This window comes from Lissotriton vulgaris, chromosome 5 (genome assembly GCF_964263255.1).
Source record: "Lissotriton vulgaris chromosome 5, aLisVul1.2, whole genome shotgun sequence".
Classification (NCBI taxonomy): Eukaryota; Metazoa; Chordata; class Amphibia; order Caudata; family Salamandridae; genus Lissotriton; species Lissotriton vulgaris.
In genome coordinates this window covers 883,759,242-883,831,330 of record NC_141693.1, presented here as the reverse complement: position 1 = coordinate 883,831,330, position 72,089 = coordinate 883,759,242, and positions in this window count along the sequence as shown.

The window sequence follows — 72,089 nt, the reverse complement described above, 5'->3', positions numbered from 1 at the left end:
GGAAATTGACGAAGGACTACATTCTGAGTAATACAGCAGACAGTTTGTAATGTGCAATCTGAAGCATATACTTCATTGGCAATGTGTTATGCATATAACCAAATTCTCACTTGTTTCAAATTGTATACCTCTCATATTCGGTATTTATAATTATTTAAGATCATATTTCAACATTAGTGGAGCAAAGTAATAAGACTATTGTTTTCGTCATCCGCTCCTGACATTGTGCCTGTTACCGCATTTCGGCCACAATTTAGCCTTAAACACTCGTCCTTCGTTATTGGTATCACATCAATTAATACATTGATATGACTTTCATACTGCCTATTCAAATAATTACCAAGCAGTTCACTAATACCACCTTAGTGAAAGCACGCTGGTGGCTAAAGAAAGTCTTTTGTTGCTCACTATTCAGGTTTTGGGTCTAGTGTCCGATGTTAGACATACACTTTGCCCATATTTGACTATTGCTCCCTGTATTAATATATAAGTGGCACATTTTCATTTAAGAAAGGGGAAGATGCAGTGTCTTGCGAATTACCAATGACTGAACCCTTTTGGCTAATGATGAACTCTATAGACCTGTGTCATAGTGAATGAAGTGCATTGCAGTGAAGGCTGCTTTAGAATGTTGAGTTTGCAGTTACACACAGGCGAATAAAGACGTGTATTACTAAGCTCTGTGTGTGGAGTAGTTATTGACGGGTACCCTCAAAGGGAAGACGCTACAGCAATGTCATTATTGGGAAAGCGGACAAAGGGGGCAATACTGTCCTTATGAGTTTGTTTCTTATTAGAAGGAAGCCCTTAAACAGTTATGTGCTGATGCTGACTATGTGTAACAACCTAGCGCTCCCGGGATCGGGGACAGACACCCACGGAACACAAGACCACTTCTTGATAGTTGTAAGGATTTATTGGTTAAAGAAATGTAACAAGGAGAATATAAACAGAAACGATAAGTAGGATACACCAGTTCTGTATACGTTACCCCAATCACAGCGCTGGTGTTATGTACCGTCCTCCGCAAGTACAACGGTCCCGTTGTACGCCAACGGAGGGCACTGTGCTAACAAGTGGCCGACAATGCCGTTCGATAGCTGTGAGGGGTTGGGATCTCTATCGTGGGGTGAGCAGGTGTATGGAAGGTGGGAGTCGCCCAGCCGGGTTCTCTACCACTCCTTCCTAGGGGATACGGGGAGCAGCCGCTCTACCCGTATCTTGAATCAGGCGATTCTAGTTGCTAACACCCAAGCACCAAAGGCGAGAGGTGGTCGAGAGCAGCCGCTCGATCTGACCTACCTCTAGATACTAGGGCCGTGGAGACGCGACAAACTCCTCCTGGAGTGCGTCTCAACACTACCCCCTGACTAGGAAAGAGGACGGGGGCTGGGAGCACGGCTCACACCAACCTCCGTTACTTGGTCTTCGATAAGACCTTGGGACCGGGCTGGGAGCAGCCGCTCCAACCAGCCACAACACGGGATCCTGAGCGATCCTCGCTGACTCGTCCGAGTCAGAGAATGCTTGCGCGCAGTATACCACTGTTCCTTAGTAATTGAGACACGGGGCGGTCCTGCTCACCGTTCTTCCGAAGATCAAGGTTTGGTACACGTGTCGCTGCTCACGGATCGCTCGGCTTCAGGATGCGTCGGCTTAGGATTCTGAATATCCGACACAGCTTCCTTTCCGTTTCCGCCTTATATAGGCGGACCTTCAAGTCACAACACGTGCTACGGTTGTTCCGTCATCTCGCCTTGCTAGGCCTCCTGGGATTCGTAGTCCGCTCTGCCAGCGGTGCCTATTAACGGTGAAGGCAGGACAAGGGGAGGAATTCATGACAGTACATCCCCCTTCCAACTCACCGTCCAGCAGGGCCAGCACAAGAAGGATATTTGCGATGGAAAGCCGACACCAAGCGTGGCGCGTGCACCCCCGCAGCCGGCTCCCATGACTGCTCTTCCGGGCCGTACCCTTTCCAATCCACTAGGTACCACAATTTGCCCCGTCGCCATTTGGAGTCCAGGATACCTGCCACCTCGTACTCAACCTCCGAATCCACCATCACAGGCACCGGCGTCACTCGCTTGGGCGAGGATGAGGGCTTCAATAAAGAAACGTGGAACACTGGATGGATCCGCAGGGACTGGGGTAGGCACACTCTCACATTCACCGGGCCGAGGCATTTGGTGATTCAGTATGGGCCCATGTATTTGGGATGGAACATGCTACTTTTCCGAAATCTGATGTTCCGTGTGGAGATCCAGACAAAGTCACCCACTCTGTAGACTGGCCCAGGTCTTCTCGTTTGATCCGTGAAAGTCTTGTATCTCACCTTTGCATCCTCCAGAAAAGCACGAGATTTGACCAGCTTGTTCTTGATGTGACCAACCCTTTCGGCCGTGGCTGGTGGGTTACTCTCCCTGATCGGATGGACAAAGAGCAAAAACCGTGGATGATGCCCGTAGTTGCCGTAGAAGGGAGAGGTCTTTGTGGAACAATTATTGTAGGCGATCTCTGCAATCCATAGCAAGTTTACCCATTCCTCCTTCCCCTGATCGACAAACCAGCGTAGGTATTGCTTGAGGGACTGGTTCAGACGTTCCGTTTGCCCGTCCGTCTGTGAGTGATAGCTCGTAGATAGGGCCGATCTGACGTGTAACGCTGAACACCAGGTCTTCCAGAACTGGGCGGTAAACTGCGAACCCCTGTCGGAAACGATCACCTTGGGCAGGCCATGTAGTCTCACTATGTTCTGTAGTAACATGGACGCCAATTCGCCCGCCGATGGGACTTGGTGGCAAGCAATGAAGTGTCCCATCTTGGTGAGGTAGTCCACCACCACCAATATCGCCGTTTTCCCCTGATCCATAGGTAGACCCACTATGAAATCGAGCGAGATGTTCTCCCACTGCCTGGTGGGCGTGGGTAGGGGTTGCAGAAGCCCTTGTGTTCGTCGGTGGTCCCCTTTCATGGCAGCACAAACGGTACATGCAGCACCCCACCTTCGTACATCCGCTCTCATGGCCGGCCACCAAAAGTGTCGACCCACATATGCCACCGTTTTCTCAAATCCCAGATGACCTGCACACGGGGATACATGACACCACTCATAGGCTTGTCTCTGGAGCCGAGGCGTGGGTAACAGTATACAGCGGCCCTTTACGGGTATACCATCAGACACCCTCCATTCTCCGTGACTACGGAGCCACCTCTGCCACGCGAAGGTGCGAATCCCCCTCTGGATGTCTGTGAGGAACGTATCGGGCTGAATCACCCCCACTACCACATGTGGTGGAACGATAGAGTGTTCTGTGATGGGTGCTGTCTCTCTGACGTCCGATTGCCGTGACAATGCGTCCGCTTTCCTGTTCTCTGTTCCAGGCCGGTACGTGATGTGAAAATGGAATCCAGAGAAAAAGATCATCCACCGCAACTGCCTAGGAGAAAGGTGTCGAGTTGCCATCATGAACTGTAGGTTCCGGTGGTCTGTATACACAGTGACGACGTGTCTAGCCCCCATCAACAGATGTCTCCACTCAGTGAACGCGTCCTTGATCGCCAGAAGTTTTTTCTCAGCAATATGGAAGTTTCGCTCCACATCATTAAGTTTCCGTGACATGTAGGCCACCGGGTGGAGTATGCCTGTCCCGGGATTTCTTTGTGATAGTAGGGCACCCAGCGCCACGTCAGAGGCGTCCGCCTCCACCACATAGGGAAGCTCCGGATCGGGTGAGCCAACACCGGGGCAGTTCCGAAGCATTCTTCAATGCATCGAATGCGTTCTGCGCATCCCCGTTCCACTCGAACTTCTGATTTTTCCGTAGTAGTTGAGTGATCGGGGCGACCAATCCTGAAAACCCCTCGATGAACCGCCTGTAGAAATTGGCGAAGCTGATGAAACTCTGGACGTCCTTCACGTTCCGTGGCACCGGCCATTCTTCCACCGCTCTGATCTTTCGCTCCACCATTTCTTGTCCTCTTGGGCTCGGCATCACCCCAAGGAACTCCACGGAGGAGACGTGGAAGTCGCATTTACTGAGTTTACAGTAGAGCATGTTCTCCCTTAGTTTCTGCAGGACTGTTGAGACGTGACGCACATGGTCCTCGTCTGTGTCGGAGTAGATGAGGATATCGTCGATATATATGACGACGTATACATCCAACACTTCCCTGAACACCTCATTCAAGAAGAACTGGAAGGCGGCGGGGGAGTTGCAAAGCCCGAACGGCATGACGAAGTACTAAAAAAGGCCGAACCGGGTCTTGAAGGCCGTCTTCCACTCGTCGTCGTCCCTCATGCGCACAAGGTGGTAAGCCCCCTTCAGATCCAGCTTGGTGTACACCTTAGCTTTCTGTACTTGTTCCAGGAGAACGCTGATGAGTGGAAGGGGATACCGGTTTTTTATGGTGATAGCGTTCAAGGCCCTGAAGTCCACGCACATCCTCAATTCACCGTTGGTCTTGGGAATAAAAAAGAGGGGCGATGCTGCCGGTGACTTGGATGGCCTTATGAACCCTAACTCCAGTAGTTTGTCCAGGTACAAACGCAGATGTAGATTTTCGGGCTCGGTGAGGGCATACAGCCGACAGCTGGGGACGCTTGCTCCTGGTACCAGGTCGATCTGGCAATCATACACCCTATGGGGCGGGAGCACCTCCGCCTTTACTTCATCAAAAACATCCTCGTATCCTTGATAAACGCTAGGAAGTGTCACCGCTTTCTCGGCTGCAGTGGCCACTGTGTGACTTCCGATCCGTGGGGTGTCATGCAGTTCTGGTCGCACCCCGCATCGTTGCATGCAATACGTAGAGGACATTTCGATCTGGTGTGTTGTCCAATCCACCGATGGGTTGTGTTTTTGGAGCCATGGTAGTCCCAATATGACTCCATACTGCGGTGCCCTGATAATGCTAAAATCGATGGTTTCAGCGTGCCATCTGCCGAACCTTACCGGCATTTCACCCGTATGATGTCCGATGGGTCCTGTTACCAGATGTCTTCCGTCCACGGCATAGACGTCTTCCGGTTTTTCTTTGGGAATAAGAGTGATCCCCAGTCTCTGAGCCTCATTGTAGTCCATGAAGAGGACTGTGGCCCCTGAATCCACCATGGCCACCACGGGAAGCCATTGATCCTGAACCCCGACGTGTACCGTGATAAACAAATGTTGTTTTCCTGTTTGATCAGAATTTGACATGGAAGGAATGAAATTATGACTCCAAGAGGCCCCTTCCGTATTCCTGGAGTCCATCAGTTTTCTGCCGGTGCTTCCACCACAGCCGTCACAGGCCTGGGGCTCCGGTATCTACTGGTCTTAGGCTTGGCAGGACACTCACGGACGTAGTGTCCTTTCTTGCCGCAATACAGGCAAAGACCCTGTTTCCTGCGTGACTCTTTCTCTGCTGCAGTAAGACTGGATATTATTGCTCCGATATCCATGGGCTCGGATTTGGCAGCGGAGCTGGCTTCGGGGCTCCCCATGGAGATATAAAAAGGCAACGCCTTGCCTTTCTTCTTATGGTCCCCTTTTCTCTCGCCCAGCCGGTGGTCCAACCGCAAGACCAGACTGATGAGACCCTCACACGTTTTGGGCTGGGGATCGATCTGAGCCACCACGTCCTTGAGCTCATTGCACAGTCCTTGGTGAAACAACGCTGTTTGTTTGGCAACTGGCCACTTTGTTTCAGCCACCAGCCGGCGAAATGCATTGAGGTATTGCAACAAGTCATTATTGCCTTGTTTCAGCTCCAGCATCTCGCGGTCCGCTGTGTATGAGTCTGCCCTACGATCGAATACTCGTAGAAACTCCTCACGAAAAGCTCCCCAGTCACACAAAATGGGGTCGTCCCTGCTCACCAAGGGAACTGCCCAATGTGCTGCGTCACCGGCCAAATATGATAGTAGAAACGCCACCCTGGTTTGGCTCGTGGGAAAAGCCCTGGGTTTGCAGGATAGATGCAGGGCTATCTGCGTGAGAAACACCTGCACGGTGTTGGGGTCTCCGCTATACCTTTCTGGTGCAGCCAATGGTACTGTGACAGGTAGTTCAACCACAACCGCAGGGGCAGCGGTTGTGGAGGTCGGACCTGGTGTCAGAGGGTCTATCTGCATAGCATCAAGTCGTGCCCTTACATCTGCGGATTCCTGCCTCAATGCTGCTAGTTCAACCTGTATGGTAGCCAATGCTGCCAAGACATCCTCCAGTGTGGCCATGTCTGTCACCCGACCGGGGGATAGTTATGAGTTTTTAGGTTGGATATTCTGTAACAACCTAGCGCTCCCGGGATCGGGGACAGACACCCACGGAACACAAGACCACTTCTTGATAGTTGTAAGGATTTATTGGTTAAAGAAATGTAACAAGGAGAATATAAACAGAAACGATAAGTAGGATACACCAGTTCTGTATACGTTACCCCAATCACAGCGCTGGTGTTATGTACCGTCCTCCGCAAGTACAACGGTCCCGTTGTACGTCAACGGAGGGCACTGTGCTAAAAAGCGGCTGACAATGCCGTTCGATAGCTGTGAGGGGTTGGGATCTCTATCGTGGGGTGAGCAGGTGTATGGAAGGTGGGATTCGCCCAGCCGGGTTCTCTACCACTTCTTCCTAGGGGATACGGGGAGCAGCCGCTCTACCCATATCTTCAATCAGGCGATTCTAGTTGCTAACACCCAAGCACCAAAGGCGAGAGGTGGTCGAGAGCAGCCGCTCGATCTGACCTACCTCTAGATACTAGGGGCGTGGAGACGCGGCAAACTCCTCCTGGAGTGCGTCTCAACACTTCGCCCTGACTAGGACAAGGACGGGGGCTCGGAGCACGGCTCACACCAACCTCCGTTACTTGGTCTTCGATAAGACCTTGGGACCGGGCTGGGAGCAGCCGCTCCAACCAGCCACAACACAGGATCCTGAGCGATCCTCGCTGACTCGTCCGAGTCAGAGAATGCTTGCGCGCAGTATACCACTGTTCCTTAGTAATTGAGACACGGGGCGGTCCTGCTCACCGTTCTTCCGAAGATCAAGGTTTGGTACACGGGTCGCTGCTCACGGATCGCTCGGCTTCAGGATGCGTCGGCTTAGGATTCTGAATATCCGACACAGCTTCCTTTCCGTTTCCGCCTTATATAGGCGGACCTTCAAGTCACAACACGTGCTACGGTTGTTCCATCATCTCGCCTTGCTAGGCCTCCTGGGATTCGTAGTCCGCTCTGCCAGCGGTGCCTATTAACGGCGAAGGCAGGACAAGGGGAGGAATTCATGACACTATGAAAGGCATACAAGCAGAGGAGTGTCAAATGTAATAATATTCATATTGACAAATTGAAGGAGTGCTATAAGTCCGATTTCCTTACTGAGGAAGAACACAAATTCGTATATCTGAAAGATCCAAAGATTCCTGATATTTATTTTTTGCCAAAAATCCATAAGGCAGGGGGATTCCCACCTTGAAGGCCGTTCATTTCAGGAATCTGCTCAAGAACAGGAAAGGTCTCTGAATATATTGACATTTACTTATTTCTGTTTGTGCAAACATTACCGTCCTATGCCAGAGACACGAAGGGTCTACTAAAAAAAGATTCATGATATTCCTTGAATTTAAAATTTTGTGTTAGCCGCTATGGATGTGCAATGTCTGTACACTATAATTATAATTAATGAGATATTAAGGCATTGGAAAGCTTTCTTGATACTAGATCTGCGAGTTATTGGATACATACTCAAATGTTTTTAGAGCTCACTTTCTTTCTCAATAATAACTATTTTCTCTTCAAGAACAAGTAAGCCATCTAAAGAGTGGTTCTGTAGTGGGTTCTTAACTTGCCACATGGAACGCTAATTTTTAATGGTTAAGTTAGATGTGATTATGGGGAAACCTAAATTTTCTTTTAGAAAATCAAATTCCCTCAGGAGGATCTTAAGTCCTAGTAGCAATATTAGATATCAGAAAAACTAAAACAAGTTCTTTCATCCATGTCTCCTACTGGTTTCCACAAATGTGGATCCTGCATATGTTGCAAATATGTTCTAGAAAAATGTACAGAATTTTACGATGTGATAAATAATGATAAGTTCTCCATTTTTATGTTTGTGAACCGTAACTCAATATATTGCATATATATCATATGCTGTTCATTTAGGAAAATATATGTAGGCTCCACAAAAAGGGCTCTGAAAACTGAGTGGAAAGAACATCTATGAGCTATCATCAATGTGATGACTCATATCCAATTACACATCAATTTTGGGCACATCATGAAAGACAGGATATAAGCAGGTATTCAACAAATTAAAACTGATAGAAGAGGGGGTGACAGGGTCTGCATGTTGAGGAATGCGAAACTAAATGGATAAACACCCTTAATAATACATTATCTATTCTGCAACTTGGAGCTCCTTTATTTTGCATGCAAGAGTGTTTTCTTCCAAAGCAAATGGTGTAATATCGGAGAAGGTGATATCCCTTCAAAAAGGAGTTTTCCTTTGAATATCATAGCAATGACAAAACACATTGGAGCTATCTCTAAACTTCCCTTTTGCATTGTGTCACTATTGTAAATGAATATATGGGGGAGACTCTTAGTGAACAGGTCACCTATTTTGACTGGTTAATGGGATCATTGACTTATAGCTGTATTCTTATGGACAAAAACTTGTATAAAGTTTACCCCCTTTCAAATATCGTGGTTGTGTTTGAGAGGATAGTCCTACTTCGATTGTTAGACCATTTCTCATTTTTTTATATAACGCTCTCTCTTACATTCAAATGTGGCAGTTATGGTCAAGAGGATAGTCTTATCTCGACTTTTAGATCATTCCCGCTAATGAACCAGAAGATTTCATGATGACACAGTATGAAAACAGCTTTTAAAATGGTGCTGCTTTTACGCGACATGCAGAAAACGCAAAACGGGAACAACATTGTTAACCAGTAAGAGTTGATCTGTACGTTTGGGAGCAATCTATCCTACATCCAAGTTAGACTAATGTTTAAGGTATAGTTTATATAAAAAAGCTGTGGAGATGTAATGTTGTAAACGCTGATTTTTGGTAACACCGTTTTTAGCAATCTTTGCATCTGCTTGTTTGAGAGCACTCTGCCTTAAATGTCAGATTGACGTGGGGGTTCTCATTTCTGGACTAATTATAATGACGACCATTGCTGTAGTTTAAGCATATGTATTTCTACAGTATTATCCACCAGTATTTTGTAAGGAGTAAGAGGGTCGTGCATGGTGTTGTGATGATTAAATTATATTATGTTAGACATCAGGCACGGAACATGGTGTGCTGATTATTCACTATTACATTTCTTAGGAACGTCAAAGGAAATTTTGTAAATGTCACTTGAGGACCACATGTTGTTACAAACACTTGTTAATGGAAATGGATTAGGGTATTATTTCCTTGATGAACTGGTTAGTATAAAGAAGTTTGGACTAATAATAAAAACAGTTTCTGGAAAATAAGGGTTTAGCATTTTGATCTTGGACAAAGAGTAAAGGAGTGAGCTTTGAATGGGACCAAATTGGACTGGGCATCATTTTTATGGAGACCTATTTTAAATGAATGCTGTATTGCAGATATGATGTGGTGGAATTTTTATGGATAATGGGTTGGTAGTAAGTATAAGCAACTGCATTTCTGACCACCAAATAAGTCTTACTATACTAAGGGTATTTTGAAGCTTTCGGTAATACTGTGTAGAGTATACTCATAATGGGGAAATACAAACTCAAAATGTTGTCCAAGTTCTTGGATTTTTCTAATGAAGTGTTATGCACATCAATAACTGTTGGACCATATCAAAAATGATCTGTATGGCCTGGTTTTTAAGATGGTCTTTGTATATATGATGTTTTTAATTGCATACGTATAAATTGTAAATTCTGTACATATTTTTGCAGCTCTGAAAAAGTCCCTAGAGGGACAAAACGTGTTGGCTGTTGCTACAATAAAAAATGTTGTTAAAGGAAGATTAAATGACACACAATTGACGAATGGAATGCAGAACAAATCAAAACATTCACCTCCAAATCCATAATTCTTTTGCTCACCATGCCCCCCCAGTTTAGACCTGGCCATATGCAAATCAGTCTTGACCCTGTGCCTCATGGGAAACAGTCCAGCCCGAACTGCCAAACCAGGTCCTCCCTGGACCAGAAACAAGCATCCTAGGACCGGTTTTGGGGTTTCACCCCTCTTCAGCTAGGATAGCTTGATTCCACTGACACAGTGAGCCCAGGACCCACGTCTGGGCATACCTGGCGCACTTAGGGCGAGAAAGCAAAAGACACACAATTGATAGACGGAATGCAGAAAAAATCAAAACATTCACCCCAGTCAAGAGATCTGGGTTAAATCTTTCATTCTTTTGCTCACCATGCCACCCCAGTTTAGACCTGGCCATACGCAAATCAGTCTTGACCCTGTGCCTCATGGGACCAGTCCAACCCAAACTTCCAAGCCAGGTCCTCCCTGGACCGGAAACAAGCACCCTAGGACCAGTTTCGGGGGTTTCACCCCTCCTTAGCCAGGATAGCTATATTCCAGTCCAAGAATAGTGTCAATAAAGAAGTGAACAGTAATGTGATTGGCATATTGCATTACATGAAAGCATGCATGTTTGACCTGTATTTATGATATATTTTGTAAGAAATTGAGGTTTCTGGTTGGCAGAGTATGCAACTGTAGGAGGAGCCACAATCCTAGTCAGGGAAAGTCAGCTACTCAACTTAAATTAACCTGTGCCCACCCTCTGGTAGCTTGGCACAGAGAGGTCAGACTTAACTTAAGAGGCAATGGGTAAAGTATTTGTGCAACACTTTAATTACAGTAACACAATGAAACCACCACAAAAAGACTCCACACCAGTTTAGAAACATACAGAATATTTATATGAGTAAACCAAGACCAAACCTATAAAATTCCAATCAGTAGAAGTCAAGATATGAATTTTTAAATATTAACTTAAAAAACAGTGCTTAAATGTTACCTAAAAGCAAGCTAGACCAGAGTAAATCCAAGGTTCAGGCCTACCACGATGGAGGACAGGCCGGCTACCGGACCCACGCAGGACCCGCTAAAAAAGTACCTTTGTATGGAGCAAGCTTAAACGTCTGAGACTGGATGAATCAGTTCTGATTCACGCCGTCAGGTCGATGAGTCGTAGTCGAGCATTGCACTGGTGTCTTTAGGTCGGCGCTGCATTGTCATCGAACTTCATAGTCAGATCAATGTTTCGTTGTTGAGCCTCACAGGGATGTCCTCGGATGGGCACGTTGGATCAGATTGGCGCAGTGATGATGATACATAGGTTTTTGCGGAAGCAGCTGCAGAACCCACTTCTCAGGCCCAGAACTGGAGCGGGCATCACAGGCAAGTGTAGGACTCGCAGATGGCAGAGTCCAGCAGCACCAGCAGAGTTGTAAGAAGTTTTTTGTGACCCTGAGACTTCAGAAAAACAGGAGGCAAGCCAACAAGCCCTTTGAAAACCTTGTTTCCAATGATGCAGAGAGCAAATCCATTCCCTATCACTCCCAGGCATGCAGGAAGAAGCAGGCAGTAGGACAACACAGCAAAGCAAGTAGCAAAGTGGCAGCTCCTCTTACAACACAGCAATCAGCAGGCAGCGGGCCAATACAGCAATGGAGGTAGCTTGTGGTAGTCCCTCCTACACACAGCTGCTCTTCCTCCAAGCAGAATGTCATAGGTTCCAGCAAAGATCTGAGTTGGTGGTGTCAGAAGTCCAGTATATATACCCAAATCTGTCTTAGAAGAGGGGGATATTTCAAAGAGGTTTTTCAAAATGACAAGGTCCCTACCTTTCCTTCACTAGCTCTAGACTTACAACAGGGGGATATGCAGCTCTTTGTGAGAGAATAGGAACAGCCCTATTCAGGTGCAATTGTCAGCTCCTCCCTCTGAATCTACCTCAGGCAGGTCCATAAGCCTGGTGATTGGCCATCAGGATGAAAGTGTCACACTCCAGCTCCCTTTGTGTGACAGTCTAGAGGGAATGCACTAAGCCCAACTGTGACCCAACCCAGATATTTATTCAGAGACAGACAGAGGCACAGAATGGTTAAAGCAGTAAAATAGCAACTTTCTAAAAATGCCTACTAATAAAAAGAATAAAGCAAAATTCAGGCAAATTGGTTTGTGTATCCACCTATGGTCCGCACGCAAGCAAATTTCGCCAAGTTATCTTGAAGAACTGGCATTTCATTCGGCACTTAAACACCCACTACAACCACCGATGTTTGCAATGAAGAAGAACAACAGTATTGGTCAACAAATAGTACGGGCAGAGACTGCCTCCACCACACAAAAAACAGGACTTGAGAGCACAATGGAATTTGAAACCAAAAGTAGCCCATCATAAGTGCGGAAATTGTTCTGTGTGTGGCACAGAAGGAACAGAGTATATGCACAACAACCTTAAGTAGACACAGAAACAATTCACGAATTGCAAAACTAAAAATGTGGTATATGCCATAATTTGCCCATGCGAAAAAATATATATCTGCAAGTAAAATCGAGAAATCAAACAACGGATTGTGCAACCTTGTTCTAGAATTAAAACTAACGTGATGACTGCCTGATGGTGAGTCACTTTATTGAAAATATCATGGTTAAAAAGATCTTAAGTGGAGTGTCCTATGTGTAATAAAACCGAGTCCCAGAGGAGGCATTTATACGAAAAGAAGCTTACTTCATTGTAAGATTCAAAAGCACTGTTAATGGCTTAATTGAGATGTCAGAAATAGGCAAAATTTAGTGTCTGCCATTGTCAAGAACAGACCTGAAAGGTTGCTCTATACGTCATGGACTCTATTTCCCAGAATGGTACATTTATAACATTGAATACAAAATGATTCGGGACTCGGAAGCCATCGTATCAACCATTAGAAGTAAAGACAAGAAGCAAGTCAGAGCAAGCGCTCATATAAGCAAGTGTACAAGCGAAAGTGTGAACGCTTTTGGGAATTGCTCAATAATTCGACCTCACTTAGACCGTTCATCTCATTGTTCCTAGAACGATACTTGAAATGAGATACGCCCTGTGTGAAAGGGAGGCAATAAACTGCCGAAACTGTTTGCTACAAAGTTCCATCATAATCCGTCCGTTGATCGAAGCACCACTATGTAAGTTGTTCAATTTATAGTACATCAGGGGCTCTACATTACACACAGATTGTGGCATACAAGTCAAAACTGCATGTCTCTCATATTTGCAGCCGGAGAGACCCGAAACTTTTTCGATCAAAAAACGGTCAAAAAAGGAAAAACAGGTATTAGAAGTACGAGTAATTGTAAAGATTTACATCAAACTGAAGAGAGGCTAGAAATTATTTATTGAATGTCTCTTGACCTTCTTTTTAGATTATGTCCATTTTAAGCCCTGAAGAGAACCCCAACAAATGTATTGGGGCTCGTAACGGGTCGGTACCATCTACCACTAAGGAGACTTACTTAATTGATTTTGTCCAGTTGTATGGAAGAGTATAGCATTGCTATCATCTACCAGGTCCAATAATATTGCTCCCTGTGGTTAGCAGCGTTGTTATCACAATTAAGAGAATTGTTGTAAAAGATAAAAATGAGGCTATTGGTTGCTGCTTGTTTAAAAATGAAGACTGTTTCAATAATGTATGTAATTCAAGTTGTTTAAATGTTTTGTGTTTAATTGATCTTTGTTTGTTTTGTAACAATTTAATTTCAATATATGTTTAATGATGGGAAGTATGAGGTCTTTCCCTTGTTCTGACTCTAAAATCAATTGAGTTATATCCTTTAAAAAGATTAAATGAATAGTTAATAAATACTAGAACAGACCATAGAATTAATTGGATGGTGTGAGTCTGTTTAAGTGGAAAACAGCAAGTCAAATTACGGTTAGTTAAATATTGTTGTTGTAATATTGTCAGTCCCTTTGCTAGTCATCAGCTTTATGGCCAAACCCCTTGATTAGATTAACTTTCTAAAAGTGGCATTTTCAGACTCTCAGTTGAAAATCCAACTTTACCATAAGTTGTTAATTTAAATTCTGAGTCCAGAGACAACAAACTCCAAATCTCTATATTTTCCCAATTGGAAATTACTATTAAAAGATGATGTTTAAGGCAATCCCAATGTTAACCTATGGGAGAGATAGGTCTTGCAGTAGTGAAAAATTAATTTGGCAGGTTTTCACTACCAGGACATGTAAACTCAAAAGTACATGTCCTACCTTTTAAATACACTGTCTTATGCCACTAAGGCTGCCTAAGGCCTACCTTCGGGGTTACCTATGTGTAATAAAAGGGAAGGTTTGGGCCTGCCAAGTAGGTTAACTTGCCAGGTCGAAATGGCAGTTTACAACTGCACACACAGGCTCTGCAGTGGTAGACCTGAGCCACATTCAAAGGGCTGATGAGTGGATGGCACATTCTGTCCCTCAGGCCCACTAGTAGCATTTAAGATACAGGCTCTGGGCATGTATGGTCAATGATACTAGGAACTTTTAAGTAAATTAAATATGCCAATTGTGGACAAGCCAATATTACCATATTTTGAGTACAGAGCACAAGCACTTTAGCACTGGTTAAGTGCCCAGAGCCCTAGAGTCAACAAAAACGAGGTCAGCAAAAAGGGGAGGAGCAAGCAAAAAAGTTTGGGGGTGACCCTGCAGAAATGGTCATTTCCAACATAAGTTATACTATTTCAAAATACTGTTTGTTTTAGAGTGCTGCGTTACTATATTTTATCCCCTTCAAAGTGCTGACTATGGGCTCAATATTGATCGGGAGCTGCATACATTTCCATTAGACTAAGTAGTCAATGCAATTTTCTCTTTTTTGCTTGATGTTTTCACTTTGTTAGGAATAACAGGACCTTGAACAATTCTGCATGTTGTTTTTCTTTAAAACTGATGCTTACCTGACTTGTGAAAGGAGGTAAGTCAAACTGTGATCTTTGTGTTGTGGCTGAATAAAACAGCAGTGCTTCTGAAAGACTTATGATGGATTCAATGAGCAGCTCAGCACATCCAACATTGTATGATGAACCACATCTGAATGGTAATCCTGCTGTCTATGTCCTTGAGAAGCACTGTGTGCTTCAGAATAAAGACACGTCACCAAAAATATAATGGCAGTAGATTTTGTTTTCAACAGGGTTGTGTTTTTTATTTCACTAAGTTTCCCTTCAAAAGTGTTCCCTATTCAAGCTGTATACAAATATCAAATAAACCACATGGGGGAAAAGAATGTCACATGATGAAAATAAAATCTCTTCAGGGGATGAAGCACATCAGTTCAAGAACTTTATAGCTGAAAGAGACAAACTTTAGTATGGTAACATGGCTACAAAAGAATATGTTGAGGCACTGTAAATGGCCACTCAAAGGTGCTTATTGACATTAGTCAGTTATTGAATTTTACCCAAAAGCATTCAACTGTTAGAATTGGCCTAGACCGAACACCGCACATGAGAGCAACTTGTTTTCTTATTTACTGGGTTATAAAAGCGAAGTTCCTATTGACAATTATTTTGCACTGGACTTGAAATGCTTGGCTTTGCATAGCAATGGCCTTGGACAGGGTCCCCATGATCAGGGAGCCCCATTTAACCTAAAGCCTCTGAATATTTGTGATTTACAAAGTCTCAGGGGCCCCTCACCAATGTTTACGTGTGTAGGACGCCACTTAGTGGTAAAAGGTATTGCCTCATAAATATGCTGCAAGAGATCATCCAAAGGTGATGACAATGCACCAATAGCAGTGGGCATGTGTTTGTTACATCACATGAAAATGGTCATGGCATTCGGACTCTCACATAAAAATGAAAACTTCAACTTGCGTTAAAATTAAGCCTGGGTAGAATTCATGGAATTCCATGAGCAGCGGAGTGGGCTACCTAGCGCCATTCGCACTGATTTTTAGTGCCAGGTGTTAGTTCCAGGCTGTAAAATCAGCAAGGACGGTATTTCGCACAGTGCAAGAGGGTGCTGCTTCTTTCTGCTGCTCGAGTAGAAGTTCTACTCGAGCGGCAGCTTCCTAAACACGAACCATTTCTCAACACCAAAGGTAGTGATAAACCGTGACTGCCCACATTGGGAAATCTCATAGGGAAGTAGCCTAGCGATGGATTGTCTGTCTAGGCTCGTGCTTGCCAACTTACCGTTGGCGAGCGCGAGCGAGGAAGAAACTCAGCTACGTGGAGCTGAGTTTTTTGGAACTTCTGGAGCTCCGTGCAGCAGGGAAAACTCTGCAAACTCTGGAAATGGAGTGGCTGAGCTGAGCTGTGCCAGCTGCAACCAAGGGCTGGATAGCCAGCTAGGTAATTTACATTCTTAGCATAACAAGGCACAAACATTCTCCAAACCACTGAAGCTGTTAAAGCATGGTGTGTCTCTCATAGTGTTATAATCTTTTCCCCTATCTTGACTCTTTTCATGATACAATGATGCATAGGGCAACCGACCACGGCATTGGTTCTCTGCTTCTCCCGTTGTAGGTGAATCTGGACCTCTGTGATCATTAAAGCTTTGCAAAAACTAGAATATCACAAATATTATATAGACTGTGTGGCTGGAGGCCTGCTTTCATTGTAACGGATTACTGGTTTCAATATGAGATTACCGGTTTCCATATGACATTCCCCATCTCATTGTGAAAAATGCTGATTTCATTTTGATACTACCTTCTTGCATTTGTGTATTGCATACATTTTCCTTCAACTGGGCCACTTGTATCAAAAATCAATTTTGCATTCCCTAAATAGCGCTTTTTAGGTAATCGCTATTTAAGGAATGCAAAATGGTATGTATGAATATAGTGATTACAAAATAGCGATTCCTACAGAGTCATAATCACAATTAGGTATTCACTATTAGGTAATACTACTCCATTTGTTCCTATGGGCTTAAAGGTCCATGGGTGTGTAGGGTTTTGCATGACCTAATTTGCGATTACCTAATTGCCTAAGGCCCCCTGAAGCACCCCCAAATAAATGGGCACATGTAAAGCACACATATGCCCTAGGGGCATGTGTGCACTACATGACACTTTGAAAAAGGCATTTTTGTGCATTTTCGAAATTTGTACATGGTAACCATCGACTTAGAATCGATGGTATTAGCATCATCTAAATGCACAGTTTGCATTTAGAAAATGCTCGGTACATGTGCTTAGGGAATCGTAAAATGTGATTCCCTATTTGTAGTCGAAATTGTAAGTATTCTAAAAAAATTATGTTTACCGAAAAGGCACTGCCAAAGCCTTTCATACTTCTTGAAAGGCTATTTTGCATTCGCACACCGTCAAATGAAGTTATTCGCAACGTTTGCTCATGCAAAATAGGTTGATACATGTAGCCGCTAGAGAATACATACTCACTTCTGGATTCAGACAGCAAATGGAAAAACATCAGGATGGATGAAGGGTAGTGCCAACATTTTCCTGAAACAAGTCTAGCAGGTTTATATAAGGACGATCTACAGTACTTCGAATAAGTGAACAGAAAGGATTAGGAATTACATTTAAGATTGCTCGGGGGTTGGATGTAGTCCAGCTCTGAGAGGCCTAATGCTCCGAATATCACAGTGGGGGCCTTTAAAGCAATTTCTAAGGACACATTATGTCCCTAAAAAGTGTCATTTTGAAAATGGCCCGGATTATTAACCAGTTTTTTGCTCTTGTTTGAAAGAGAAGTGTGTTGTGGCTTTTTGTTCAGTTGCTGTATACAGTAAGTCTTCAGTCGAGAAAAAAAAGAAGTGCACAATTAAGGTTCAGTGGGAAGGCATCAAATATTAGTCTGCAGTGTTTTGCACTTACCATTATACTGAGCCTGGGAACACTGCATAGATTGGTTCAAATGACGCTGATGGACCCCTGGAGCACATGAGTACTTTCTATATATTTATTTGAATGTTTTATAAGGGGCTGACTTATGACAGGAAGACATTTCTCAGCACTGAAGGTCTGTATACATTCATTTTTAGGATCAAAAACAACCAAAAATAAAGAGGGTCAGGATCATAAAGGAAAGCATCTCAGATCGATCTTTGGCAGGTTGTCCATATGCATGTTAAGTAGCTTGTCTCTTCCTCATGGGAAACTTCATTCAAGAGTTTTTTTAGTTTTTTTAACAGAGCTGGGATTCCAGAATGCAAATTGACTCCCAGCATTGGGGTTCTATATTGAATCCAGCCTTAATGAGCAGATGTACACTACTGGACCACCAGGAATTCCGTTGGTTTGTAGTTGTGGAGATCTGAGGTGATATCTTAGACTGAAGAACAGCGGCGGCTCCTCCGCTATGGTGGAGGAGCGTCGCCCCACTACTTTGGACAGTGTAAAGGAAAGAAAATATAAAATTATAATGACTTTTAGTTATTCTGATTTTATGTTTCCTTCCTTTGCGGGCGGCTGGGTGGAGCTGCTCTGCTCATGCAGGGAAGGAGAAGAGTGGATTGCCTACTCCGAAGTGCACAATGACTGTTTCGTCAGCCCTCTCGGGCCGCCCAAACCAGTCATGTGCACTTTCCCTGTTCTCCCTGTAGGCTGCATTACAGCCTGCATGGAGAACAAGCCCAGGCTCTGATTCTCTGGTTGAGCATCCCACCAGATCGCTTAAAACCAATCACAGCGCTGCATTGCAAAATTATGATGGGTCAGGAGAGCATCAAATTCCCCAAACAGTAATAAATCATTAAGATAGCACAAATCCGACCTATGAAAAGGAGGGAAAAGGGGGGATATCCGTAAATTGGAAATCAGTATGGAAAGAAAAGGGAAGGAGGAGGGAGGGAATATTAAACATCCTGAAACTCCTTCTATTAAGGCATATAATAATAAACTAACAATGAGAAAGGCAAGAAGTAAAAGGTTACTTATCTGCTCAGAGCCGCATTTAAAAGAGGCAGTCTTCTGATGGCTCTTGGAGTTTATTTGTTTTGTAATGTTCTCAATGGAACCTTTCTATTATGATGTTTGCGGCTGCTTGGAGACGCATTAAAAGTTGTATGCATAATGTAGCCTCCGGTCTTGTAATAAAATCACAGCGCTGCATTGCAAAATTATGATGGGTCAGGAGAGCCTGGCTTCCTGTCCCACGATGAGAGCTGGAGCAAGGAGCAGGGACGTGGCCCGGCAACAAAATAAGTGTTGTAATTTAAAAAAAATTATTTTGTTTTACAGTGCGCTACCACGCGCCCACCCCCCAGCATCTCACACCTGCAGAACATGCTGGCCACCACTGCTGAAGAAGAGTCTGTCTTCTGGGTTTTGCAGATTGTGCAGTTTCATATAGTCTTTCTTTGAAGATGCAGCATAAACTGCTTTATAGTACATCATTATAGCAGCTCAGGTTGAAACATCAATACTCTGGCCAGTTCAATTTAATTTTGGACCTCAATCAGCACGTAGGATCCTTCTTAGCAGCATCAAGTGGAAAATGGAATTAACATTTTTAACTCCATGGTGGGATAAAAAAAAGTCAAATCTCAGTTGAACCAAATTCTGAAATGTTTTTACTGTTCCGGTGGGAACCGATATGGTTCCTAGTCACCAATAAAGCCAAAAAGATGGCAGACAATGATGGAAATGGAAAAATTTACTCCCGAAACTGACAAATTGAGAGGCATATTTATGAGAAAATGTTGGTGCACGGAACTGTGCCAAATTTGGCAGCTTAGTGCTCTGACATTTCCAAAGAGCAGGGATGCGCCGTATTCACAACAATACGATGCACCCCTGTGTTTTCCCTATTGCTGGTGAGTAGAAAGAGCTGATACCCTTCATCCCCATTCATGACCGGAAAAGTGACAGCTGCCCCCCAGGGACCCCCCAGCCCCGTCTGTGTGGCAGGAAAAAAGTGTGTGGTTTGTCCGGAAAAGTTGCATGCATGACCGGAAAAAAGATGCCATCTGCGTGTCCTTAAATGTGACAGCCATCAAGCCCGTGGAAATACAAAGGGTTGGGGTCCCGGGGGTCCCGGGGCTCCCCAGGGGGCGTATAGGGGCGGTACTTCTTCTGGAGTCTTCGACGAACCATAGCCCTGTGACGCGTGTATGACATTGTTGTGAAGTAGAGGGTACGCCCTTTTTTGGGGCTGCTTAGGATACATATAAGGTCTCCTTAGGAGTATTGAACAGCAACCGGAATCCTGAATACGCCGCAGCTCCCACAGCAAGAAAAAAAGAAAAAAGGAATGAAGCGATACAACCCCGTCGCGAAAGGCCCTATGTGGGGTGGGTCCCAGACCACTATCAATAGATATTACAGCTGCTTGCCACCCCGGGTGACGGATGAGAATGCTCAACAAGAATCACCCGGGGCTCAAGGCGGCGACGTTACTGGTTTTGACGCTGACCTGCGCCGGAGTATGGAAACCCCTCGGCCCAAGGCTTGCGACTGTTGTATATCCCCTATTAAGGGCGATAGCAGCGGGAGTGAAGACTCTTGTAATGACAGCGCGTCTGAGGGTTTTGAATTTGTGGAGTTGGACAGCTTGGGAGATCCGGTAGTTCTGCCGGTCACCCCCATCTATGAAGACCTTGGTTTTCAGGAGGCGGTGAATCCCGAGAAGGACGTTGTGCCGCCGTCGGGTACACCAGTCGAAGATGCTGGGTTTTCGGAGGACATTAGCGACTCTCAGGATTTCAGAGCGGCCGCCGAGGGATGCGCCTACGGCATAACCGCTGTTAAAAAAGCTGTAGAACATCCTAAAACACCAGTCTATGAAGACATGGATCTTCGTGAGCAGCCGGCTGTAGAAAAGGTCGTTATGCAACAACCTGGCACAAGCGTTGAAGATGATGGGGCTTCGCAGGACATTAGCGACTCTCAAGATTTCAGAGCTGCCGTAGAGAGCTCTGAAATCTTGAGAGTCGCTAATGTTCTGCGAAGCGTCGAAGATGATGGGGCTTCGCAGGACATTAGCGACTCTCAAGACTTCAGAGCGAGCGCAGAGAGCTGTGAAAATGCGGAGGTTAGTAAGAAAACTGTTATGCATTGTCTGGTACGGGGTGTTGTATTTTATTTCTCCAGCTAAACTAATGTTCCGTCAATCTTTCTTCTTTTACCCCCTAGGGCGGAACCCCAAAAAGAACTAAGGTCGGGGAGTCTCCTACAAAAACGGACAGCGTGAATTTTTACTGTCTATGTTGTGCAAACCAGGCTGAAAGTTCCATAAGTCAAAGTGCTGATGTTCCTGAGAAGCGCGTTGTTGTCTCTAAGAGAGACGTTGTTGTAAAAGAAGTTATTGCAATAACTTACGACGATTTGAAGTCTGTTAAAGGTTTCGTAGTGGCTGTGGTGCAAACGTGTGTCAAACATGACTATTACGATCTTTGTTACGGACATAAGGCGGATGATCCTCAGCAGGACGCGCACGATTGTCTGCTAGATGCATACAGAGACAGGGTAACCCGTTATATATGTAGTGCGTTAGACCCTCAACGGATGTATAAACTGCTAAGGGTAGTTTACGGGTTGTCAGATGAAAAGAAATATGTTCACCCTTCTATGGTTAAGATCATCACGGCGACACTCGCCGAAGCCCAACACGACCCCCATCCCGATTTAAAACTGCTGTGTATGCGGGCTGTGTGCACGGTTAAGGATAGAAAGATGATTGAAAGACTCATAGAAAGACGGGTATGTAAGCTGTATAAAAAAAATATAAGAATAAGGCCGCTGGCTCCTCGAAGACTGTTTTAAATAAATAATGTCACACCTAAAGGCCCTTGATAGCGTGTTTTTAGAATGAATGAAGTAGTAGAATGTTACACCTCGAGGTGACTAGGGTTTAAGCAGTTCTTACAAAGTTTACTATTAAAAAATGTAAAATGCTTTCTGTTTATGATTTGTTAAGATTCACTATTTTTTTAATAAAATGTCCTTACGCAGATAAAGTGTCATTCATTGGCTGTGGTGTAGCTGTTGACATCATGCAGGGGGAGCGGTTAAGAAAACTTTATTACGATACAGGCGGGGTGGGCGGCTTGGGAAGCGCCGAAGCTCTGTATAGAAGGGCTGTAGCTGAAAACAAGCGTGTGACAAGAGCCAAGGTCAAGACGTGGCTTTCAGGAGAAGAGGCGTACTCCCTCCATAAACCAGCCAGAAGACGTTTTAAGAGACGCCCAACAATCGTTAATGCACAATTAGATTACCAGTGGCAGGCTGATATCATAAGCCTTCAAGATATAGCAAAACATAACAACGGCGCTCAGTATATATTAACAGTCATAGACGTATTGTCCAAGTACGCCTACGCAGAAGCGTTACACGATAAAAGTGGTATGAGTGTCACGGCCGCTTTTAAAGACATCTTCGCTAGGGGCCGAATTCCTCAAAAACTACAAACAGACGCCGGCAAAGAATTCTTAAACAAAACATTTCAGAAATTATTAAACCATCATGGTGTTCAACATTTTGTGACACACACGGAGGTAAAAGCTGCTGTTGTAGAACGGTTTAACAGAACTTTAAAGTCTAAGATGTGGAGGTACTTTACGGCCAACAACACCTACAGATACGTGGATGTTCTTAAGGCTTTTTTAGATGTATATAATGCCAGTTATCACAGGACCATCAAAACAGCCCCCGCTGAGGTGACTCCTAGTAATGTTTTAACTGTATGGAGAACGGTGTACGGGCGCAATTTTGCTACAAAGGTTAAGAAGCCTATTTTTAAAAAAGGAGAGCACATCAGGATTTCAAAATTGAAAGGCGTCTTCACGAAGGGCTACCAGCAGACATTTAGCGACGAGATATTTATAGTGGAAAGTGTGGAGCTCAAAGAGGGCCTGTATATTTACAGGTTAAAGGACTATGCAGGGGAAGAGGTATCGGGTATCTTCTACAAGGAAGAGCTACAAGCGGTACCTGATGATCCGAACCGTGTGTATAGGGTTGAAAAGGTTCTGAAAAGGCGGGGTCGAGGGGTTAACAGTCAGGCGTATGTCAAATGGAGGGGTTGGCCTGAGAAATTTAACAGTTGGGTGTTGGCCAGCTCTCTGAAGGGCTTGTGAGCTAAGGCCCTGTTACAAGCAGCTGAGAAGATGGAGACGAAGCCCTTTTATATCACCTTGCCATCCAACTCTTCAAAGGCCATGTTCCCCGACAACCAGATTTCTAACTACATCGTGAAATTGGCAAAGCCGGTAGACCTGAAAGGGGATTGGGAGGTGGCCCTAACAGAAATACAATACCCTAGAACCTGGAATACATTGACATCGAGCGAGGCAAAGTTTTTCATAAAGCGTGAGGACAATGTGAACATGCACGCAGGCATCCCGTTTGGCTACTACCCGTCAGTTGCAAGTGTTGTCGACGCCATCAACAAATCCATAGCAGCCCTCGAAGGATATGCGAACATTCAGCTGACGCTCGATCACGTCAGAAGGAAGGTGTTTCTTAAAGCCCCGACTCGAGGCACGTCCTTTAACTGCTCCGGTAAATTAAAAAGGATTTTAGGCACAGTGATGAATGCTGCTTCGAAGGGCCTGGCGGAACAGGATCTATCTTGTCCTGATATTAACGGAGGGTTCTACACGCTCTATGTATATAGCGATATAGTAGAGGCCCAGAGGATCGGCGATAGCTACTCGCCGCTGTTAAGATGGGTCCAGGTACAAGGTGAAAATAATGGGATGGTTAATATCCAGTTTCATAAACCCGACTACGTCGCAGTTTCTAAAAATCATTTTGACACTATTTCAATTATGATCTACGATGATCAGTCTGAGCCGGTGGGGTTTAAATACGGGAAAGTTATTGTCAAGCTTCATTTAAGACCGAGACGCGACAGCGGCTATTAAGCAGGCAACATGGTGGTCGTGAAAACATACGGTGACCCTTCTATGTACCGGGACTATTACAGAAACCAAGCCGGCTATGGAGGGCCTCCGTACTTTCAAGGATCACCGGTTATGTACGGGGCTGGTTTAGGGGGATTCTTCAGGAGTCTGTTTAGAAGAGCGATGCCATTCCTGAGAAGAGGCTATGAAATTGCAAAACCGCATATTAAGACGGCCGCTACGAGCATTGCCGGGGATGTGGTCGGTTCTGTTACATCTGCAGTTGCTGAGCGCATGAACAAACAGCCGCAAGAAGGATCGGGGCTGGTGTACGCCCCGCGTGCGCGTGTTAAAAGGAAGCGGCGTGCTTCGAGACGCAAGGGCCCGCCGGCCCCCTATAAAAAAAGAAGGAGCTCTTCAAAACGTCCTCAGAAAAGAAGAGCTCCAAGACGGAAGAGAGCTGTGAAGAAGAAGAGAGCCGCCTCTAAAGTGAATATTTTTTAGAAAAGCCTCGTAAACTAAACCATGGCCTTTGTACATTGCGCATCTGGCGAGTGCGCCAAATCCGAGTTAGACCTGTTCACTCTAAAACCAACGCAGACAAGCATCGAAAACAGCTTCCTCATGGAGGTATCGCCTTTAGCCGCATTGACGCCTCTGGCCCCTATAGAGTTTTATGTGTCGGGGTCCACGGATATGTATTTGGATCTCAGCAACACGCTGCTGCATCTTGTGTGTAAAATCACGAAAGCGGATGGGTCCGACATCGCAGCAGCCGCTAAAGTGGCGACAATCGCATACCCCATAGCTACAATGTTTAATCAGGTGGACATCACCCTGGGTGATCGGCTCATCACGCAGAACGATAACATGTACGCCTACAGAGCCTACCTCGAGAGTATTCTAAACTACAGCAGCGACGCCCTTGACACACAGCTTTCAACGGGTCTACAGGGATACACACGCCCAGTTTGAAATCACGGCTCTGGACGGCGCCAATAAGGGTTTTGTAAAAAGAGCGGGGCTGGCAGCAGGCAGTCGTAACTTTGACCTTCTGGGACGCATACATTCAGACCTATTCTTCCAAGATAAACTGCTCATCAACGGAATTGATCTTAAGATCAAGCTCACCCGCAACAAGGACGCATTCTGCCTCATCAACGGGGATGCGGAACAGTACAAACTGGACATACTGTCAGCGAGTCTGTTTGTAAAGAGAGTGAAAGTATCCCCGAGCGTTAGGCTAGCGCACGCCGACGCTTTACAAATATCAAACGCCAAGTACGCTGTGGAAAGAGTAGCTCTGAAGGTATTCAGCATCCCAGCAGGTACCCGCTTAACACAACAGCAGAACCTGTTTCTCGGGCAACTACCCAAACTCATCATTATCGGTTTTGTGGACAATACAGCCTTTAGCGGTACCTATGCCTCAAACCCCTTCAATTTTAAACACTACGGCATCAACTACGCAGCGTTGGTCCACGAGGGCAATGTGATTCCCGCAAAACCCTACACCCCCAGTTTTGTAACCTCCAACTACGTCAGGGAATATCAGGGGCTGGTTTCGATAACCGGGAAGCACCAGAGGGACTGCGGCGTGGCCGTGTCACGCGAAGGCTATGGGGCTGGATACACGCTGTTCGCGTTCGACCTGACCCCAGACCTGGAAGACGGCGATCATTACAACCTGGTCAAAAACGGAAATCTAAAAGCTGAAATACGATTCAGTAATCCTCTACCTACGAATGTGAACATGGTCGTATTCTCGGTATTCGACAGCATCATCCAGATCAACCACGCCAGACAGATTTTGTTTGACTATCTTTAATACATAGGCAAAATGGACACTGTGCAGATCCAGGACGTCTTAAGCAGGCATAAACACGCTAGGAAATACTTTTTAGGTGTTTTCCCTAGCGACGGGTTACCGTCTGAAATAGGGGTAGAAAGACCCAGCACCCTAGTCTTTAACACTGATCCTCACTACAAGGGTGGAACACATTGGGCTGCATTGTTTATAGAGAATGATCAGGTTATAGTGTTTGACAGCACAGCAGAGTTCCCAGAACACCGCCTATATACACAACCCATATTCAAGTTTGTTAAAAAAGTTGCAAAGAGGGTGGTGTATAATAAGGTGCGGATACAGGATACTACAGCCATGACATGCGGGGAACACTGTATTTATTTTATCTGTAAAATGTCAGAGGGTGTTTCGTTTAGAAATTTCTTAAATTTATATTCGAAGGACCTTGTTAACAACGACAGTATAGTTGTGAAATATGTAAAAGAAAACACCCGGGTATCGGTCAGACCTGTGAAAACCGAATATGTTGCTTGTCAAAATTGTAAGAGTTTATAACTTCTGTTTTTAATGATGAACGTCTAAAAAATAAAAGACAATATCCGTTTAAAATCAAGCATTCAGTCTCTGTATTTTTATTGCTTATACATGCACCATAATTCAAAAGTTTTTAAAAAAATAGGCGCGGGAGACGGTCTGAAAAGTTATAAAAGCGTTTATTACAAAAGGCCTGTAGGTTGAACATTACAATGACAAACTCTGGCGAATAAACATAGGAAGAAAAAATCAGATACGCTTATACACATAAACTGGACATTTTTAGTTAAAAACCATTAAGACTCAATCCAAGTACTGGTTTTGGACAAATGTCTTTTTCGCCGTACAGACGACACCAAGGGGGTACTCCACGATGGGGATAGCAGAGGGGAGTCCGAGCCTGCAGGCGATGGAGGAAGGGGTGTCTTTAAATGTTCAAGCAGCCGTCGGTGTTCGTTATTGCCCACCAATGTGGATGGAATGTTGAGTTCGGCAGCGGCTCGTAGAAACTGCTCCCAGCCGCGTGGGGTATTTTGAGGCGTCAGGATTCTGGGGTGTGTGAGACCTTTGACTAGATCATACATGTGCGACCCTACAATCGGCTGGCCCCTGTAGAGGAATTCTCCGCGATCATTCCAGGATGTCAGGTCTTTAGAAGCGGCTAGTTTACTCATCAACATTTGCGCAGCCCCTCGATGCCTTTGACTGATATTTCGCAAGAGGTCATCCACAAAGGTATCTGAGGGTGGCTCCGAGTCCGGCTGTTCTTGTAAGGGTTGAGGAGCATTCGTAGGGGCTGCTGGCTGCTCAGAGTCCGGGGTGTGTAGAGTTAGCGTGTTTTTCTCAGTATTCCACTGTTTGTAGTAGCTTAAAAAGTTTTTAAGACTGCTGGTGTAAAGATTGGCCTTGTCGTAGGGGTTTAGATCCGTCCGATTCAATATAGCCTTAATTTCAGCATCCAGCCGTAGAGTCTCATTTCTGCGTATATCCCATACATTGTCCGCTGAAGAGCCCAGCTGTTCCATTTGTTGCTTAGGAACCAAATACATTTTTGTGGCGTGCTCCATCAGCGTGTCGGGAGGAGGCTTGTGATTACTGGTATAGCTATACGCAGCAAAGCGCCTATAAACCCTCCAGACTGTTTCACCAGCTTCTTCTTGGTACTGAGTGAGGCCCTTTTATTACTGAGCTTCTTGATAAGACCCTTCTTCTTCTTCAGAACCTGTAATTGCCCCCGTGATATAGGAACGTTGCCTTTTAGGGTATTTAGCGCTATTTCTGCAATGGCAGACACTAAGTCATCAGAAGCAGCGCACAGGATGGCCTTTCTGTGTTGGGGACTGGCTGTAACCAACATTTTCAGGAGAGCGAAATTACGGCGTAGACGGTCCGACATGGTCAACACCTTGTATTATAAAGTCCTGGTTGTAAATGTCTCTAAAAGTCATCAAACCCTCTTTTTATAGGACCTGTTCTTGACCCTTGGCGTGTAAACTACGGGTAGCTCTGGGGGAAAAATATCAGCCCTCAATCTATAGTCTTCTAGAGTTTCATTTTTTAAGTCTACCAGTAGGTAACCGTGGGGCTTTGCTGTAGCGTCATTAAAGGCTTCCATGAAGAAGTGGGTGTTTCCGGGGTACATCTGTTTAGCTATGACGGCTATCTGTTGTTTGTCACGGGGGTTTTTAAATAAAACAAGATACGAAGCGTTGAGAGCTATAGATCTGCTGTTCTTACCCTTGTAAAACAAGTTCTGCACAATATAACAGATGCTGAGATTGCGATGATGTGAATATTGAGTAAAAGCTCGCTCTAACTCCGGATGATCGCCCCCTTCACGCATAAGGTCGTCGACAATTATCATATTAACCTTGGTCGGTGGCAGTAACTCATCATCGTTGAGATTATCCGGTATACCCTCTATAAATCGGATATGGGGGAAACTGCGGGCCAGGGTTGCATAAAGCGGCTGCCAGCATGAATAAAGCCACACAATGTTATTAGGGGTCTGGGATAGAACAGATGCAGAGTTTTCTAAGAGCTTTTTTATAAAGTAGCTCTTACCGCAGTTTGAGGGCCCTGCTAACACGCAGGAGAACGGATGTTGTAATCGAGTGTCCATGTTAGGGGTGGGTTTGTCTCTCTAATGGGGTCTAATAGCCGTACGGCAGTGTTTTATAGCCGGTGGTCAGGACCCTTTTATCAAAAACAACACGTAAGGTTTTATGTAGGGGCTGTGTTGTAATTTCCCACTTCTTTTTGGATCTGACTATGCACGGCTGGTTCACAACTATGGTTTTAGCATTTTCGCAATTGTCTGATGCCGCGTATTCGTGCACCAGATTCTTTAGACTGTCGAAATTGATTTTTAGGGTGTTGTTGACGTTTAGGGTTATGCCTTTGACCTTCATACACACTTTGTTCTTGTTTGTCCGGTATGAGTATGATTTAGGCCCGGATGAGGCATATTCTATTATATGCTCATCCTTATCGAGCTCGCTGGTCAAATTACCAAGATAATCTCCAAGGGGTGGGTCTTCATCCCCCGGCTTACTCACAAAAATTACAGAGTCAGTATCGTGATACAAACAACGGTCCTGGAGTTTATCCATAACCCTGTAAAGCTCTAGACGGGCGTGGGCGGTGGTGAAGCTTGCTATGAAGATGTTTACGTTGTTACACGTTGTGGGGTATGCTTTTGTGTATTTCCAGCATAGTGCCGCGGTATCGTCGTCGATAAACTCGCAGCTGGACACCTCGTAACAAGGGGCAAAGAGGTACTTAAACAGTTCGTCGGGATCTGTTATTAAGGTTGTGTTTGACATATTTGTACGCTGAGCGAATTTTCCCCATAAGGAATTAAGACAGAGCTTGGCTAACTGTCGCCGGGCGGGATTGACCTCTATCAAATGGGGCCGTAACTGGATACCCTCGTGAAGGTAGTAGTCATCGATGTACTTCTGTTTTGCATCCTGACTGGTACACCATTCGGGATACCCAGAGGCTTCCTGTTTGTCTCTGAGAAACAGGTTAATGTACGGGGCAAAGAGTTGTGTAGAGGTCCTCTTAAAATGCCACACCTCGTGGATCCTCCCGAGCCTGTAACCTTTCTCTAAGGCAGCTTCTACCTCGATGCTACACCATGTCCCTGCGAGCATCCTTTGTTCTTCGGTGTGCCCACAATAACCAACCTCTTTAAACACAGCACATGTTCGACAGAGGGGGAACATCAGTTTACCATCGACTCTGTATGGTAACACAGGAAAGTAAAGCTGTCTTGGAGGATACATTTCACATTTGACTAGCCCAAAGTATTCGGATATGGGCTTAAAATCTCTATAGATGATGGTTGGGTGTCCTAAGGGGTATACCTTCATCTTGTTCACAAACGGGTACAGACTGGTGAAATCGTAGTAGTGTATTTTCTCACCATCACCCGCTGCCCTGTACAATTGTATGGCATTTGTACGACCGCCGAATAAGGCTTCGCGAGGTTCCAGGGGTTCGGGTAAAGCACGAGTCTGTATGAAAGAACAGAGCTCGGTGTCGGCTGCTAGCATCTCTAACCATTCGTGCTCCCAAATAGACCTCATAGCATAGCCACATTTTTCAACATACTGGGCCTTCAACAGGGTACGTCTGTGTAAGTGTTCAAATTTGGCACCCAACAATTTGTTAAACTCGTGCGGCTTGTAACATTGGGGGCAGCCGTGGTAAAAACAGCCGTTGTATTCGAAGGCCGTCGGCACACCCTTAATTTCAGCGTACCCGTCCAGGTAGTAGGGCCCCACACTTCTTTCACCGCCCTGTAAGGCGTGTTGAATCTGTATGCCTTCCTTCTCAGAGACGTACATGAGCCATCGGATAGAGGGTGTTGAATAGCGTTTCTGTTTGCCGTTATAGAGATCTGGAGGGACTAGAGCGATACTTTCTGGTTTTAAAAACATGTGTTTGTAAATAGACATACACATGGAGGCCAGTGTGATGTTTTGAAAAGGGTCGATGTATTCGATCTCCTTTGACGCCTGCTCCTTCTTAGATTTCATGGCCCTGCTTTTGTTTACCGTTTTATGCTTCTTGGATGTCATAGCTCTGACCGTCGTTGGTCTTTGAGACTTCTTTGGTTTTAACCGCTTGACTTTCTTAGTCATCTCCACCACAACATCTCTGAAGAGGTTGCACGCTTGTCGCAGGATCATTACATCCGCCTGGCAATAAGCTTTCAACTCTGTTTTAAAATGAAACTCCTTTTCAAGGTTTTCAGAGTACCATTGCTGAAAGTTTTCTTTCTCGGCAGGCAACATGTATTCAACCCCGTAACTGTCAGGAGGGGGCATGGGACCCACATAATCCTGGTTAGCCCAGGTATTAAAAAAGTGTGGAAAATAACCTTTACACCCGGGGAATCCAAAGGCTTTTGGAAGCTTGCTCAGTTTCATGGGTAGAAAATTCAAGGTGTCTATAAATCTTATTTGCAACTGTGTGGTTGTTAACATCATCAGCTTGGAACCCTGAGTGATGAGATCTACTTGTACCTTTTCACGAATCATATTTTGCAAAATAAAGAATGAGTCGTAGGCTTTTGAATTGTGGGCCAGCATGGTGTAGCCTTTGAATTCTGTTTGAATGAAGGTGTTAAGGAAATCACCAACGCACGTTCTACCTTCAAACTCCCAGCTGTCGTCGGAAGTTAGATGGTGGGCGTAAATATAGTTAGGTTGGTGTACTCCCGTCTCCTGCGTGCACTCTATATCAAACACGATGTATGCTTCGGTCTTGGTCTGGGGTCTGGCTTTAACCATGTAGCACTGGTGGTTGGTACCAGCATCAAAAGACACGCGACATCTGAGGCATTTCATACCCATGCATTTGTGATCATCCGGCACATACCGGCCACACTCAAAACAATCCATTTTAGGGCTGCATCTAGCAGCTTTCCTATGGATGTTCAAACAGTCTTGAGAGCGACAAAACATCTTACAGGTGCGACACCTCACCTTCAGGACCGCTTCTTCGACGCAACCATCCCGCTGGCACATCTTACAGCGCATTTCACACTGATGACGTTCCGTGTTGCTGTAAATGTGGTCGCAATATGTACACACGTATCGGGCTCCCAGAAAACCTTTAAGGTTCAAGATGCCGTAAAAGTGGGTATCATGGTGAAGGACATATACAGTCTTGTGCCCCACACGGGTCCCGGTTGTAAAATACTTCCAAGAACCGTTGTGATAAAGAACTTTCACGGTCACCGAGAAATAGTTTTCAAATAGACTGATGTCCCCAAAACCGACCAGACGGTCTGGAGGTATTTCAAGGACCTTATGGGCTTCAGACGCTCTAGCCAGGATGACAGCGTCTGGGGTGTCGCGCCCCATCAACAACCCAGCGATGCTGGCCGCAAGACAAGTGTTGGTTGAATTATTGTTAAAGTCGAGCAGCCATCGCTGCTTCTTACCTATTATCTGACTGTATAGCACGCTCTTTAAAGGGCGTGAAACGCCCCCCTCACGACCCCGTACAATGAGGGCTATGACTCTGAAAGTGCCGAAGGCGACTAGTTCCGCATTGCTCTGTAAAAGCCGCTCCAGGTTTTCTAAAAAGTCTACGGCGTCAAACACATCTCGCGCTGCCCTTCTGGTGAACAGAGGACTATCAAAACCCTGCCCCTGGAAACGTAGCTGGAAAAAATCATTGGGCCCCACATCGCGTAACAACCTTTCAATGAGCGCTTGCACCGCCTGATGTATAGCAAAAACCCCTTGTTCGGTGGACGTTATTAGGTGTAGGTTAGCAAACCTAAACTCCTCGTAATGCTCGGTGGCCCTAAATCTCTCCACCTTACGCCTGTAGCTTCTAACGCTCTCTAAAAAGACAATCTCTGAATCCTCATCTTGAGGGGGTTGACTTTCTGGGGAGCTTGTTGCGGTATCATTTTGAGGGTCCTGGTTTAGTAGGGGGTCTTGTTGTCTTTTAAAGCGTCTTGTAGCACACATTCTGGCTTTCTTTAGCTTCCTGATTAAAAACCGGCGTTGTTTAGCGCTATTGGCCCACTTTTGTTTTTTATGGGGCTCTGCTTTTCTAGGGGCCAGACCCCTGCCTATCTGTGCAGTATGTACAGCACCTCTGTGTGGAGTGTTCCTTGAGGCCTCTGTTATAGGGCCATGCAAAGACGCCTCTAAGGGTTCCGGTTGGGGTTGTGTTGGTGTTCTAACATCAAAACCCCTCAACCTTCCATCCCTGGGACTGTCCTCTCCCGAACCGGTTTTCTGGTGTATTGTCGGTGTCGCGGTATATGACTCGGACTTGGCTTTTGAAACAGCATGCCTCTGTTTGCGGTGTTCTATGCACTTTTTATGCCCACGTAAGCGTAGGAAACGAAGGGATTTTGTTAGAACGGTTTGTACCTTCCGGGTATATTTTGAGGTGTGTATTTTACTAACACCGGAGGCCTGTCGTTTCTTTAGGTGCTGTCGTCGTCCTAGTCACGGTTGTATAGTCCCTATGTCTGATCCTGCTTCCTGACAAGTCTGGAGGATTACTCTTTTACAGAGGTCAACCCTTTGCAATATCTTCTGCTGTGCCGCAGCCATGGATATGTCACAGCTACCCCCCAAGCCCCATTTTAAGGTTGCGGTGACCGCTTGGCGCTTTAGTTTTCTGACAGCCAATTGTATGTCCTTTACATACGCATCTAGTACCGGTTTTGGATTTATCGAGTCATATTTTGGAGGGTTTGGGGTGAATACATGTGTTGTGTGTGTAGCAACCTCTACAGCGCCAGGGGTCTCTATAGTGTCTTCAAAACCCCCACCATTCTGTAACTGCGGGCCTGGGGGGATCATGGAAACAGGGTCCCAGTGCGAACACCCCGGGGCATCTGGGGACGGGATCATACTAAATACCCCCGCCATACTCTGATTGGACCATTCGCCCTCCCCTGTACTAGCAGCAGTGTATATTGCAGGGGATGTCGCTGGGCTGGTTGGGTCGTAAACTCCCAGAGGGGGTATAGAGGACATAAGAAGGGGTGCGTTTAATTGACTGTCGCAATAATCAAGGGCGCCACAAGCTAAGGTCCTATTGTGCAAAACCCCATTGCTGGTGTTAGAAGGGCCCGCGTACGCTGCTTCTGATGTTCCCTCAAGGCTGTCTACCGTTCCACCTACTGGGCTACCCTTTTCAGACACTTTGTCCTTAAAAACGGATGGGGCGACTATCATAGTTTTTAGGTTTTGGTCTCGGGGACACACCTCTGTATGACTCTTTAGTTTGTTTGAAACTCCCGAAGGTTTCATAGGCGGATCGGGGGTCTGAGGTGTAACAGGTGTGCTTAAGGGGACCTTGGGTGTTTCTACTTCTGCCGCATCTAACCTCTGCTTATTCTTAAGATATTTTCTTGAAAGCCTGCTGACTTTAGGGGCTTGTGGTTGTAACAGAGTTTCCGCAACAGGCGTCGCTGTCGATGGGTCCTTAGAGAGCCCCGTGGTAGTGGGTTCGCTCCCCTGCTTAGCAGCATTTTTTAAAGATAGATCTACAGGAGACGTCGGGGGTTCAGAAGCCACAGGTTTCTTGCTGAGGTCTAAGGGCCCTTGTTGGGACATATAACTGCCCTTCTTCTTCTTGAGGTTTATGGGCCCGGTATGGGGTATGGGTTTCAGCTGCTTTTTGTTAAGGGCAGGCTTGGTTGTGATGAGCTTCCCCTTTGAGACCTTGAGAGGTTTCTGCTCTGCTGCAGGGTTTTTACACAAGCCTGGCTTTACAGCGGTTGGGGTTGTGAGCACTACTCCACGGTTGACACCCACCTCTGGTGAAATAGACTGTCCTGTAAAAGGCTTCAACAGTTTGGTGGTGGGCTTGATTTTGCATTTCTGAGATGTACCTGTTGACTGGTGTATATGGCGGTAATAAGAACAGAGTTTATCCTGGCGAACACGCCTACTCACAGCTTTCGCCGTAGGCCCCTTGTTCAGAACGATCTTTGTGATATCAGCCAACGGCTTCGTAGCTCTCTTAGCCTTATGAGTATCAGCTCCGCTGTTCTTTTGAGCTGCTCCTAGAAATGTAAAATAAAAAAAATATATATATATTAGAAACACGCATGAATCTTGTATAAGATGCTTACACTACCCTCCGCAGGACCCCAGGTACTCTAAGTCTGAGACCCCTTGATTTTGAGAGACCGCCGCAGGACCCTGGTACTCTGTCTGAGACCCTTGATTTTGAGAGAATAAAACTCAGAGAGTTCTTTTTTTTTTTTTGTTTCACACCCTTTTGTAAAAACACACCTTTTAGAGGACTTTTCCCAGATCCTTTCTTTTTCGCGGGTCCATCTTTAGATGCTGTAGCTTTCCTTTTCACAGTTGTTTCTTTTGGGCGTTGGGGCGCGTCTTGCACAATCACGATGTCCTGGCGTGGCTAAGGGGGCCCTGTAAAGAAAAAAATAATCACATTTGTAGTATAAGCCAGACCTTAGCAGACGCCTCTGAGGAGCGTTCCTATAGTTCACACTTGTTTTTTTTTTTTTAGGGGGTACTAGGCCCTCCTCCCTGGTCTTAAACCTCTGAAAACCATTGCCCTTTTGATTTACCTGTAGGAAGGGGATTAGCCTGTGCACTCGGCGGCGCGTCTTGAGCCACGGGTATGCGCTGTAGATCGTCAAGAATCCTCTGTAGTTCCGGATTCAGACCTATAAAAAGTATAGACATGTGAGAACACATTAGGAATGCAGTGCTTCTAAGATACCGGTGTGTGCAGTAACTCGGAAGTAAGCATCTCTAAGTGCATATACCTGTCTCTATGGTTTGCATTTGCGAGTCTGTGAGGATTAATTCATCCAGGTCCGAGTCCGTGAGGGTTAATACAGGCAGGGCCGAGACTGTGAGGGTTAATACAGGCAGGTCTTGTGGCTGGGGGTAGATATATAAAATGAAAAAAGGGGGTGCTTTAAAACATATCTCATAAACACTATGTTACAGTTACATACCTCGTAGAAAAACACATATCACACCTTGAAAATCAACACATGCGTATTAGCTTTTACTTATGGGTGGCTGCATAAAATAAACATGCAGCGACTTCGGCGTGTCTATAATATTGAAAAAACAGCCATTTAAAACCCATGCCCAAGCCTTCAAAACTGACTAGGAAATTCTTTTCTACATGGCTATAGAAGTGCCTTACTAAGGGTTCTACCATTTATGACATTATTATCCTTCTACATGTGCTCGGGACTCTGTTGTAACATGCACACGTTACTTTTCACATGTAACATTCTGTTTGCTACCTCTTACATTTTGTTTGCTATAGATACATACACAAGTGCCAGTATTGACTACGTAATGTTTGTTCTTGTGCTTGAGGGCCCTCCATATATTGCAGTATTACACCTCTGTTTATTTTGTACGCTTTTGTAACCTGCACTTTTTTTTCCTGCTATAATGCATCGTTTGCTACCTCATGTATTTTGTTGGGTCACGATTGTCATTATTGCGTCATTCAATGTAACGTTTGCTTTTGTAATTTGTACACATGTAATGTTCTCATGTACCAGTTTTGTTCCTTTTGTGAAGCGTTCTGACACCTTGGGGTAAACTCCACGCTATATAAAAAAAAAAAAAAAAAAAAAATGCCTTAAACGACATTGAGGAATCCCCACACACTTCCCTTCAGGGATTGCTGAGGTAGGAACCGCCCCACCAGTGACATCATCGGGACTCCCCTGATGTCACTGGAGGGGCGGGCCCTACCCCACCAGTCCCTGAGGGGAAAACAACATACCGCCGCCATCGGGAGCCTCGTGGGAACCTCGGGAATGCCGCCTGCCGTCTCGGCCCCCATAGAGCAGCACAGGCCATACGCTTGCTCTGGGGGCATCATTTTAAAACACAAGGGGCCTCGACACCCTACAACCCCACAACAGCCGCACATAGCCCGGAGCTCCGCATGAAGCACAGCGGGCTCCGGGTGCTTGAATTATTATTATTTTTTTTTTAAACGGGAGCTTAGCGCCCCAGCAACCCAACAACCGCCGCACAGCCCCCAGGAGCCCGCATGAAGCACAGCGGGCTCCGGGCGCTTGAATTGTTTATTTATTTATTTTAAACGCTGGCCTAGCGCCCCAGCAACCCCACAACCGCCGCACAGCCCCCGGAGCTCGCATGAAGCACAGCGGGCTATGGGCGCTTGAATTATTTTTTTTTTTAAACGCTGGCCTAGCGCCCCAGCAACCCCACAACCGCCGCACAGTCCTCGGAGCCCGCATGGAGACACAGCAGGGCTCCGGGGTTTGTTTATTTCATTAATTAAAGAAAAAAAAAAAAAAAAAAAAAAAGCCGCAACAGTAGGGCACAGGAGCCCCCACACCCTCCGCACATGCCCCGGAGCCCGCATGGCGCCCAGCGCGGCTCCGGGGCCTTCAACTTTGAAAACATCTGTGGGCCTCGAGCCCCAGTAACCCCCCACAGCAGCCGCACATACCCCGGAGCCCACGACCTCCACAACGGAGCATAGGTGCTCCCAACACCCACCACTCAAACTCGGAGCCCGCATGGAGCCACAGCGGTGCTCCGGTTATTTATTTATTTTATTTTTTAAATGTTTTGGGGCCTCTCTAAGGCCAAGTAGGAACCCCCCACCCCTCCCATCGTCGCACACGCCGCGGAGCTTGGTCTGAGGACCGCAGGGGCTCCGGGTCATTTCTTTAAAAACAGCGCCGCAACTGGGCACAGGAGCCCCAACACAGCCTCAAACCCCCCAGGAACAGCGCATGGAGCCCAGCGAGCTCCGAGGGGCATTACTTTTTAAAATGACGGCCTAGCGCCCCAGCAACACCCCCGAGGGTCACACACAGCCTCAGGGGCCAAGGAGGCCCCACCACCACGCCGTAAGCAGCATTAATTTTTTAACTGGGGCCTCACGCCCCACCACGGACCCCCGAGGGCCCCAGCACTGGCCAGGTTGCTCAGGAGCCACCACAAAAAAAAAAACCCTCGCAGACCCACCGGAGCTCCGCATGGAGCACAAGAGCTCCGGGGGTCTCTTATTTTTTAACAAGAGGGGTCTGGAACCCCTCAGGCCTCACAGGGCACTGGAACCCCACCCCTGTGCCAGACAATCACCCCTTACCGGAACTCCAACCCACAGGTACCAGGACCACTACGAGGACTTGCTATAGTTTGGGCCATGGACACACTCAACACCACAGGACCAGCCACCAGTGTGTGAGTACTTAAAACGTTTTTATTATTGCTAAATTGCTTGAGTTTATTTTGGCAACTTCTGGGGGACTCCCGTTGGCAAACATCTAAAACTGTTGCTAGACACTGTTAAGCCTTAAAATTACAACCATATTTTACAGACACCCCACCCCCTCTCTTGAAACTAAGCAGTCTATCCACACTCACATTAAACATTAATTAAAACATCGTAAACATCCTCACACCTTGCTTTAAACAGTCTTTAAAAATACACCCTTGTTCATATTAAATACAAGCACATGTTGATTTGAGCCTCTTACAAAACTCATAATTATAAATGTTTCACAGTCCCCATTATTCACATTTTAAAAAGTATAACACATAGCCTTAAACATTAATTGTAACTGCGAGCACCGGCCTATATAGCTAAAAAAAAAAAAAAAAAAAAAAAACCATTTCAAAATGCAACTCTGTTTACTTAAATGCAACCCCATACAGTAAATAAAATCAGCATACACCAAGCACCCAACCCCTTATTTATTTACCATCCTTAAGTTGTCGCAGGCTGCGTCAATCTGTGACAAGTTGCTCTGATCCATTATTCCCTTTAAAGTCCTGGGACGGGTCTGTGCCAATGCAAATCACAAATACGACCTTCCAGAAGTGTGGCCTCTGTATGTGTTTTGTGTTTGAGACCTGTATTTGCGGTGGTTTTATACCTTTGAACGGTCCGCTCATAATACATGTAGCCTTTGTGGAGGTGGACTCCTAATGGGTGATAGTGCATTGATTTTGCGACTTCATTTCCTGACCCATGACCCCCTGAGGACATACCTTTGAGGCCCTCTTACGGACGCTTCACATGGTCCTAAGGGTCCTCCTTTTGCGTTCATCTTATCACAGTATCTGTGGCTAATTACATTTCAGGGACTTTAAGTTGCTGGCTTTTGTGCTCATCTTGTCCTAGGCCGTAATTATCTTTCGCATGCTCTAGGGCATCTCCTGCAGACAGTGTAACTTATCACCGGGACATCTGCTAATCCCTCTTTACCTCTTTTTGTGGGGATCGTGTGCCCTTGCATCTGTGCTAAATTACATTTCAGGACTTTAAGATGCTTCCCTTTGTGATCACCTTGCACTTTACCACGTCTTCTGATAAGCAATATCGACAACCCATTTGCTGAAGTTTGCTGCAGCTGCCGCTGTCCTTAAGATGGGCTCGCAGGTCCTTGGGGTCAGCCTTTTGCATACATATTATACCTATACATCTGCTAATCAGGACTCTTCACTTTTTCTTTTTAGGACTGCGTGACTCGGCCTCTGTGCCTATCACATTTCATGACTTTAAGAGATTCATTGTCTGACCCTTTTGCATTTCCATCTGTGCTTAATTACTCTTCAGAAACTCTTCTCTTTTTTTTTTTTTTTTAAAAGCGCCACTTTAACTCTCTGACACAAACCCCCCTGCTGCACCCTTTGGATTTCCACGGGCTTGATGGCTGTCACATTTAAGGACACGCAGATGGCATCTTTTTTCCGGTCATGCATGCAACTTTTCCGGACAAACCACACACTTTTTTCCTGCCACACAGACGGGGCTGGGGGGTCCCTGGGGGGCAGCTGTCACTTTTCCGGTCATGAATGGGGATGAAGGGTATCAGCTCTTTCTACTCTGGTGCTAAATTTATTAGCCTAGTATGAACGCAGGCACCCTTGCAACATAGTGCAAGGGTGCCTGCCTTGCAGGGAATGAATGTTCATGTGCAGGAAGGTGTCGTTTTCTGCACATAAACTATCACTGATGGCTACTTGTTACTTCCATGAGTAGCAAATCATCATTATTTAATGATTGATTATGTGCAGGAAGGGACACCTTACCTCACATAAACAATCTTAATGGCATTTTACTTTTCTATATGTGACGCAGAATGCAGCACATATAGAAATAGCAAAAACGAGGATAAATTAAAGCATTCCTCCCCGTTTCGCCATTCTGTTGCCTTCTCTTGCATGGCGTTAGTTTTTAGCGCTGCCTCAGATTTACACCTCCAGACTAGCTGCTTTGTGACCGAGCGCCGGTCCGGTGGGCGTAGGTGTAGATACTTGGTCTCCACGCCACACAGATTGTTAGTTGATAGCACAGGTCCCACCCAACCAGACTATGGGGACCTTCTACAGCTACTGAGGGGCGGTTTGCACTACAGGAACTCTTCCTGGTCCAGTCTCCGACCCTTCAGGTAGTATTTTCTACACCTTCGTAGCCCAACCTGGGCTCTGTTTCGAGTTTATGAGCAACCTTTAGGTCCTGACGAATTGGCACCAAGGCATAAAACATGTTTACCTTAGCACTAATGAGGGTTGAACGGGTCTCCCACCCATAGTTTGGCCGAGTCCCCGTACCCCTCTCAATTTTAATTAAGGTAGATAGCTACATGAATAAAGGGACTTGAGTAGACTATACTAACCTTTTTTAATACACCTCACTTCACGCTCACTACCTCACAACTCGGGCCCCTCACACCCACTCATCTAAAAGGCCTGGAACAAAAGATTCCCGTAAAAGAGTAGCACCCAGTGCTACCCGTCAGGCATTGCAGCGCCGGCTTGACGTAGGAGCAGGAAGCCGATGATGACACGAGGCATTGGGCCGGTGATATGACAGTAGCCGTTGAACCACCCTATTGTGTGAGGCATCCCTAGTTCCAACAAGGGACACCTGCCCTTGCTCCCCCTCAAAAACAACTATACCTGGAGAGAAGAAGGAATTTCACTCTTTCATATTAATGTTATTTCCTAGGGGAACTGTGTGCACCTTCTTTGAATAAAGTCTGGGGCAGCGTCAAAAGCAATGGGTGTTGTGGTGGAATGCCCACAGCAACAACCATTGCAAGCCTCTTTCACGCTAAGTGATGCATGCAGTGGGGCCTTATTTACAAGATGGCGTAAAGACACAAAAAGTGGCTTAACGCCGCATTGTAACTATGGAGAAGGGCATATCCCCACCAGAATGTATCTAAAAGTGACGTTCTGGTGGTGCTATCCCCTTGTTAATATGCCCCTGAGGGTCAAGGTGTAGCAGCGGAAGTGAGTGGAGTCACAAGAGGCAGAGTCCTGAAAAGCAAAGTCTGACAGTCAACGTATATATTTAATTATTTAAAACTCTGAAGCCAACAATTTGACAACAAGGAAATTGTGTCAGTGAATCTGTTCTGGTTAATTTAATTGGTCACAAAGTGTTTGCATTTTTAAATATGTGAGTAGTTAAGGCGCCTGCTGTGGAGATCTTTTGTACGCTACAATTTTCAAAGGGTAATATTAGCAAGCTCAAATCAAGGGAACAGCGTTCGAGTCTCAGCAAGGACGCGCAACATTCTGTAATTCTGGGCAAATCACTTAATCTCCCCATGCCTAACAAAAATGAATGTGTCCTTGTGTAACGCAGCTGTTGCTCGTGTAAAAAGCTCTGATACGTGATACCCGATACCTTCAGGTCAAGTTTGCGCTATATAAAATTCCATTAACAAATATATATATATCTTTGGTGTGTTTTGTCTAGTCAGAGTTTTGACACAAAAAGTAGCATAAAGGGTTATTATGTGTTGTTCTGCCTGCTCCAAGGCACACTGGGTCACATGTAGTTGACAGATTTGCATTTTATATAGAAAACTCTGTTGCTACTCCTCTTGTCATATAGATCATTTTGCTACTTGCAGTTTGTAAGTTGCAGTTCTAATATAGCACAGTGTTAGAAATGAGGATTTCTAGTTTGCAGAGGTAGGTACCTTTGCCCAAATATGGGCCATTGTTTCTAGTCAGGGGAATACACACTTTAGATAACCCCTGCTCACCCCCTGCATAGTTTGGCACAAGGAGACCGGCTTATCCAAAAGGCAATGAGTAAAGTATGTGTTCTCAATACACACAGTAATACAGAGATAAGGCCACAAATGGACACCACATCAGTTTAGGAAAAATAAAGTATTTTTTTCTAAACTTAACAAGAGCAAAACGACCAAAATCGAACATACATGTAATAAGAATATGACTTTTCAAAGGTTTCAGGTAACTGGGTTCATAGGAAACTATGGATTCATTATTCTACACAAAGTACCTGTAGATGCGTCAAAATTCCAGATCAGTTCCAGAGTCCTTCGGGAGGTGATGCCACAGTTCTTTTTTTTGTCCTCATATCACCGGAGCGTCTGCAAATCTCCAACCACACTATCTGTGAGCCTCGCGGTCTGCTGCATTTACTCTTGGCCGATCCACTCTGACCTGGCCAAGCGGGAGCTTCACCTAGGGCGGTGCCTAGGTGTAATCATATGAGCTGATAGTTCTATCTAGACATATTCCCAAAATCCTACTCCATCTAGAGAAGTCAGCCCATATCTCAGATGTACTTCCTGTTTTACATCCCATGTCTGAGCGCCAGACCCAGGTGGCCGCCTTGATCCATTCTGCGACCTTCAGGGGGTGATCAATCAGTTCTAACGCTTACACATTTCCCTCTGTGCAATGAGTATCAGATAAAACAAAAGACTTCTCTGCTTCCATCACAGGAGAGTGCGCGATACCATGCCCACTCCCATCAGATCTAACTGTGAATTCATGGCTATCGTTGCCCCAAAGATATCCTTTAAAATAGACTCTATACCGCTCCAGAATGTTTTCATCCTAGGGCACAAAAAGAAAATGTGATCATTGTTGACTTTTATAAAACCGCACCTTCTGCACCTGGGGGTGGGTGATGGGGCAAATTTAGCTATTTTCAATGGCATCCGATACAATCTATTAATATTAAAGAAATGGTTTTGCTTTAAATTTGTCGACTTGACAACTGAATATAATAGTTTTAGGGAGTCGCACCAAACTGATTGGAAGTCCACCTCTTGAAAGGTATCTCCCCACACCATATGTGTTGATTTTGCGTTCTTTTCATCTGCTTCCAAGAATTTCTAATACCAAACTGAGGCCTCCTTTCTTTTAGGTCTTATGTCCTGGAGGGAGAACTCAAATTCCCAGCCCCCCCCCATCTCTTGTTTCGAGGCCGCAAATCAGGAAGACAGTTGCACATATTTGAACCTGGATAGGCTATCCCCAACTTTCGCTCTGAGGACTTCCCTGGGCAGCATCCCTTGCATTGTCATTAAGTCAACCCAGGTGGCAATCCCAGCCTGTCTTAGTAGAAGACTCAGCCCATCCTTCATACATTTTGGGGTACCTGCAGAGTCCCATATTGGCGCAAAGTCAGAATAATACACTATACTAAGCATTTTTTTCACCCTACACCAAAGACTGAGTGCAGTCCTTAAAACCTTCAATTGCACCCTTTAAAAATATTTAGGAGCACCTAATTTATACAAAAACCCATCAGCACTCCCCTCCCTAATCATTTCTCCTAATAGGATTCCCCAAGTAGAAATTTCAAGTTTTCCCATTAACATCCGAATATTCTTAAACTGGAACACTACACAATACATACTAAGGTCAGGAAGAGCCAGACCGCCCTTATCGAGCCTACACCTCAGCTTTTTCCATGCCAATCTAGTCCCCCTAAAGGCCAAAATAAAGCTAGCTATTTTCCCCTGGATTTTGTCAATACTTGATACTGGGAATGTAAGAGGGATACCATTAAAAAGGTATGTAAATTTAGGGTGGATCAACATCTTTATTAAGTTTGTGCACCATAGATTGATAAGGGCAGGTTCTTCAACCTAGAAAGCAATACATCTACCTCCCTGGCAACTCTTTTTAAATTACATAGGGGGATTTCATCCACCATATTAATAATCGTTATCACTAAATACTTTATTACTGATCTAACGCTCTCACTTCACCCTTCTACATTCCAATACATTATTTCCATTATGGAGTTATTAACTGAGTACCCCATGAAGACTCCGAATTCTGCAACCAGCTGCTCCACTCTCGGCACAGTTATAATGGGGTCTGACATGTAGATTACCAAATAATCAGGGTACAGCGCAATACTATAAGTTGATGAGTAGAAAGGGGCAACCTGTCTGTCTGTCCTTAGCTGTTGTGCCATGGGTGCAATATAGATATTGAACAACAAAGGTGACAGGGGACAGCCCTGCCGTGTCCCCCTTAGTATGCTAAAACTCCTTGTTATAGAACCTTTGAAGACAAGCTTTTATGACTGAGATTTGTTATCAGCGTCCTCACACTGCTATGTGTTTATGTTGTAGTAACTTGCCTTTGATAGGCTGGACAGGTTTCATCAAGTAAATATAATGTATATGTGGCACATTATCTTTCCCTCTTTTTCATCCCTCACAAACGCACATTTACCCTGAGCATTTTATTCTCTTCCCCCAACACCATATTTGTATATTTTCAAATACATAGAGAATTGTGATGTCTTTAACAATCCATTGATGTTTTGAGACTAAACTGCATCTATAACAGACTTGTGAATGTCATCCTGTGAATGCTTTCACCTTTTGGCTTTGAAATTGTCGCTATTGTGACCACTTTTCTACTGTACTGCAGTTTTTACCCGGGTCTGGTAGCATCCCTGGTTACCCCATTGATACTTAACACTTGTTTAGACAGGAGGTTTTGTACCAGAAGTATTTTTACTATATCTTGCCTCATTTAGACCACCTCTTCCTCCAATACTCCGGTCCAAGAGGCCACTTCCTTGAGTGTTTGTGCAAAGGCTGCACAAGAGGACTGGATATCAGCTTGATTATTCTCGGAAATCTTAAGTCTGTTCTTCATCTCCTCTTTTAGGCCTAAGAGGATGGAGGCCAAAGATTGCTCTGGCTGCGCCTTGGGAGCAATCTCTGTGTCCAACTCCTGCAGGAGGCTCCCCTCAACAGGACTGAGCTGGTCTTTAAATGTGAGCGCATTAAACCTATTGAAGGTAGGAACCTGGGCTATATTATTGACATCCTCTGTTGATTCTTTATTTATCTCAGGAGACAATCCACTCCTTAATGTTTTATCTACAGCTACTTTGATGGTAACACTATCTATGCTGAAACACGGCCAGCCTATGTCAACACCTACCCCTCTTCCTTCCCTTTGAGGTCCGGGAGATGAGATGCAAGGACTCTGTAATAGGATTTAAGGGAAGGGGTAACCTTTACCTTAGAAGGAGGTACTCACCCCCGTGGGCTCTTCCCCGGCAATGTAACAGTTTCCCATGCTTTCTCAACCCTTGCACGGCCTCTAGGCCTCCTAGATAGAGTGTTTTGCCCCTTAGGAGAGATCCGGATACTGGAATCCACCACCACAGGGGGGAGCTCCGGGACTGGACCCACCCCAGATATTGCTGTGATGCCGCTAGTGTGCAAGGTATATCTAGAAATTTTGCCTGTAGGCTTGCTGGCCATTTTTTCCAGAAGTTGACTGCCCTTCTCCATGGGCAAGGAACACTGTGGCCACCGGGCCTCTTGCCCTACTACACAGGAAGAGCCGCCACACTTTTGTGCTATGAGTGCATCTTGTTTAAAACAGTTCTACCCTCCTACCTCCAGGGAGGAATCCCTTTTCAGCTCTTGCTGGTACCTGTAGAAAGAGCCACTGCAGACTGCTCACAGATTGTTCTAAGCGCCTTCCAGCTTGAGGTTGTGCTGACTTGTATGCTGCTGCCCTGGACCAGAAACAGAATCAAACAGGAACTCTCTTTGTGAGCTTGTGAGGGCTGGGATCACTATTGGTGTATACCCCATGCATGCATTTTGCCATCCTCCCTCCAATAACTCTGAAACTGAACACTGATAGAATTGCTCTTCTAGACCAGCCTTTTGGCTGTCTTGACTCCCGCTGCCGTGCTGCCTGGACTATGCTGACTGGAGTCCTCTGCTGGGTTGCCATTCTGCACACTGTACCATTTGGACTAAATAGAGATGACTGCTAGTCAGTCTTTTCAGCTGAATTGCAGACACTGAGGAGTGAACAGGCCTTGATGATTGGTCCCACTTGCCAGCTCTGGATCCCTTTTGGTGACAGCTGCCTTGGGATCACTGACTTATGGAGGTTGTGACTTCCTGCATCGGAACTGTGGATCCCTCTAAGTTGAATGGGGCGGGTGAGTAGAGACCCTCGAGACCCTCTAGCACTTACCTTGTGCCAGCTGCGTGGGGCTCCCTGCTTCTTGACACCAACAATGTCCCATGGGGCATGTTCCGTGTCCCAAGTTGCAGGCTCATGCATAAGGTGATTTCTCAGCAAACCGGTCTGCTTTCTCTGGCTGCGAGCATTGCTGTTGGCGGTAGCCAGAAGGACCAGAGTGCTGCTCCGGAACACACCCTGTCTACTGAGGTACTCATAGGATTTCATTTCCATTGCCCTTATCTGAAATCTGTGCCCATTTCATGATTCCCAGCATCCGGCACCCATTTTGCACTTCCACTACAGGCAACTAATAGAAATAGTAGCGGTACGCGCTGTTCGCCCTGAACCTCACACTGATTGCCATGGAAATAGAAAGAGGAATGGTCTACACTCCATGAGTGGTGGCCATCTTGGATAGGACAGTTTCCTCAATCCTATATACCAGAATCCAATGTTCTCCCTTTAATGACTCTTAAATCTACTGCGTAGTTAAATAATATGGCATGCTTGCTAAGGTTATTGGAAACTCCTAATGTGGGCAGATGTTGCTTATCCTCCCATCCTAATGGCCCAATATTGATGGTCTTATATTTGGTTAGTTAGCAAAATGAAAGTGAATGTTTAGAGGCGGACATTTGGTTCCAGTTGGCTGCTTGCCTTGCCATCCTTTCTACTCTTTCCTGAGACACCCCCTCACATCCCACTCAGAACCATCTGGGTTGCATCCCTTTTCTTCCACTATTCCTCCTTTCCACCTCCCTCTCCTAGTATTTGACCTCTAATATATCATTAAATCGTTGATCACTGACTTAATATTACAGCTCTCACAATGCCCTACCAACTTTTCCCCTCCTTGACCAGAATGTAGCCTGCTCCCCTGAACCCTTGCTTGGCCACCACGGCCACACCCCTCAGAGGCCCTCCTCTAGCTGGTATACAGAATATACAGGACACTACACCTATTACCATCTGGATCCATAACCCTACCTATTTACACTGCCTGTTTGTTCGGTCAGTAGTTGTGATTAGCTTTGATATGGATCCAAAACCCTTAAGCTCTATTTCTACTAATTTGGAGCCGTCCGGCCAGAATGCTTTTTTACTCAAATATCCCCCTAACCTATAAAAAATGCACCAAAAAGCTTTAAACATAGACGCCTAAAATCCCACCCAGAATCCCTTATCTCAGATCCCTACTTCTGCATAAAAAAAGGTGCCACAATAAGTTATCTCATCTTTTTTACGAAAAGACATGCTCAATGGAGGAAGGCCCTCTGCTCACTGCTCCAGATCACTACTTCCAGGAAGACTCCTCATGGACTTAGACTTACAGTTGCCCCCTCACTGGTATACAGAGCAGAAGCTACCATTTCCTTTTACAACAATAGAAATATCCTTATCCAATCTTCAGACCGCAATTCTGGCATGTTTGAAAATATTTTCCCCGTCATCAAGAATACAGTTACAAGCATTAAATTCCCTCCTCTCAAGGATGCACAAGTTCCTCAGGTTACCTCTAAAATCCTCAAAGTGTATCATCTCACATCATTGACATCTCATTTGACCCTACCTTTTCCCCTCCTTGCTCCCACTTATTGAACATAATAGCAAATCTCCTTCTACTCCAGGTGGGAGTGAGTCCCTCTATTTCCTCCACCAAACTAGTATGCATGTTCACCACTCCTCTGGAGCAGCTGGCTCAAACTTGTTAAGCTCCATAAGTCACACCATCACCTGGTGGGCACTGGGGAGGTAAGATGGCGATTGTGTGAAACCGCAGTGCACACGCCTACCAGAGCTCTTGAAGGAAAACACAAAATGTGCCGATAATGTTGGGCTGAAGGTTAACAAACTTGAGCCACATCGAGAAAGAAGAAAATAGAGCTGAGGAGAGGAAATGATAACGGAACAGTGCCCGGAAGAGATAAAACCGGCTAGAAGCCAGCTACTAACATTAGGCACCGTAATTGGCCTTGCTGTTCTTCGCTACCTGTGGTCTGACTGAATTGGAATTTAGAATTGTTTCTAATGAATCTGAGATCACTATGAACCATGAACAAGTTGAATCTCATGAAGCTGAGCTGGCAGATGTCAGATGGAAACTGGAGGAGTTCGAAAATCACCAGCGTAGAAATTACTTATGTATTTTAGAGGTCCCAGAGGCGATGGAGGGGGAAGACATTCGCTCATTTGTGATGGACCTTCTTCGTGACTTTCTGTCGGAACTTTCTGGCTGGAATTGGGCTGCGGAAGTTCAGCGTGCCCACCGCGTGCCCTTCACTTTAAAACAACCAGCGAAACCCGGGGCATATCCCCGTGCCATTCTTGTGTTTTTGGGCAATTTTCTGCTCCACCAGGCGATTTTTGAGAAAGCTAGACCTGAGTCTAAGCACACCATAAATTTATTTATTTATTTATTTATTTATTTATTTATGCATTTTTATATAGCGCAGACTTTACCCGAAGGTGTCAGAGCACTTCACAGAAGGAACAGAAATGAAACATAATGAGAAACATTACAGAAGAACAGATTGCAAACGCATACATTACAGTACATAAGGTAATAGTGACATTTGTGAGCAAACAAAATACATGAGGTAGTAAAAATTGTGAGCAACCAAAAATACATGAGGTAGTAAAGGTAATAGTGACAATTGTGAGCAAACAAAATACATGAGGTAGTAAAAATTGTGCGCCCTGATGTTTGCCATTCTACCGTCAAAAGGTGGTGAAGGCTGAGCCAGCTAATTAAGCCATTTCAAGACAAAAAAGCACAGGCCTATCTTAACAACCCCGCTTCCATTAAAGTGATTTATGGGGATCAAACAAAATTCCTCCTCTCCGAAATACAGGCCAAAGAATATCTCGATGGGTTACGTTAGGACTAGCAAATATTGAAATATGAAAAGTGTGAAAAGATGAAGAATGAAAAGACATAAAATATGAGACATTAAACATTATATAGGAAACTGTGTTGCCCTGTATTTGTACATATATATATGAGTAGTTTGGCATTTGTATGTATATATATATGTAAGATGTTAGATTGAGCTCTGGTCATGTGTTGCATGCTCATCACAAACAGACTCTAATGGAGTCTGTATGCCTCACAATGGGTGCGGGGGGGAGGTTGGGAAGGGTGAGTGAATGGTGGTGGGAGGGCAGGGGGTAAAAGCAGATAAAAAAACAACTCCAATAATAATACTGATATAGTAACTGATGCAATTAAATGGATAATACTGACAAAAGATACACAAAAGGGTTGAGATGTCTGGAAAATTTGTCAGAGTTTTGGGATTGCAGGCTCTCCGAAATTAGCCAATAAGCTGTAATGGGGAAGATAACGATTTGCTCGTGGAACATGGTATGACTTAATGATAGGAGTAAGAGAGCCCGTCTATGTGAAATAATTAAACAAAATTCTGCTGATATAATTTGTCATCAAGAGACGCATTTGCCCTGGGATAAAAAAGATTTGTTAAAAGTTGGTGCTAAAGTTTTCTTGCCTGTACCACACAAACTTCGAATACTCGTGGGGTAGCTATTCTTGCTAAAATACCCTTAGAACAAGCTATACATAAGGCAGTGGACAACTTTGGGAGGTGGGTTATCATAGAATTGGCATTGGGTATAACTATCTGTTCAGCTCACGGTTCAAACCAAGACGAACCACAAATATTTGAAGATCTTGAATTGGAGCTCGCCTCTTGGTCAAGATTGCTGGTATTTTGTGGTGATCTTAATATTTCCTTGGGGTCTGCATTTAGGAAACAGAGACAGGAAAGATATTCAGGCAGCAAACAAAGGGTATTTAGAGCTATCAGCCAACCTAGAGATAGTTATGATCTTGTGGATATTTGGGATGCTAAAAATCAATTCGATCCTGGGTACACGTACTTTTCACACCCTCACAACAAATGTGTTAGAATAGATTATATATTAGTGACGAGGGACTCGGCTAACCAAGCAGAAGTTATGAAATGTCCTAAAATAATCTGACCATAATTCCCTAATTTTTACAATTAATATAAACAATTTTACCAGGCAACGCTCAAAATGGACATTCGATAGGAAGCTTTTTGTTAATAGAGATTATATAAACTTTATAACAGCTTGGGCTCAAGGATATTTCGATATGAATCAATTTAGCGCTTCAGGGGGGTTGTTTGGGATTGTTTTAAAGCTGCCCTTAGGGGGAGACAATTAGCTATGTGGCTAGAATAAAAAAACAGCATGATAAGGAAAATTATCTATTGATGCGAGATCTGGCTATAGCAGAGGAAGAACATGTTGCATCAATAGCTCGGGTGAAGATGGGAAACATACTATGCGCCGAATGCTGGTCCTAAAAACAGATCTAAACAACAGGCTGGCTCAGAAGCTGCAGAAACTTTTCAGTCACACCAAAGTAGTATCTATGAAAATGGAGAGAGGGTGGGTAAGCAGCTGGCTTTGCGCACTCGACAGAAGATTTCATATAACATGATTACTTCTATTAAAGCAGAAGGTCAGGAATATACAAAACCAGGGGATATTGTTGAAGTATTTCAACATTACTACCAAAAGCTCTACCAAAGTGATACTATAGCCGATGCAGTTGAAATTAGAAAATTTCTAAGAGAATTTTGACACTGGGTGGAGTAAGGCTATAGATACTGTAACTAGAGAGGAGGATATGGAAAAAGAAATTAGTATTACAGAGCTACAATTAGCCCTACCTGGTCTGGTTTCTGGGAAAGCATCTGGCCCCGACAAAATCCCTTTAGAACTTTATAAAATACTAGGAGAACAAATACTACCTTTCCTACTGGATTTGTTTGTTGGGATACAATGGAGCGGCACTCCGCCAGAATCTTGGAAAGAAACTAATATAATTATTTTTCCTAAAAAGGGCAAACCTGCCAAGCTTACATCATTGTACCGTCCTATTTCATTGATCAATTCTGACTCTAAGCTTTATGCAAAGATCTTGGCTAATCGGCTCGGAAGGGTCAGCGAACATCTGGTCCCCCCTTGGCAACATGGTTTCATCCCTGGTAAGGGTACAACGGATCATACCTGTAGAGCTATCTCGCTCTCCGATATCATGTCCGGGACAGGGGACCAGCTGTCGATGATCCTTCTAGATGCTGAGAAAGCCTTCGATCAGGTGTCATGGGAATTTCTGTGGGGTGTGCCTGAGTCTAATCATTTTGGGCCTGGACTTGTTAAATCGATCAGAGCAATGTATCAAGAACCAAAAGCTAAGCTCCAAGTAATGGGTATTGAATGTTGTCCAATTAGTATATCGAGAGGAACAAGGCAGGGGTGCTCCTGCTCCCTGATATTGTTTGCTATGTACATCAACCCTCTGATTATAAAACTATTACAGACCCAGGAAATAAAACCAATCACTGTTGGTGCGTATGAAACAAAAATACTTGCTTATACCGATGATGTGGCAGTATTAACACCAAACCCCGCTGAGGCAATTGCAGAAATAGAGATTATTTCACAGTCCTCCGGTCATTACTCTGGATACCCTCTTAATAGAGATAAAACTATTGTTTTATGCACCGATAACATTGACTATGATGATCCCAAAAAAGCTGAAAAAGCCTCGTATCTTGGGGTATGTCTAAGCCCAAAGGCCGAAAACATTAACAAACTTAACTGTGAACACCTAATGAGGGTCATAAGAAAAGATCTTACTAGAGTTAGCAGTCTGCATTTATCAATCATTGGTGGAGGAAACTTCCTAAAAATTAATGTACTCCCTAGGGTACTATATTTGTTTCGAGCTATTCCCTTAATTATAGAAGATAATATTATTAAAACACTTGAATCACAAATGTCCAATTTTGTCTGACAATATGGAAAAATCAGGAGGTCTCTGAAATATTTATCTTTACCACAAAACAGGGGTGGCCTAGCCCAATATGCTGTTATACTTTTGGGCTGCCCTTCTCCATCAAATGGCACCACTCTTTAATACCACAGCTGCTACTGAGAACACAGAGGTCATGGAAATACCATCTATCTATGAATTATCAATTGGAAATAAAGCTCAAGGGCTCTTGCTGAGACAACTAGAGCCAAGCTACTATAAAAAACTTAAATTCAAAGTTATCAGTAGTGCATGGAAAATATGGAGGAAGGTTTCTAGATATATGGCAATCCCAAAATGTAATAGATATACCTTGTTGTGGCATTCTTCTCTATTGCCTGTACAGGCTAACGACGACATTGCTAAAAAATGGGAAAGCGTGGGGATTACAACAGTATGGGACTTTTGGGGAGGTGATTCAAATAACAGGTTTTTGAGTTTACAGAGAAATTTTGAAACTTCTAATAATGACTATTTTAAATTTATTCAAGTTAATACTATTCTTAACTTAAAAATTCCAAGCATTACACTGGAAAAGATCCCATTCTTTGATATTATAAGTAAAAACTCAACTAGAATTGGAACAATATATGGTTTGCTGCTTGAAAAACTTCAAGATGACCTGGAACATACAGAGTCATTGTGAGCTGGTAAACTTGCTAACCCCAATGTTGATATTGACATGAGCCTACTTCTAACGTCACGTTTACTCTTATCTTCTAACTTAAAAGCCCAGCTATATAAGACCATCTTCAACTTGTACTATACCCCTGCTAAGCTGTATGCATGGGGTAAAATAATAATTGATGAGTGCCCCAGGTGTGGAGCGGGCCCAGCCACCCTATCACATATGTTTTATGAATGTGTTAAATTAACATCACTTAAAAAGATGCTGTCAGAATTTTGGGAGGAGGTGTTCGGGGAATAAGGTGGCGGAATCGCCTACTCTTCTTATTCTTGGCTATGATAGCACTCTTGGGCTTAGTACGGAGGAGGAATCATGTCTTTTTGTAGGGACAGCAGTTTATAGAATAATATTTGCAGCTCGCTGGAAGGACGTGGATTCCCCAAGTTTTCAAATGTGGCTAGCACTATTTTTGGGGGTGTGTATAATCAGGAAAAAGCCATTTACACTACTAGAGGGAGACATTCTAGAATACGTGGCAGTAAGATCTGGTCTCCAATTGCGGCCTGGAGCAGGGATGTAAGAAGGGTATAAGATAAATCGTTCCCGCTATAATATGTATATTATTGATGTCTCGGAATGTAATGAATTATTGTAATGAATTGTGTATTCTTGCTAGCTTTATTAATCATGAAGATATTTATATATTTAGTTACTGACATATATCTCTATTTTTCTATATGTAATAATTGGAGTTGTTTAATAAAAAAAAGTCACACCATCACCCTGGGTATTACCGTGACCTCCGAGCCTATTACGGCGGATATTGTGATTATACCTAGGACTCTCCCTATATCCAAATTGGTGACACCCTGAAATCTGAACGTCCAAACTGGGCTAACAACATGACTCCTACGATCCCAGTATTGCCTCTTAGCAAAGGGCTGCACCTCTCACCCTCTAGCTTAATCCACAATCCCACTTTGCTTTTGCAGGTTCTTCCGGGCCAATATCCTTTTAACACTTCATCCCCAAACTCACCCCACCTCCTAGCCCCTGGCCCCAATCCCTGAAACCCACCCCATCTTGCTTCTGCAGGCTCTTTGAGGCCACTTTCCTTCTATCCCTTCATCCTCTAGTTCATCCATCCACGGGGCCCACTGCCCCAAGTCTCAGAAACCCACCGACCACACTTCATTGGAAGCCAGACTGGATGAGATCACACTTTTTCTCCAACAACTCAAGGCGGATGTTCAAAGCCTATTTCACATCACCTCTGAGTTGTCCGTTAATCACAGATTAAGCTGGTCCTCAAAGACTAACTGTCATAACCATGAACTTCCCTCTAACTCCGGCACAAGGCTTCCAGCATGTCCCCCATCATCTAGCACCTCACCAAACATGTTTTCTTTGCTCCAAAGATGGAAAACCGCACCCCACCCTAATGACCCATCTCGCCCCTCTAGATTAAAAGATCCACTGTCTGCAAGGATGTTCATTCCCTTCTACTCTTATATGATCCAACCCACCCTGCTAACACATTTAACAAGTGCCAAAAAGAGGCAATCCCCACAGATCCTTTCAGAGAACCTAGAGTAAACCTCCGAGCCTTAAATAGGAACAACCTTATTAAAGTCACCACCACATTTTTTTCCACAGTGGACACCAATCCAAAACTTAAAATGCATGCTTCTCAACTGCAGATCAGCAGTAAGACATGCTGAAGACATTGCTGCCCTCATCCTTGCACATTGTCCTGGCCTCATACTGCTGACTGAAATCTGGTTAAATGACTCATTTGCACCTATTCTTGACATACTAGTGCCTCCTAACTACAACATCATTAGGTTAGATAGATCTAGTGAACAAAGTAGAGGCATCACTTGTATACATTGTAACAATCTATCATTCACACAATCTCAATCTGCTGTCTTGTTGTCATGAGAATACCTGTGCATCGGGGTTGCTTGTAGCAACACGTATTTATGCAAATTCCACATGCTCTACCACCCTCCATGAGACATCCTTCCCTTCATAAAACAAATTATGGACATCATTTCATCTAACGCTGGAACATCAAACCACCACTGGAATGTAATGAGTGACTCAGCAGTCAATAGGCTTAAATCCTTCTTGGTAGACCTGAACCTAATCCAAATATTCACCAGCCCTACTTACATCAAAGGAGCTACCTTTGATCAAGTCATCGGAAAGGACAACTCCATTCTTCTTGAATCTATCGTCCCATGTGACCATTGCCTCACCTTCCTCATCCCAGATTCTGTGAGAGTTAATAAAGTCCAGCCTAAGAAACCCAGACACTGGAAAAGAAGCCTGCCAAACATCAACTTGTTTGATATGACTCCCCTTGGTGATAACATTCTTCCCCCTCCTGTGGACATGTCGGATGTCCATAACCTTACAGACAATTATAACCGCTTCATGACATGTGTTCTAGACTCAATGGCACCTCTACATCTAAAAAGATTGTCCTCCAAAGTCTCCAAACCTTGGTACAGTGGTAGTCTAAATACAGAAAGAGAAAAACCGAGACTAGCGTTAAGATTGTGGAGATCCTCTCCCTCCCTTGAACATCTGAACCAGCTAAGATCATTAAGAAATATCTACAAAAAATGCATTAGATGCTCTAAAGCTAGCTATTTCAGACACTAACTAGTGCAAGCAAAAAAACAACCCAAAAAATTGTTTGAGCTCATCAAGCTTCAATCAAACAGACAACCTAACCTTTCCTCAGTGGGTCCCGGTCCACAGCTTAACTACGAAGAATTCTCTGACTTCTTCTTTGAAAAGACAACTAAGATCGAATCTGAACTATGGTCAGCCTTGGAGCACCTATTGCTCACACCTCCTAATAACTTCTTTCCTCCTTGGTCTGATGTGACCCCAGCTGTTCGGATTCCCCCCCCCAAAAAAACAATGCTACCTGGAGCATATTCAAAACTTTGGATGTAAGGATGTAAGCATTATACACAAAACTCTTGCTACTCTGAAACCATCTAACCACTTTGACGTCCCCTTGCCATCAAACTTGTTCTCTGAGATCAGAGCCTCCATACTCCCACTTTGGACTAAGATAGTCAATGCCTCACTACTGTAAGGTGCTATTCCGGATTGCCTAAAGTCTGGGCAGCTCACCCCTATTCTATAAAAAACATTCACAGATCACTCTGAGCTACACAATTTCCGTCCAATTTCCAACATTCCCACGCTGGCATAGCTTCTCGAGAAATGTGTTCAAAGTCCAGCTTTGTAACCGCATTGATTAATTCTGATTTCTAGACCAATTCCAATCAGGCTTCCATCAGGTCCATAGCACGGAATACGCTCTCACTCGCATTGTAGATGATGCTCTAAGAATGCTTGATCAGAATGAATCCTGCCTTTTGATCCTCCTAGACCTATCATCAGCTTTGATACTGTTAAGCATGAGAACCTAGTCGAAATATTTGAGCACAGGATGGGGCTTTATGGGCCTGTACTAAACTGGTTCTCCTCATTTCTCCACAATGGAACCCAAAGATTCAAGCTGAACCAGTCATTCTCTCATCTCTCACCGGTCATTTTGGGGGTACCACAGGGGTCCTCTCTCTTCAACTTGTTCATGGAGCCTTAAATAGAAATGTTTTAATTATCCAGCATTCACTATCACATGTTTGTCGACGACTCTAAACTGTACTTGAAGGTCTCCTCCCCTGAAGACATCAGGTCTCTCAACTCATTTTTACAGAAAACACAAAGTTGCTGACACTTAACCTCATCGCTGCTATATGAATTCCTCCTCTGTGCTGGACAATGCAGAACAGGGTGTGGTCATGACGGAACCATTCTGTCATCAGCACAGCTCAACCATGACTGATGACGGAATGGTTCCGTCACAAGCATCGAAGGGGTTAACCACCTGAAATTAAACGCTCTTAAAACTGAATTCCTCTTAATCGCCCCACCCAAACAGTCACCAGTCATTGAAGAATGGGTGAATCAACTAACAGCTCTTAATTGCAGGCCAAACATCATTGATTCCACAAACTCTTTGGGAATAATGCTAAATAAGAGTCTGAACCTGCAGACGCACATTATTTAGTGCACTCACCAAAGGAGCGAACTTCCAACTCAGCATCTTAAGGAAAATAATACTTTCCTCCCCCCTAATTACTTAAAGGTTGCGACGTAAGCCCTAGTGGTCTCTAAGCTGGCTTATGGAAGTGCAAACCTCTGCAGCCTTCCTAGATTGAAGACAGCGCCACTTAGGGCCGCTTTCAACTCAGCTGCAAGGCTCATAACAGGTTCTAAAAGTTAAAGCGATAGTGATGAAAAAACTTCTTCCTTAGAACCCTAGCTTTCAAGACTCTCGAGGACACGCTAGTTTCTATGAGACTGTGAAGATGGTATGGCGATCTGTTGGTTTTCTGTTACTTCCTCTTTACCATTTACGATTGCTAAATTGTAAAGCCCCCTCATACCCACTGTGGTCATGTTTGATCTATATAAAACTGTAGTGAGCTTGCCTGCCTCGCGCTCGCACTGTGAGCAACGCGCGAGGCACTGTTCTCGTGCTGCTGCCTACGTAATGTATTTGACAGTTGGTGGCTCGAGCGTTCCACATTTCACTGCCATTTTGTGCCTGCATGTCGTGCTGGCGGAAGCCTGAATAAGAATAAAGCTCATTCTTCTTACTTGATGTCTGGTGAGTTATTACACTCATTATTGGCGACGACGACCTCAGGTTTCCGCAACGGACCCGCTCATTTCACTTATCCAGAATAAGGTTTACCTCGTGTGGTGGAGAAATCGGCGGCGATCTGACGCCTCGCTGTGTCCTCTGCGCAGTGACAGAACATCGGGAAAGGGAAATCTGCGCTGTTTCCTGACGACGCTGGAACTCCCTCTTCATCTCCCTGCTTGAGGCGACTGCGCACTTTCACGTAAGTCGAGCGTGTGGAAGTCTACGCCCACCACATCAGTTTCCCGGCAGATGGCTGCCTCTTAGCCTTCTTAAAGGGGAAGTCACCGGTTCATCGTGTACTTGCACTCTATGGGAATTTAACACGAGAAATAAGTGTTCTTCTAAACGAACCAGTGTTGGACAATAGTGAAAATATTGATGTGGTTTGTTTTTCTCTCAGTTGAGGAAACGGTATTCAATAGCACGATATATATATATACATCAGGAGGGGAAATATAATTTCCAAATTCAAAGGGAATTCACGCACAAGCCTCAAACTTAAGACAAATTAGCAATATAATTGACATTGCTGCCCCAGCACATTGGACTTTTCCCCTGTGTTTAGTTCAGTCACAGTGGTGTCTTTTTACAGCAGATTAATTGCTGGGTGACCATAACATAAATTGCTGTGGCATACGTTCTACTACTCGCTATTTTCACTTTATTATATGATGCAGTCAATTCACCCTCCGCCTCCATTCCTGGATACACCCGGGGAACCACCTGTGGCATGGAGAAAATGGTTTGATGCCTTCGAGAACTATTTGGGTGCCATTGGAGCACACAGGTTTAGAGCTGAAAGGAAAACATTTTTGCTTCTTCATTCATTGGGTTTTGAGGGTAGAGAAACTCTCAAACACTTGCCTGAGGTAATTGATGAAGGTGGTGAAGAGACTGATGAGTACCAAAACACAGTTAGAAAACTTAAGTTAAGGTATGACAAACAACCCAGTGTCGTGGTTCTAAGGCATAAGTTCTTCAAGAGAGCACAAAAAACAGAAGAGGATGTCGACACGTATGTTACTGCTCTGAGAAAAATGGTTGCAGAATGCGAATTCGAGAATTTCAGTGAACAACTAGTGCGTGATCAATTCATTAGTAAATGCCTGGACAAATCCATCAGACAGAAAGTATTATCTTTGGAAAATCCCACCTTAGATGAATCCATCCGCATAGCAAAAAGTATTGAAACTTCACAATCCTCTATCAGAGAACTTGAAAGTAAAAATGGTGAAGTGGTGACTCCTGTTCGCTTTAAAAATGTGGCGAGAAAAAAAGATTTTCAGCAGAGTAATTTTTTCAAGAGAACTGATATCTGCTTCAGGTGCGGTTATCCTTCACATGCTAGAAGTGGAAGGCCATGTCCTGCGAGGAATGCCACATGTCGAAAATGTGGCAAATTGGGGCATTTTGACAAGGTCTGCCAGACAAACAAGAAAAGTCCTAACCAAGTTGCATGTATAAAGGACTCAAGTGAAAGTGACAGCGATGATGCCCTATGTGAACTTAAAGACATGGTTCTCGTGGTTAAAGAAGGAGACATAATAACAGGGAATCCTGATGACTGTGTTGATCCTTATGCTATCATTTGTGTTGGTGAAAAAAATCTGAGACTTTTAGTGGATTCAGGTGCCAGGATAACAATGATCAGTGAATCCTTATTCAAAGAGAAATGGGGAAATAGACCTTTGCAACCACCTGATCGCGAACCAGTATCCTATGAAGGGAGAAGCATTGAACTTCTAGGGTATTTTGAAGACGTCCTGGTGTTCAAAAACAGGCACATTTATGGGAAAATTTATGTGGCTGTCAATGGATTGGACATTCTGGGATGGTTCCATCAAGGTTTGTTCAGTATGATGCTACGCCCTGGAGCAAAGGAAAAAATTTTAGTTATTCGTGACCAAACTCATGTGGAAGAACTCCTCAATAAATTCCCAAGAGTATTTTCTGGTGAACTTGGAAAAATTAAAGGGTTCAAGCACAAGATAAAAATAAAGGATGATGCTATGCCTGTCAAACACAAAATAAGGAGTGTACCTTTCAGCATCCGGAGTGATCTAGAAAAAGAACTCCTATCTATGCATAAAAGAGGTGTAATAGAACCGATTGAATCCTCAGATTGGTCTTCGGCTTTGGTTGTAGCAAGGAAGAAAAACAATGATCTCAGAATCTGCATTGATCTGCGCAACTTAAACAAAGTGATTTGGGTAGACTCACACCCATTACCCAACATCACAGAAATGCTAGGTGTAGTTGCGGGGGCTAAAGTTTTCACCAAACTCGACTTGGCCTCTGCATACCACCAAATTGAACTGGACAAAGAGTCACGCCATTTCACTGCGTTCAACACACCATCTGGATTGTATCAATTCTGCCGCATGCCTTTTGGCCTTGCGTCGGCAGCCTCTGTTTTCCAGAGGGTCATGGTCAACCTTCTCAAAGGAATCAAAAGTGTTGCCATATTTCAAGACGACGTCCTCATATATGCCAAGGATCAGCAAGAACATGACCAAGTGTTATCTAAAATATTGTCAATTTTCCAAGAGCATGGGGTTGTACTTAAAAGAGACAAGTGCGTATTCTCTAAAGACAGCGTGGAATATCTGGGTCACACCATTTCCAGTGAAGGCATCACACCAAAACCCAGTTTAGTCCAAGCAATTGTAGATGCATCAGCTCCTAAAGACAAAGCAGGAGTAAAATCACTTTTAGGCCTCACGGAGTTCTATTCACGATTCATCCAAGACTATGCCACCAACATTCGTCCCATTTCTAAATTGTTGCAAGACAAAAGTGAATTTGTGTGGGATGAAGAGTGTAGTAAAGCGTTTGATTGGATCAAAGATAAATTGTGCACTGTTAGTGCTTTGAAACCTTACGTGCAGGATGTCCCCTGTACTTTGACTGTTGATGCCAGTAACTATGGATTGGGGGCTGTATTGACACAGGATGTTGGTGGAAGTGAACATACCATTGGGTTTGCGTCCAGGGTACTTAGAGAGGCGGAAACCCATTACTCCGTGATTGAGAAAGAACTCCTTGCATGTTGGTGGGGCATTGAGAAGTTTAAAAATTATCTCTGGGGGCGCAAATTTACTCTCCAAACAGACCATAAACCTTTAGTGTCAATTCTAGGTGATACGAAAGGGCGCAGTGCTACTCCCCGCATTGCTCGCCTTGCATCCAAGTTATTGCAATTCAATTTTGATGTTGTTCACATTGCTGGTGGCAAAAATGTGAGAGCCGACGCTTTGTCACGTCTACCCTCCTCCACTAGCAAGACCACACCGGATAATGATGATTGTTGTTATGATGATGGTGAAGATTGTATTATTGCCAGTGTTGAATTGTTACATGTATGTTCTGTGGGGCAAGAAGGTTGGAGGGAAGCTTTAGAAAGTGATCAAACTCTGAAAGAAGTTAAAAAACACATTGTCCAAGGTTGGCCGAGGGAAAGAAATGTTCGTATTGAGTTGCAACCCTATGTGAAAGTGAGTGATGAACTTTCCATCGAAGATGGTCTAGTTTTTAGAACAGAGAAATTGGTTCCCCCCGAGAAAATTAGAGCCACACTGTTAACCAAAGCCCATGAAGGACATCTCGGGGCCACACTCACTAAGCGTAGGGTAAGAGAGTACTTTTGGTGGCCTCAGATGGACAAAGATATTGAGGCCATGGTGCAAGAATGCACTATCTGTTCCTCTAGTGATAAAAGTTTTCGAACAGCCTGTCCCCCGCTCACGCCCATACCTCTTCCAGGTGCGCCGTGGGAGAAACTTGGCATTGATGTGCTAGGACCATTCCACAGTTTACCTCATCAGTGTAAATTTGCCATTGTAATGATGGATTATTACACGAAATGGCCAGAGGCTAAGTTTGTATCCAAAGTTGACTCGAAAGAGATCATTGGCTTCATGAAAGAAATTTTCATGAGAGAAGGGTTTCCTCTTTCTATCATTTCCGACAATGGGGTCCAGTTTGTGTCCACAGAAGTGGAAGAATTTCTTAAAGAGTCTGCCATCACTCACCACAGAAGTTCCCTTTACCATCCTCAAACTAATGGTTTGGTGGAAAGACTCAACAGAGTTATTGGTGATTGTGTCAAATGGGCTATTGTTCACAACAAAGAGGTTCCCCAAAGTGTGAGAGCCATGCTGTGGTTCTACAGGACCACCCCACATTCATCCACAGGGGTGTCACCCTTTGAACTACTCAGGGGCAGGAAACCTTGCACTGAATTTAGGCCTGCGTGGATGTCCAAATGGTTCAAATCCCATTCTACTCCCCAAGAAATTAATGAACAGGTCAGGAGAAAAAATGAGAAAACACAATCCAAACAGAAAGAATACTTTGATGAAAGGAAACGGGTGAAATGCAGAGCATTTGCTGTGGGAGACTGTATAAGGATTAAGAAACAAGGGTTTGTAAAGAAAGGTGATGCGAAGTTTGGTGAAATTGTTAAGGTCGAAAAAGTCTGTGGAAATGCTGTTCGTGTTAATGGACAGCACTGGTGGAATTTCAACAAGGTGGTAAAAGTTAAAAGTTTTGATGACAAACTGTTGAACTCTAATTGTGCTAAAAATGTTTCTTGCGATGATTTCCAAAGTGGTACCAGTGTACAGCCTTCAGCTCCTCAATCCTCGGTGATGAGAAGGAGCACCAGAGCCATAAGGGTTCCCATTAGATTCCGTTGATAACTCTCCTTCTTCCTTTTGCTCTCCTGTTCCTCTCTCTTCCCCTGGTTCCTTTCTCTTCTCCTCTTCTCTTCCTTTTCTTCTCCTTTAGGGAAAGGAGATATGTAGTGAGCTTGCCTGCCTCGCGCTCGCACTGTGAGCAACGCGCAAGGCACTGTTCTCGTGCTGCTGCCTACGTAATGTATTTGACAGTTGGTGGCTCGAGCGTTCCACATTTGACTGCCATTTTGTGCCTGCATGTCGTGCTGGCGGAAGCCTGAATAAGAATAAAGCTCATTCTTCTTACTTGATGTCTGGTGAGTTATTACAAAAACCTTTTTAACTAAATAAAAATAAAGCATCAAAAATACAGGAGGTAGAGGCAAAAAGTCAGGGGAAAGCATGCTAAAGATGCCAAGTCTAACACACAGTGAACTATGAAATAACATCAAGAAGCTACAAGGCATGGGGGCGTTACTACACAAGATGGCAGAGCATACATGCTAGAGGGGAGCTCCATCTCACAACACTGTTATCCTGCGCCATCCTGGTGTTATATGCTGCTTTAGATAATCCCTGACCTCGCGATTGGGGCGTGGAAGGAGAGGTGCACCCTGAGGAACCCCTTGGGTGCTGTGGTGATCATTGGGACCGCACCTACTGATATTGGGCCTGGTGGTTGGGGCAGCACTGTTTATGGTGCCTGGGCCTACTTTTTCATCCTTCCTCAATCTCTGTAATCCATGTCTTCTAAAACTTTTTTCACACCATGTTTTAATTATTATCTTACCCTTTGTCTTTCTGAGTGTGTATTTTATGTTTCTTTCTACTTTTTGTGTGCGTTTTGTATTTTATTTTTGCGCTTTACTTCCTTCTATTTGTTTTTTTTAACTTCCTTCCTTCTTATTTCTGTTTCTGCATTTTCTCTCCCCCCTCCCGGGCCATGGCAGATAAGGGTGCCCTAAATAGTCCTGTGACAAAGAGCTGCCTTCCTTGCAGAAGGCGGTACCAGAAAGAGATGCAGCCTTGTGCCTTGTTTTCCGAGGTGGAGGTGGCAGCGTTTGTTTTTTACACCCAGCGCCACCCTGGCAGCAGGCGGCAGGCCTGGGTCTGAGTATGGACTGCAGAACTGCCAGAAGCGGTGGGCAAGGGTGTGCCGGACATGGTATCGCTGCTCTTGGCTCCTCCTCACGCAAAATCAGCTGATGCACCAGTGGTCCAACATCCTAGACCAAGAGCAGGACCTGCTGGACCTGCGAGGGGTTGAGGTTGCGGGGCTCGGTGAGTAGCTAAATAATATTAATATTATTATTACTTGTATGTTCTATGCTATTGCTAATATTTTCTCCCCAAATAGCAAGCATGCTGTTCGAACGCAGGTATGTTAAGTTTACAGATATTATATTATGTGATGGTTGTCTAGACAGGTGCTCCGCGCTACCTCATCATACCTGTTGGTGTTCGCTTGGGCTGATTATGTAAGAAGTAATGCAGAGACTCCTTGGTCCTGTCACTAAACTAGTGGTAGTTAGTATTAGTAATTTAATGGCGCACGTCTGCTCACTTCAGTTCTTAGAGCCTTTTTTGAAACTTGTCCAGTGACAAGCAACCGCTTTGGTGTATACATGCGTCCATCTATACATTTAAAGAAAAAATGCAGACTTAGTGAATTGGCCTGCAAAGGGGTTTGAGGTTGTGAATGAGATGAGAAGAAGCAAACATCGTTTGTTGCAATTTATTAGTAATTCCGAAATCTAGTTTACTCAATTTTGACTAGGTCCAGGTAGGTGTAGGAAATTTGGAATAGGATAGGACTGACCGCAGAACTAATCTAACAGTAGTTGATCTGATTTAAAAGCGTTTAATGTGATTGCGATTGCCTTTTCCTGTCAAAAAATATTTTTGGAGTGATTATTTATTTACCACCAATCTTTTTTTGCGTTTATGTTTTACATCAGCATCCAGGGGCAAGAATTGGTCTGAGGAGGGTTATGGAGCTGGAGGTGCCTCCCAGTCCCAACGTTCCTCGGCTGATGGCTCTGCTGGCAGCAGTAAGTTCTTTTGTTGTTAACATTAATATTTATTTCTCTAACATTTCCTGCTCCTTATTTTGAATTATTTCTAACCAATTCCTAATTTGTTGCCAAATCCTCTTCGATCTATCCATTTCTAAATTCTTGTTATCCCTGCATTATCTTATTTATTTATTTTCTGTATTCCTAGTGTCTGTACTTTACTTCTAACTGTCTCTGTACTAGTCTGTCTGTAGCTTCCTTTCTTATGCTTTGCCAGTCAGACTTTCCTCTCCCTTTATATTATATTTTGTGGACTGCCTAGTGGTGGTAGTGTAAGACTCAGAGGACCCATTGGTGAAGTACTACTACCACTAATACTACTCTGCAGTGCAGATTGCATGCCAAAGTAAGATAAGCATGCTTGTTGAGTTGAGAAGTCTTTCTTTAACTTTTTCATACTCAATCAGTAAAATGAGAGAGTGGCCATGGTCACATTGGACACCTCAAAGTTCTTTCTGCTGAGCAAGGGCTAGTTTCATTAGCAGCAGTTGGTGAAATGATGATTGTGCACCATGACTGGAAGGAAGTATGAGGACAGCCCCATTGCATTTGCCAAGCAAGACCATATGTCCAGTAGTTCACTCTTTTATTTAATTTTAAAAATTCAGACTCATCAATAGCTCTAGCCACTCCTTTACAGTTTGTCTTGAGGCTTTTAAAAAATTGCCACAAATAAAACACCCAAACGGATATTTTTGTTAGAATATAATGTCTGTATCTGAATTGTGGTGATGTGCGTGGTGTATTGTGCCATACAAAAAATTAATAGGGGGAGGCAAATCTGGCATCTAAAAAATGTGTAATGTTTTTTCAAGCCGCACCGACCACCAGTGCCGAGGCCAGCAGTGTCGGCACCAGGAACTCAGCAGATGTGTTAGCGGGAGAGCCAGCAGCAGTGGCAGGCAGTGTTAAGTCATATTGTTTATTTATTGACAATTAATTATATACTCACTGCAAGGGTGTACTGTTGACTTGCCAACAGGTGAACACACCCCTCTTTACTTAGCATATACAGCAGGAGTTGAATTGAGTAACTAATGGCCTCTTCTATCTTCAACTCAGCAGAGAAAGGTTCATGAAGACCTTTGACTATGGTGGGCTGATGGAAAAGGGAAAGAATGATGGAAAGAGAAAGTACAGGTGGAATGTAATATGACTTGAAGAGAAGGATGCGTGGATGAAAGGATGCATATACTATAGGTGGCTGATAGGATGCATGGGTGGGTGAAGGATGGATGGATGAAAGGGAATACAGGTGAAAGCATGCCTGCCTGGGAAGGTGAAAGTGTATGTGTGAAAAGATGCCTAACTGGGTGGTTGAAAGAATTCCTCCAGTGGGTTTGATGGATGAAAGGATGCATGGGAGGGTAAATGACAAATGTATGTTGGTCAAAGGTTTGTTAAGACAGAGAGCCATGTTTGGATGGATGGATGTAGCAAAGCCAAGGATGAAGAATAAAAAATACCAGAAGAACAATGCAATGTCTTGGCAATTCTATAAATATTTGTGTTTCCCTTCACTCCCGGTCCACACTGAGTCCTAGTACATAACTCCTTTCCTACGTTCCTTCCGTCCCAGCCTTCAGTAAAATTTAAAAAAAAACATTGTTTGCATGCGCCACTTTCCTCTGGCCAAGTGATATATTTTATTATTTCTTCCATAACAGATTACGTCAGTTCAAATATTTCCCCTTCAACAATTGCCGAACAAAGTGACTCACTACTAGCAAAAGCTTAGGCACTTGATGATGATGTCCAGTGGAACGTCTTCCTATCTGGCCTAATCCCTCTAACTTACATGCAGAAGATTAAGGTAATAATTATTTTCCTTACTGCAAAGCAAATCTATTTTGTTGTAAAAAAGTAATGTCAAATGTGGTGACGGAGGGTGAGGCCAGGAAGTAAATTGGGACTAAGAGTAAGAGCCTTTGCATTTTGTGAATGTGATAGTCTGTAATGAATGTGCAAATACAATATCCTGTTCCTTAATCCTTTCCCTGTACTGTAGTGCATTGCTTTTCCCAAGGGCAAAAAGGAGGATGTCTGCCTACATAATTGTTTTTATACAGTACCTCACATGACGTGTATCATTCATAGTAACTATTCATCTGACTTGTAGTCAGGGTGAAATGGAGGCATGTAAAAGAGCATAGCCATGATAGGAATAAGACAATTGTCTAGTACACCTGCAGACAATAGCTAAGTAAAGCGATGCTAGTATGTCTAGGGGGGCAGCTGAGCTAGCATTTCTACATTAATATAGCTCAACTGGAGAGAGAAGAATACTTGTATACTCCATAGTGCACAATGCCTGCAACTCTAATCACATCAAAATCGAATGGCCCGAGGATACCAGCAAATGTACTGCTTCTGTGCCACTGTATAATTTTATATGTTTTGCTAGGAGCATTGTATCAATTTGTATTTTTTCTTTCTTGATGTAGCTACTCCTGTTGATCCAACACCTAACAGGCAAGGGATAGCAGCCTGGACACAGCAAAGTAAACTGGAGGCCATAAGGGCCGAGTATCAGCAGCTGTTGACCTTGGAGGAGGAGGTGGCGGCAGCAGCAGCTGCCCTGGGCCCCAGCCTGCCACCAGTGCCTTTATTACACCGTCACTGGTGTCCGATGGCAACCAATCGCCACCATTTCACCACTGCTGCTCCCCCCTATTTCTGTACATTTCAACACTGCATATGCTGAGGCTGGTGAGCCTGGAAACCAGGTAGGAGTAACGGATGGAGACAATGGAGAGGCACATTAAGAAGCTCCTAGCCTGCCGTTAGTGCCCTCTTCTGCACCTTTTTTATAATCCTTTTTTGGTGAGTGTGACTTGTTGTAGGGAGAGGGTGGGAATTTGGGAGTTGGTGCATTTTGGGGGGTTTTTTATGGACAATTTAGTTTTTGGACTTGGACATTGCTTGGGACATTGTTTGGGTATAGGGAGAGGAATGGTCCAGTTGTGGGTTTACTAGTTTATATTTGTTAGAGAGATAACTTTTTTTATAGTTCTATATTATGATTTAAATCTTTTTTGGGGGGTACTGTTTTACTTTGCACTGCTGTCTTTGCTGCAGTCAGTTTTAAAAAATAAATCTGCTAATAGTGTAACAACAAAATATGCGGTACCCTCTTCTGTCCCACTACTCTCTCATCATAGTCTCTGCTGGGGGTGGGTGTGTGAATTTCCATTGTGTATAGAATGATTGTAGTTCAAAAATTAATCAACCGCAGTTCTCTTACCTGATTAGATGAAACGAGGGCTGCAGGGTTTCCCAAGGTGCCATGGTGGCAGTAGTAGTAGCAGCATACTAGGTTACTAACAGTGAAGGCATCAGAAGCGAGGTCCCACTCCCTCCTAGGCAAACTCTAACTGTAGGATAAGGACTATTCATTGCAGGGCACTAAACAAATTGAAATAAAAACCGAGTTAATGCCGTTATTTTATGCATGCTTTAAAAGAAATAAGACAGCCACCAGAGACTCGACTACTAGTACACAAGAAGAGAGGCAATAGAGAAAATATGATAAGGAATGCTAAATTGATTTATTCAGAACAATGGTGAACTAGTAAAAGTTTCAAAATGAAGTCGACTCGAGGTACGAAGTGGAAAAGCTTAACATTTGATGCAATACAGTGCCTGAATGATGATGCTGGCAATGATGTTCCTCTAAAAAAATATATTGAACGCTGATATTTCCAGGGTAGCATTTTAGAATCCAAATGTAATTTACCGATTCATGCCCTTATATAGGTATAATTCACATTGCCCTTATATAGGCATAGAAATCATGCCCATGTTTAGACATAACCCATCCAGTCCAAATACAGGCATGGCTACTTCCACTTGTTCCAAAAAGCAACAACGATTTCTTGGAAAACTCCGCTTCAGCAGTCAGGGACATCCCCTTGCTTGAAAATGGATTTGTCCTAGAAATTATGGAGTTTTCAAAGAACTACTATTCCCTTGGGGTTTTTTGGTGACGTTATTATGTCCAACTTTACTTCAAACTAGGCACCTTTAAGGTATAAATATGCCTACACTTGCCCTAGCAAACACGTGGTGGTTCGGAGCAGCTCGACTATCTACTTACCCGACACAGCTCGCTACAGCAAGTGCCGAAGGAAGCCGACCCTCCAGCTGACGCACTGATCGAGAGGCTGTCCTTTCTCTCGCTGAGAATCCAGCTCCAGTGTTTCCAAGCTCCCCTCGCGGGGTGTTGGGACATAGAGTCCCTAGACAGAGATACCAGACCTCTGACATTCTAGAACCAAGATACGGAGCTGGTTAGACCCTAAGAGAAATCCTGGTTAGATTCTTAGCAAAGAAAAACTAAACCTATGCTACACCACACTTACTTCTTCCCTCGTACCAGGCTTAGGTCAGGTACATCGGGGTAGGCATATTTTAGAAGCACCAGTTGAGTACATTTTAGCCATTGTTAATTATGTGTGTATTTTATGGCTTAGAAACCATACCATGAGTTTACAGTATTATTTTATAATACTCTTCTTGCTGTACGCATTATACTTTACAGCCAGTATTACGATTGTAGCAGTTCACTTTACTTGCATGAGAAAGAAGACTGTTCAAGTCAAGTCAAGTCAATTTATTTATTATGATTTAGAATTCCAAAGAATTCCACATAAAGTACATAATTAAAACAACATTCTGTACATATGAAAGTTCATTTATAGAATTACAAGTTCAATTCTATATTAAAACTCATACAGTTGAAAAAGAGAGCACTATTTTCTTCACTAGTGTATACTCTACAACGGCCAACTTCATTTCAATGCAGATGACTTTACAATATAAACAGACTTCTTTCAGTTAGAAAAGATACACAGAAGAATAAAAATACACAGGAGAATAAAAATACAGTTGTAATCCAATATATATATAACAAGCAACTTGCATACTTAGGGTAATGATCCCAATTAACACTAGTAGCAAAAGATTTTTATACGGGGCATTCTTTACCCATGAATAAGTAGCAGCAAAAGTATCTAATAAAGTGCACATAGAGAAGACGAAGGCAACTAACATATCCAACTAAAGTGCAAGTGCTTTCCCAACCGCCCCCTAACAGCAGTGTTGATGGTCTAACATAGTAATATTATATGCACTCAAATCACTTCAACACAAACAAAACATAATACGGATCTTATATACCACAGTTACAAAAGATATCAATATCTTGCCCCATAGATAACTAGCAGCAAAAGTATCTCGTAAAGTGCACATAGGAAAGACAAGGCCAACTAACATATCAAACTGAAGTGCAGGAGCTTTCCCAGCTCCCCCAAGCAGCAGTGTTGATGGTCTAACATAGTAACATTATATACACTCAAATCATTTTAAAATATTTCATTCTTAATAAATATTATTTAAAAATTCTTTAAAGAAACGAAAATTTTTAAAACACATCAATTCGGATGGGGGACAGAAGACAATTACGGGCCTGTTCTGCTGTAGAGATATTATACTTTAAGAAACTAATCCTTAAATATCTACGTCTTATTGAATGGAGTGCAGGGCACACAAACAAAACATGATTCAGATCTTGTATACCATAGTTACATAGATGACAATATCTTTCATTTTTGGAAATACCCTCCCAGGAACCTGTTACGATTCTTAGTAACAAAATCACCCTATGTACTCCGTGCTCCACGTTCCATAAAACATACGGCTGAGGATTTTTTACTGTGGAGCTCCCAGCAATACAGTCCATCCTTCCATTCAATGCACATAGTTTCAGATCTCTTTCACGAGAAAGCACATATATTGTCTTCTTAATTATCTGTTTTAAGGAAGTTTTACATAGTGTCGCTGCCCCATCCATATCTAAACCAAACATGGTTAACGCCTTTACATAATTTCTAAAAATAACACTTTCCCCCAACATATTTTCAAATATTTCCTTGTGCAATGCTGCCCTTATTAAATTATCGGAACCATTTATTAAGGCATTACACCATCTTAAACAGGCAGCCATTGAAAGCAAGAATGTAGAGAGAAGACCAAATTCGAGCCTAAGTGCAGCGATCGGCGCAGCATAATTCAGGTTAAATATTTGGCGCCAGATCTTTCCTTCCACTTTCTAAAATTTGTCCCACTCATAAGCATCTATTGTTTCGCTTGCATAATTCAAAGTCGGTGAAATCTTTATTTTATAGACTGAGATAACGTGTGAGAAATGTCTTTTCCCACATTGAATATACAAGCGATTAATTGCAGCTGCTTGTGAAATCGCTTTACCTTTACAGTGGTCCATGTGTCTGGTAGCAGAACACCTGTTGGTAAATATTTTTCCTAAATAAGGATAGGATGTTACTACTTCCAGTTTTTCCTTTCCCAGAAACCAGTTCACATTTTTTCTAACCTTACAACCGTGGTAGCTAAAAATCATCACTTTTCTCTTTAAAATGTTTATTTTTAAAAAATATTCTTCTGTGTACCTAACCAGCTCAGTCAAACGTCTTTGCAACCCGATCGGTGTTAAGTCCATTACTATTGCATCGTCTGCATATAACAGACAACTCAGTTTTAGGTTACCTACTTGGGGAGGGTCCCCTTTACTCTGCCCTACCCGGCTTGGCAAATCATTAATGTAAATAGAAAAGAGTAAAGGGGCCAGAAGGCACCCCTGCTTCAACCCATTGTGTGTGCATATTTTCTTTGAAAGGCCTTGTGTTCCCCCCAACAAAACATTTGTCCACGTCGAAGAATGGAGTGCAATTATTAATCTTAGAAGATTCCCTGGGATCCCCATTGTGACTAATTTTCTCCACAGCGTCCCCCGGTCTACCCTATCAAATGCTGTGTAGAAATCTATCAAAGCTGTATACAACGGGACCCCCCGACCCACGGGATATTTTTGATTATGGTTTGCAGAACAGAAATATTATCCAGTGTGCCACTATTCTTACGGAATCCTGTTTGTTCCAGAGGTATGTAATTTTTTCCGAAAGCCCACTCTTGCAAGTGGCCAAGGACACTCTTCGCAAACAGTTTCCCCGTTGCATCTAGGAGGGAAATTTGTCTAAAACTGGCCGGGGAATTTTTAGGGCCTTTCTTATATAACAGGACTAAAATCTTCCCTTCCAAGAATGCGGGATGTCCCCGTTGTTATAGCAATGGACGAACAGCGGAAATAAAAATGTTGCCCAATCTTCTTGGTCCTGTTTTATTATCGCTACTCGAACATCATCTGGCCCCATAGCACCAGAGTATCTTGCCCCCTTAATATATCCTTCAATTTTGGCACTTGTTGGTGCTCCTACATCACCCCACCCCCCATTATAGAGTTATTGGCGACCCCCTCAAACTGATCAGATAGTTGATTGGGAGCATAAAGTTGGGAAATATGCATAAACCATTCGGTTTCTGAGATTAAAATGGGTTGAGATTTTTCCCTACCATCACAAAGCTTTGCTATCAGTGCCCAGTACTTTCTAGTATCCCCAGATAGAGCTACTTCTCGTAAGTTGACCCAATTTTTGTCTTCAACGGTTCGTCTGTCTGATGCTATTTTCCTTTTCCGAACCTGTTTTAACTTGAGTATCTCTCTCTGCCTATGTAATTTGGGCTCTCTAAATTGGGCTCTAATCAAGCCATTAACCTCCTTGTTCAGTTTTTTAATTTCCCATGATGTTATCTTTATAGGGGAGACTCTCGTGCCTTGCTTATTTCTTCCCAATTTTCTAATTGCTGTCAAAACTCTCTCATACCTCGCAACTGAGGACTCCAGACTTGGCTTAAAGGCTATATTCTTAAATACCCTTTGAAAGTTTGTGAGTGCCTTATAAGACCAGCAAGTACGGCCATTATTTCGAGAGTAGGATACATTTTCATTCCTCTGATTCCAGAGTTCGGGTTTCACGATCTTTGTGACTATATTTACCTCTAGAATATTATGGTCACTCAATTTAGTAGGGAGAACCTTAAGCTGGGTACACACGCTAAACAATTGAAAGGAAACTGCCATATAGTCAATTAAAGAGTGGCCATGTATCCCCTTGAAAGTGTAAGCAGCGGGAGAATCTTCGGGGAATCTACTGTTTAAAAGTACCAGGTCAAGATTCCTAAGGTTTTGCAAAAGGGAAAGGCCACGCTTGTCCGGTTTTAAATGGGCCGGGAGAACAGACTCTGGAATAGCCCAAACCTCCTCCAGGTCCGAATTAGAGAAAGACAGAACTGCACTGTTACTTAACTTAGCATTAAAATCCCCTACCATCAATATACAAGTTCTTTCTTCCATATTACCTATACTTTGTACAAAGGTACAGATGGAGTTAACCAATGGGTTAGACCCCCGCCCTGGTGGAATGTATACATTTACCAACAACAAAAACATTACATGCCCCAAATTATCTTTACCCATTTTCAGCTTTGCACAAATACAGCAATTTGAAGGGTGTTTATATATCACTGGGTCCCATGCTATATCACAACTAAGTAAAATGGCTAAACCTCCCCTTGCATGCCCTTTTACAGATTTCTTTGCTGTACTGCAATACACGTAAAAGTTCTGTAGCTGAAACTCTTCCATTGCCCACGTCTCCTGGAGACAAATTATTTTGGGGTCTAAATCTACTAATGTGGGGGCGTGGCCAAGATGGCGAGCTAGGCAGACGTGGCTTGCCTCGGCTCCCCGGTCCGAATTCCGAAATCGCCC